Genomic DNA, 71,618 nt, shown 5'->3' with positions numbered 1-71,618 from the left:
TTTTTTTTAATCCAAATATTAAGTCTTGGCTTCCTTAGTTCTGCTATAGGGTTCCTCAGAGGGCTGGGAAACGTGAGGAACTGTAGCATCACAAGCATCAAGCAGAAGAACCCTGAGCATCGGGAATATATTTCATGTAAAATGCTGCTTGTGTTAACATCTCTTCAGCACAAATGCCTGTAAGAACACTCAAGGGACAAACTCTCTTTGTCGAAATTTCAATATCACTGCCTCTTTCTCTACAGGCAGGAAAGGATTATTTTCCAAAATGGGAAGGAAAAATGTGTGGCATTCTGGATATTTCTAAAGGAGAAAAATAAACAGATAGCATTTAGAATGAAGTATTTAAAATATTTATATTGTTTGGATGTGATATGTATGATAAATTACTAAGTGCATAGAGAATTATCCATCTATATAAAAACCTCTTCCTGAATGTTATATATAGATGTGTCTAGAAATACAGGGAGATAGGCAGTGGTATAGAAAGAAATGCATTCCACAAGTGTTAGGGGGCAGTGTGACACATTGTAGGACACCGGACTAGAAAGCACAAAACTTGCGATTACAGCCTGGGTCTACACCAAGGTTTGGTATCATTCTAGGAGAAGTACTTAATTTCTCTATGTCTCTCTTTCTTCTCTCTTTGTCTTTTTTTATGTGTATCTCTAAGGGCTTTAAATTACCATGTGTTGGTACAGAGATTTTCGCCGTGGGGATCTCTAGATGCTGCTACTGTAATCCACAGTGGTTCAATCCAGTTCTCTTTTTGAGGGACATCTATAAATCTGGGAACGTAAACAAGAGAAGTACATTCCCTGTAGATCTAACAGCTCCCAGATTGCAAGTCTAACAGTTTCAATTCCCTCTAGTTTACAAAAGAATATGCTCTGAAATGTCAAATTTCAGATATGTTTAAGTAAAAAACTTATGCCTAGGTGAGATTTAGAAATTAGCAGCAACTATGTGTGCCTTTTTTATGGATCACAAGTCTTCCCATTACTCACCTGCAAAATGAGTAAATAAAAACTTTTTTAATGAGACCAAAATGAAGAGATTCCCACGTCAAAACAGAACTGTGAAGATGAGAGGGTTTTGCAGCAGAGAAGTACACAGTCCTGGCCAGCAGGCTGATATAATTGCAGCTGATTTAAAGAACTGACTTTTCCATCACAACAGAAATCTTTTTGCATGTATATCTTCAGAAAATTATTCAGTAGGATTCAATACCAGCTTTTAGCTAGTTAGTGTACTTATTTATCACTATAAGGAGAGGGGGTAGGAGCAGAACTGTGCAGTAAGCTCTTGCTAAAGAAGACACAAAGGTCCCTCATCCTCCCCACCTGTTCTGGACAGGTAGAGGAGCTCCAACCCAGTTTTTTGGTGGAATTGTTAATTTCCACCAGCATTGTCTGGGTGTGAATGGAGGTAACACTCTTCCAATTCTTCCATAGCCATTCTCACAAGAATGAGTATCAGAGAACTAGTTCTCTGTCAACTGAGCCCAGATCTGTTACCTAAGAAGGAGGAATGAAAAAGTACAGGGAGGAGGGAAGATTTTGGCACGTATATATGAAAATTTAATCCCTGGTGATGATGTGCACATTTAAAGAATTTGCAAGCATGCCTTATAGGCGGGGATACAGCACATGGTGCGGGATTTTTTTAATTAATTCTTTTGGAATGCAAGGAAAGCACAGATAATGGAGCATTTATGCAACACATTGCCTGGCTATTTTATGTTTCTTAAAGACTTAGATATTTGAATTTTAGAGGACTGGCTATGGATTTTATCTTATTACCACCATAAATTTCTTCAAGTGTTTAACTTTATATTGTCAAAGACATTGAAGACAGAGTGAAATGTGCTTATTTGCGTGTGTATATATGTTTTGGATAGGGGAATCAAGTGTTAATTATGATCCAGCCATGATGTTTATCGCAACACCCGAGAGTGAAAAAATCTACTGTCTACAAGCATGCAGTTCAGATCTAACAAGACACCATTGATTCTGTGTATTGATCGCTCCTCTGAAAGTTTTCTGTGAGGGATGCATGTTCTCCATAAAACAAAGAAAAAAAACCCTTAACAATATGTAACTTTGAAATACTGCTATCGCATCCCTGAGTGGAGAAGAGTAGTGATCAATTTTTCCAAGATGCATGAAGGAAGGCAAATCATTATTTCTACTGGACAATTCTACTCTGCTTAAAATGTCATTAGCATTTGCTTTTTATTTTGATTGGAACACCTTCTTTTCTCTTGGAACATCTCTTAAATGATTTTCATTTAGAGTGACTACTATATCACAAAATGACAAAAGCGAAAAAGGAGACAGTGTATGTCCATATCTATGCATATATATACATGCATATGTAAGTTTTGAAGTAACTATACTCAGTGCCATAACAGGACAGGAGATTAGAGGTTAAGAAAATATACACCAAATGGAAGAACACTACCTAATTTACTAATACAAAATATATTTATTCTCTGACACCACATGTGATCCTTTATAAAGAAAGAGAGCACTCACTGTAACTTACCGTACCTTATAGTAACTCCTACTATAAAAGGAAAAAAAAAGCAAAAAAGCAAGCACCCAGAACTCCACCTAAATCTCAGGTTAATTCAGGTCAGTCTACATCCACTTATTAGGTTAAGTACATTTAAAATGTTGAAAGTAGTTCATTCCTCTTTGCAGAGCTCAAACTGGCTCCTTCATCTGCCAGACTCCTGTCTTCAATAACTGAGCATCTCTTTCAGCCTTCACTGCTCTGAAAGCATCTATCACCCTCTCAAGTTCTGCTACTGCTCCTGAGCAGCTCCTGCACATCTGGGCAGGCACTGCTGAGAGCAGATGATTAGACGGCAGCCCTCACCAGCACAGCATGTAGTGCATCAAATGGATTTAAACATCCAAGGAAATGTCTATATTCGCATTGGAGCCAAGGGCATGTCATGTGGCATCAGGGATGACAGGCCCAACACACCCTGGACACCTGTGCATCTTCCCTTCCATCTCAGGAGTGCGCTGAGTCCCAGGCTAAGACCTTCTCTCCTCTGCCAAGGTCAGTGGTTGCATCTTGGCAGATGAAGGAAGACATAAGAATCCATACACCAACATGGGAGAGACAGAGACCAGACCAGTGCTTTGGAAGGTGGTGGCAAGCTTTGGTGGAGAATTCAAATATTTTCCCAGACACAGAAATTCCCCTGTTCACTGCAGGAGCGCTCCTTCCAGGTTCATTCCCTCACCTACGGGCAAACATGCACAAGCTTCTCTCCATTCCTGGAACTCTTCTCAAAGGCAGCCACAAAGGTGAGACCTTTGCAGTGACTTTGAGCACACCAGCATATTGTGGCTGATCCGTAGTGCACAGAAGGCTGGGCAGTAGGGGTTGGTCACTTGGCCACTAAAGCAAGATAAGGCATTTTTACTGTTACCATCCAAATCAAATATTGGGCTCTGTTCAGATGCTCTCTCTGCTGCTCCCTCTCTTCATTAGCCACACAGCAGAGCTTGAAATGAAAGAAAACAAGACAGCATGACAGAGGGAAGAAAGCCTTTCCTTTACTTTTAACCTGCCCTTTCAATAACACTTGCTTCTCCATCATCAGTAGCAGACACAGATCCCCTAGTCTGCTCCAAAGTGCTTAATTACCTAATTGCGCTACAGCCTGAGGCAGGAAGAAAACCTCCCACTGCAGTCTGACAAGGAAGTGACTGGCCAATGCCAGAAGCCAGCACCAGTCTTGAAACATGGGTGATAAGACCTAATAAAAAAGTTAAGCAGCACATCTGTGAGAAATGCTCTGTCTGAAGGACAGAAAAGACCAATCTGCCATCAGAAAGAGCACTGTTAGGGAAAACACATGAGAAGAACCGGTGAAATAGGTGGGAATAACTTGGTTTGGGGGGAGGAAGAGTTGATATAGCAAGGGTTCTTTTCCATTTTTATATTCGAATGCAGAAGTTTTCAAACAGTTTTCACTTTTTTTTGGGCCCTCCATTCAAACTCAGCTTGTAAGACATGTCAGAAAAAGGCCAGGGATGTCCTAGCTGTGGTAGCTGATTCTCCAAACTGAAGCTGACATAAGAACTGTGCACCCCAGGAACAGAACTCTGATGGTACACGGAGTATGAGAGACATTCTGACATCAAGTCTGTAAGAATGGTCTGTCCCAGAGAAGTTTCCCTTCCAACATTTCCTATATCCATAATAAGATTTTTTTTTAATATCTCCCTTGTAGCTTTTAAGATCTCTCCATCCTTTCATTTTGGGCAAATTGGTAGCTAGAGGTGCACAGCACAGTGCAGTACCTGCCAATACTGCTCCAAGCACAGAGGGCCAGTCTTCCACAGCTGAAAATCTGTTTTTTAGACAAGTCTTTCAGCATTAGTGTCTTTGTACTACAAAGGGCAAAAAAAAATACCACAATAAAGTTCACTGATGAAACAGCTGCTGTTTTCATTGTTTTCAGCTCCTTCTCTGAGTTCTCCTTGCAACTTTTCCACTGACCCTCTAGCATGACCTTGTGGAAATTACTTCTCTGCTCTGTGCCTCTGCTCCGCTCTCCATGATCTGCTTTTGGACTGCGAGCTCCACCAGGTAGCAAGGTGATTAATGTATGTAACTTTTAGCATCCTTATGTGCTGGGGAGATGCTAGAGATGCCTCACAGGACTGGTTTGGTGGACATGGCTTAGTCTAGTTTCTGTTCTCAATAAAAGCGGCTTAAAATACTGTATTTCAGGCTTTTATAAGCCTAAAAATGGCTGAAGTTGGTATGTACAAATCTCAGCAACTATTTACCGGTGCAAGAAGAAGGGCTCAGAGATCTACAGGACAGTCGGCCTCACCTCCATCCTTGAAAAGACAATGGAGCAGCTAATTCTATACACCATTTCCAGGCACATGAAGGAAAAGAAAGTCAACAGTCATCATCCGCATGGTTTCACCAAGGGGAGGGTATGGATGACCCACTAGAGAAACTTCTGTGGGGAAATGACTTGCTTGATAGGTGAAAGGAGCGCAGTGAACATTGTTCACCTAGATTTTGGTAAAGCATTTGACACTCTTCCACTTAAGATCCTAATAGACAAACTGATAAAGTAGGGGCTGGATGAGCAGACAGTGAGGTAGATTGAGATGAGGCTGAACAGCCTGACCCAGAGGGTGGCAATCAGTGACACAGAGTCTAGGTGGAGGCCAGTAACTGGTGGTGTATCCCAGGGTGTCCAGTTCTCTTTACCAGCTTCACTGATGATCCGGATGATGGGGCAGAATGTACTCTATCCAAGTTTGCTGATAACACAAAACTGAGAGGTGTGTCTGATAAGCCAGAGGGTCATGCTGCCGTCCAGACAGACCTTGAAGGGCTGGACATATGGGCTGACAGAAACCTCATGAAGTTCAACAAGGAAAAGTGCAAAGTCCCACAGGTGGGGCAAACAATGCCATGCACCAGTACATGCTGTGGCTGACTGGCTGGAAAGTAGCTTGGCAGAAAAGACGAAGAGGTCCTAGTGGACACTAAGTTGAACGTGTAGCCATCAATGTGCTGTTGCAGCAAAGGCAGCTAATAGTAGCTTGGGTTGCATTAGACAAAGTATTGCCAGCAGGAGGGGAGGTGATGCTGGATGTTGAGCAAAGGGCCACAACAGAGATGTTTAAGGAAGTGGAGAATTTATTCTGTGAGGAAAGGCTGAAAGAGATGAAACTCTTCATCCTGGAGATGAAAAGGCTCAGGGAGATGTCATCAATGTGTTTAAATACACAAAGGGTGCAAAAAGCATGAAGCCGGGTTCTTCCGAGTGATCCACAGGACTTCATCGTGGAGGTGACTGAGCATTGGCACAGGTTGGCCAGGGAGGTTGTGGAGTTCCCATTCTTGCAGACATTCAAAAGTCAACTGGACATGGTCCTAGGCAACCAGTTTTATGTGGCCCTGCTTGAGCAGGAGAGATTGGACCTGGTGACTTCAGAGGTCCCTTCCAGCTGCAACCATTCTATGATTCTGTGGTTTGAGTTGCTAGATAGGGCTTCTCAAGTCCATTTCAGGATTTCAAAGACTTCAGTGTTTGCTGTGTTCAAACACTGCGTATCATTCCTACTACTGACTTCCAGCTGGGGGTGCCAGTGAGACACATCATTTGCAGCAGATAGTTCATCTGATAAAGGTATTGTCATGTTTTGACCTTCTTAGATCTCCTTTTTGTGGATTATTATTGACTAGCTAACCTGAGAGGAGAAATTCTACTTGGAGATGTGGAGAGAGGGGTGATAAACTCAGCCATAATTAGCCACAATATCCTATGAAAGACCCAGCTCTGACCAATAGGTCACTTCTTGAATGCCAAGGTGCACCTCAGGCTTCTTGGACTTAGTTTCTTCCTGATCATTAAAGAGGCACAGTAGGGTAATACATGATGGCTCTGCCTAAATGTTACCAACTCATGACACCAAAAAAGATGTGCCTGATATTGAAATGGGGAGATTTGGCGTTATTCTCTTCCTCTGTTACAAGAACGTATCAATGACTAACACTGAATTTTCAGTATCAATACCAGGAATGTGCCAAATTAATATCTCTATTAGGTGAATGGGCCACTTCACATGTCATGGAGCTATGGTCCCAGGATGTCTACAGGCTCACACCTGCCTTGCTTAACTTAATTTCTAGTTTTTGAGGTTTTTCTTCCCAGTCACAGCACCTGGAACCACGTGTGTGTTGTTAAATGAAAAAAAGAATTTCCAGAGATTAAGATAATAGCTTAGGAGAAAGGCACAGCTTCAGCAAATTGGCACATACAAGCTATTTCCAAAGTTGCCTGCAGTAATTTTGCAGCTGTTAACGTAACACCTTGGTTCAGCCCAGGAAGTACCAGTAATAATGCTAGTCCTTGGAACAAAATAACAAAAGAGGTGAGAGATTTGGATCTCCTATTTTCTTCACCCTAAATCACCTGTTTAAATTCATCAGAACACTGGCTAACAGCTTTGTGCATTCGAGCGTTTCTACTGAAGGTCAGGAGAAATTGATACAGGACTTAAAATACCGATCTTTTAACTTGGCAGTCATTGTTTTGACTGCCGTTTTACATATGCCTAACCTGTTGAGTAAGACTCTTTGTAAGCTTTTTCTGTAGAGAAGAAGAGATGGAACTCTTATTTTGGTGGAAGACATTACGAAGATGCATATAGGATCAATTTGCCTTGAGGGTCTGAATGTCCTACAATTAGGGGTGCTGGAAGAGACCACTGTTTCTCACCCACTCCCTAGCTGCTTCTTCACCCACGCACTGCCTTGGCTCCAACACCTTTGGCCTGGTAGCAGAGCTAGTCATCCGAGCTGTCTCTAACCCACCTCAGTCATAACAACCTGGGAGTGTTTAAATCATTGGATTTTACAACTCCAGGTTGTTTTGCCTGAAGCAGAGTAACCATATGATTCTAAGAAACAGCTCTCCTGGCAGAGTGGATAATGAAAATCAGCTGGAGGAGACCCTTGGTGAGTCACCTCTGGATGCAAACAGAGCTGCTTCTCACCCAGTATCAAATTTGACTCTGTCACCAGGCAGGGGAGGCACCAGTTTCAGGATACATCTAAACAGTGATGAAAAAGAATGAAAACTGGTCCAACCACAACTCCAACAACAACTCGTGGGCCTAGGCTCACATATGAGCTTCATTCCTGGTGTATCATGGGCCTTATACCGGGCAAACTAAAACCACATCCAAATCCAAATAACTATGGGTGTTTGGAGAATCCTTTCCAACTGTTGACTTCCAGGCCTATTTCTGCTCTCACCAATAAATGGTGATGATAATTTAATTTAATAATAGTAATAAATTAACAAAGAAAAACACATACCACAGGGAAAACTGTAGACTTGTTGAGTACCGGAAATTACACTGAAAGAGCACTGCAGATTTTGTAATCTGCACACTCTCTTCACAGAATCACAGGACTGCTGAGGCAGAAGCAACCTTTGGAGATTTAGTCCAATCTCCTGCTCAAAGCAGGATCAACTACAGCAGGTTTCTCGGGGCTGTTCCAGTCAGGTTTCCCTGTCTCCAAGGAAGGAGAATTCACAACTTCCCTGTATAAGCTCTTCAGACATTTGATGACACTTCCAGTAAGAAAGTTTTCCAGTAAGAAAGTTTTTCTCTTATGTTTAAATGGACTTCCCTCAATTTCAGTTAAACTATTAATTAAAACTATTAATTAAACTATTAATTAAAACTATTAATTATTTCCAACACTGGATTCCTGGGAATCCAATATGAGGCAGGTTGAGAAACCTGGTTTTCAGAAAACAAATTGCTGAGAAGTCTCAATTTGGACATAGGAAAATTGAGTCATAACAAACTAATAATTGTATTTAAAAATCCTGGACAAAGACTTCTCTCTTTCAAAATTGCAGGATATTTGGTTTTCACTGTATTAAGAGTGTTCTATTTCTTTTTCTTGTTTATCCCCTGGGGCCAGTGTAAGAAAGATAAGTGAGAAAAGCTCTTTGGCTTCACATATTCAGAAAGCTCTTACCGTTAGTCTATTATCCATACCTGAGAACTAAAATAATTGACTGTGTTTATCACTAAGTAGAATCTGAAGACTATGATAAAAACAAGGAACTACAGTTTTCCTGGCTATATTTTTTAGTTGCTATGGTGATACATTCGGACAGTAAATATACTTGTTGGTCTCTCTTCCCAGCAGTGCGGCACGCAGAGAGAACTACACACTCCTTATTGGGGGCATCATTCAGTGAATTTGTTGACTCACTTAAAAAGGATGAGAGGGCTGGACTGCACATGATGCATCAGTAAGTGTCTATAACATGGCTTGCTTGGGATCTAGTCAAGGAGCTAGGACTGATTCAGTTCCAGAGTCTCCCAATTTCCAGTTTCTGCACAACATCAACTGGATGAGTTGCATCTCTTTACATTCCTGTTTGCAGAAAGGAACTAATGCTGCTGCTCTCCCCCACTGGTGTTGCCTATTTGTTGGGGAGTGCACTATCTCCTACTTTCTGTTTGAATGAGAACATACATTCTGCTTTTGTTTTAGCATCAATACCTTAAGGTAAAAGGTATTTTGATATAACAGAATGATAATTATTATAAAGTAATATTATAACTTTATATGTCAGCAATGTGACACATTTCCCCATAAGAATCCTCAAAATATTTGAAGAAAAGTGAGTAGAGGGCACATGCAAATCTTCATTTTCATTGACTTGTGTGACCAAGAGCAGAAACATACACTGGTACATGTGCAGTTAGAAGAAGTAGTATCGAGATGACAATATGGCTGTTATGGCTATAGGCATAAAATAAACAAGCAGGAATTCAGCTATTTATTTTCTAACGGTTCTTCTATAGCTTGCATTTGAGCTAAGACTCTCACAGGATTTTTCAGTCCGTTGCCAGTGGGGCAGATTTCCAATTCTTTGTAGTCATCACATAAGAAAAGAAACAATTAAGGCAGAAAACAGAATCAGAAACCAATTCTGGGTCCTTAAGAGGCATATATGGCAGCTGATCTGAGAGATGCAGCAAGGACACTGCACAGGCTTCTTCTACAAAGGCTCACAGATGGCCTTACCCTGAGCCACCCCCTTCACCTACAGACAAGCATCCACCCCAGTCAGCTGTGCTGGCTGAGAAGGTTTCAATCCATCAGGTCGTTTTGATGGCCACCTTCTTTCCCCAGTGTGAAGGATGGTGGTGCTCCCACGTCCACTCCATGTGCACTGCAGTGGCAAGCTTTGGCCATGGGCAGATGTTCCCACAGCAAGCCAGTAGCGACAGGGGAGGCAGTTGAGATGGCAATGACTGCTCCTCTGCCAGTTATAACTCTTCTTCAGGGCTCTCGTCTGCAAACCACTTTTGGTCCCATTGCATTTGCATGGATGTTCTTCCAGGTGGCAGTTACAGGGAGCATGGATGAGCAGTGCCCTGGTAGATCCAAAAGAAAGGACAGGGCAGCGATTGCAGGGTGCAGACTCTAACTTCACCATTTGTCCCAGCTGCCTGCAGAACGTGTGACTGCAACTGAAAACACCTGGGGAAGATGTTTTGCCCAGCAATGCCTTCCACCAGCACAGCCATTTGTTCAGTGAACATTGCCTCCTGCTTTATGTTTCTCAGTCACAACCCATTTCCCCACTTGCCACTGAACACTACTCATCTTGAGTTAAATCAGGCAGTGATTTAATGATAGTGAGCGCAAGCTGGAGCAGATCCTCCTCTCCTTATTCACTGTGAATTGTGCTGTAGGCACTTACAGTCCCGGAGAAATCAATGGGATGATGAATACTGATTCGTGGCAAGTCACAGTGGGAGAATTCCGGGAAACATCTGTCCTTGCCCCAGGAATGGGAGTTCCTCAGGTCCCTGCCATTGTCATGCAGTTCAGGGGCCCTGACCATCCTACAGAAAGCAAGACTTTGAATATTTACAAGCAGCATAAAAAATGGCCCCCAAAATCACTTTCTCATCAGTTTCACTAAGCCCTAATTATAATGTAAATTGCAAAATTGGAAGGAATTCAGAGATGAGCAACAACTATGATTAAGGGGATTGGAAGATTGATTTATGAGAAAAGATTAAAAGACCTAAGAACTATGCAGTTTGACTAAACGATTACTGTGGGCCTGATCTTGCAAACTTTTCCCAGAGATGGCTTTCCACATTAAAGAGGAAGCGTGATTTAAAAATACCTAATATGTTCTCCGATGAGAAGTTCTGTAAATCAGTATTCCAAGCTAAGGCAGAGGCTAGAATTAGTTTTCATCTTGCAGCTAGTGAAAATAAAAAATTCTAGTGTCAAAGCTCAAAGAGTGTTTGCAGGTTTTGGGGGTGCTATATATGGGGGGAGAAAAGCATAGAATCTATTCACATCAGATAGAAAAGTGGGCATATGCAAGTACCTGAGATCTGGAAACGACCCGCGTAGCAGGAGTGATAGAAAAATTACACTTTTCACTTGGAAGACTTGCAAATTGTTTTTTTTGTAACTTCCTAAAAGTGAAGGAAAAATCTTCAAATTCTTCAAAAGTCAACATCCTAAACCAGTGGATTGCATCTTTGCACAGGTTTAATGGTTTTGCAGATTTATTTAAGCTATGGAAAACATTGTAGAGAAGCACAGATGTCACAGAGCAAAGCATACAAAACAATTCAAATGACAGAAGAAAGTAACGGGAAAAAGGGAGATGCAGCACGGCAAAAGGAAAAGGAAAGATGCAACACCAAGCCTGAAACTGTCCTCTTGCTCCATGGTGGGGTTGGCTCCAGTGGTACGAGGCTCTGCCGCAGACATGCGAGCCTGCTATTCAGGATGGTCCTTCTCATGGTCCCTGGCATAGGTATTTGGCAGAAGTCCCATGAAAATCAAACTGGGGGGGCTAACCTAGTGGAAAGCTACTCTTCATTTCTTGTGGGACTACTTCTTTACTTGTTTCTCTCTCCAAACCTCCTCATCACAGGATTGCCAAGTGTTGGTGCTGGCACAGGGACAATGATGGTGGGACTATAGACTTGACTTGGGGGAGGCAGAGGCTGGCAGCACAGGTCTTTCTGGAAGCAGCTAGCTGTTAAATTGCCAACCACATCATAAAACTGTCCAAGTTACACAGTAAATTCTCTAATGGTAGAACACAGACTTCTGGGACTGAAAGTATCCTCTTGAATGTTGTGCTTAAAAGGTTTTCTCAGTACCTTTATCTCAGCACCAGTCTCTCAAGAGCCAAAAATATCCAGATCTCTGCTCTACTCAGCTCTGTGGCAGGGAAAAAAAAAAAAAAGGTGTAGCAGATCACTTACCAAAGTATGCTTTCATTAATGTTTTAATAATCAGAACAAAATGAAAGATATAAAATTTGTCATGATCGGCAAATAGTTTTTTCCTGAAGAAAAAAAACAAAGTGGCACTTTTCTTAAAGTCACATTGAAATGTTATACTTCTGAAAAAAGCAATCTTCTTCTTGTTCAGTTTTGAAAACGCCAGTACTTCCAACTTTTTTTCCCAATTAAAAACTAACCTACTATCTTATAAAGTAGAATATTTTTAAAACTCTCAGGTGAATCAGAATCAAAACCAGTACTTGGATTTACAAAAATATAGTGTAATAATTCAGTAGTAAAAAAAAAAAAAGTTCTGTGTTTTGGCTCAGTCTAAGCCAAAACCTACTTATTTTTTTCCAGGTCTGTCTGTCTCCGAAATCCATCACTTATCAGGCTCTCGCCTTGGGTAGTTAATCGTCTTTTGATTGTGGCAAAGCCTGGCTTGGACAAAGATTCAATGCATGACACAGACGTTCTGCAAAATAAGGTGCAAGTAAATAAGGTCTCTGATCTAGACAGAGTAACTGAACAGGACTGGTACCAAAACCGGGCTTGGCCCGGAGATATTTATCTATGTGAGTCCCTTTTGCAATGTAGGCTGATGATAAAGGACGCTGACATGATATGACATCCTCAGAGGCATCAGTTACTGCTTGAAGTGGTCACACCACAGACACCATGAAAAATCCGACCTACCCACCTTGGAACTCATCTATACCAGCTCTGGAGAAAGCAATTCCCAGCATTTCCAGGAATGACCTCAATGATTTAACAGATTCATATTTAAACCAACAAGCAGAGCAGAAACAAATGCCTTCCCTTTTCAATGGCCCTAGAGCAAAATAAAATAACCCAAACCTGTATTCTCTAGAAACCTCACAGCTGCTTATCTGAAGCAGTGCATGACAGCGAAGGAAGAGGATAGATATGTCATGTAATGCTGCAATGTGATTTTTAAAGGCAGGCATGATTTCACTTAGGCGAGCAAGGGAAGGGTGAGTCAGCAGATGGTTTTGTAAGAGTGCTCTGCAGCTGGCTCCGATGTGGTGGCTACAAGGGTGGCGAGCAAGGCAGACTGGATGGTGGGCTGGGTGGGTGCCAGCCATGACCCTAACCTCACTTCAGATGCAGCCAAGACTGTGAGTCTCCAAAGTCAACATGGATAGAAGCAACAGCTGAGGAAAACTGCTCAGGAAGTTAAGGGTCTTGTGAAATGAACCACTGCTGCAGCAGGAAGAACCCCAAAAGCCTTTAGAAGCTAGGGTACGTACCCCATGGTCTCCTTCTCACCTTCCATAGCTGTTCCTTACTGCACCTCGCTGACCTCCACAGAGCTTTCCCTTGAGGAGGAGGAAGAGAGGCAGAAACCTCTGGGACGCCTGGGAGCTGCTGCCCCCACTTTCCTAGCTCCACTGTCGCATAACCCTGGGTTGAGGAGATGCCTCCCTTTCTCCACAAAACAGCAGCGACTGCCTGCTGGCGCCAGCTCTTCCCCAACCACCACAGTGCCTGGGTTGGAGTCAGCTGCTCCATGGTTGCACGAGAGTCATGGCACAGCTGCTGTATCCAGCTCCCTGGATGTGTCTAGACAGCCTCCCTCCAGCCATGTGCAGGATTTCTACCCAGGAACCTTGTGGAGACACAGTGAAAGGTGCTACGACGTGTGAAAAAATGGAAAGAAAAAAGCAAGGAGCTCATGTGGGGCCAGTGAGGAGCAGGTAAGCTCTACAGCACCCAAAAAAGAGGCAGGTTGGTGTCCTTCTTTACTGTCTGTGCCTGGGGACATCAGAGCTTCCTCCCTGCTGCATGAGAAGAAAGCGGGAAAAGCCAAGGCAAAGCAGGTACTGGCAAAGCTTCTTCCATTGCACTCAGGGAGATGATGAGTCAGTTATGGGAGGAGGAACTGAGAGGCACAGTCTTTATAGACCGTTGCCATCAGCATAAATATTAAACCTAAAAGAGTTCTACCTCACAACTGAACCAAACCCAAGGGATACTTAAGCAAACCTCAAGATACTCACAGGGGAACACATAAACATCTTCTGTGTCAGGAAAGGAAGTACTGACTAAGGGACATTGTGCAAGTTAAGAAATGGAAGAAGTTTCAAACAAACATGAATTTGCTCACAGAATTTGTTTTTTATCAACAAGTGTTTTTTATTGCAACCAACGCTTTTGAGTAAATTTTGCCATGTGAACTCTAGTAGGCTCTGATGTCCTAATCTGATATTGCCATTCTACTTGATATTTACTTTGGTTAGTCCTCCACAGGTTCACACTCACCATTAAATCCCACCCTCCCCACTTTTTTGTTGGTTTTCAGTTTGTTTGGCGTTTTTGTTTTTTTCAAATTCCTTGCAAGTAATTCATAATGTTCTTCCCTGGAAAACTCTGTAGTTCAAGAGTGCCATCTTGAGGTTTACTATATTTAAGGACTAGCATGTGATTGAACTACTAGTATTTGGGTAATCATCAGTGAGTTCAAGCACCTGGCATTTAAAGCACCTTTTTAAAAAGGCATGAACATACATAGAGAGAGGCAATTCATCTCTGCTGTGTATTACTTGAAGTCAAGGGATATAGCTAACAGTCAAGATTTTCAAAAGCAAATAATAATAATAATAGAGAGTACTCTTCTTTGGCATATTCTACTTGAAACGTCTTAGGAAATACCTGGTGTTCAGACTGTGCTCTAGTCAAGTCATCTGAAAGTGTATGAACTTTCCAAGTATTTTAAGCAAGGCCTCCAAAATGACTAATTATATTTGGGGTTGGTTTTGTATATTATTTTATTTATAAGAAGAAAGTTTTCTTGTATTCTTAAGATAATGTTGGAGTTAAAATAAAACTGCGGTTTCCAAAAATATTTAAAATCTACATGGGCAGTACATTAGTTTAAAAATTCCCATGTTTTAAAACAGAGATTTTCATGCTTTAGGATATAAGTTTAGGAGGTATTATGAAATCATTTTCCTTCTACAGCATTGCCCAGACACTAGTAATTTAACACTGGAGGAGAATAAATGAGTAGGCTGTTACGACAAATCCTGCATAGGTAGAGAATTTCCATTGAAAGTGGGATGTTGCTTTTTGTTCTTCCTGCTGCAACTGCCAGGTGGCTTTTGGCTTGGGAAAAAGATGTGAGCCAGCACATTCACAATAAAGTGCATTAAAAATGAAGCATCAGAGGAAACCAGAGACCCTCGAAAAAATGCATTGATAGAACTGCAAATAACCTGTTTCCCTGTGATACTTCTCATTTTGAAGCCAAGCAAAAAGTAAACCTTTCTGAAATCATTGCCTGTGATGTATATTCCCCTGTTATCACCACTACCCAAACTACTCAAGTATGTTTCATTCCTTTTACAAGAATTTTAGGTTGTATTAAATGGGAGGTCCTGAAACTATAAATTCTGTTGAAATCTAGATGAAAAGCAAGCTACTTCCAGCTATGTAACAGTCAGTCGAAAGCAAGAAGTCCTGTTTGTTTTGCAGTGCAGCAGCAGACTGCTGCAAAAGGTATTTTTATCCTAAGCATATTGGTACAGCAACAACGCATCTCACAAAGAAATCCAGTATTGGCTCTGATCATCTTTAAACTGTCAGGGACTGAGTCACATCCCAGTCTGTACGGAGGAGTGGGTAATAACCTGATTTCTCTTTCCCAGCAAGGATAATCTTGAATTGGTATCATGTTTCTTGCTTTGAAGTCCAAAATATCTTGCCAAGAAGCGTGGCGGTACGTCAGATCTCCTGAAAGGGGTGGGAGCAGCCCGTGGAGAGCCTAGAGACAGTGCTTTGCTCATGGGTCTGCCTCCTGCCTGCTGACCCTGGCAGTGCCAGGATCACTCAGACTGAAAGCAAACTATCTGCAGTGGTCCAGCTGCCACAGTTGAGGGGCTTGGAACGAATGAGATCTATCTCCACAAAGAAAGGCGGTTTCAAAGCCCTAAATCATGCTAAACTTATTCACAGAGAATATTACTTTATCCTGGAAGTAGCTTGTGTTATTGCTTAAGGAGTAACATGCTACTGAGCATGACAAGGTGGCAGAGTCTGTCTCTGTGTACACAAGAGATTGCTGAGACTGAGCTGTGAGCTGGTTAACTTGGAAACTATTGCTTGACTGTGAGCCAGGTGTCTATTTTTGGTCCCTCCATAGGCTGGAGTCAAGCCGAACTCCATTCTAGGACAGGCCAAAACATTGCCCTGTCTTCTGGAAGGTCAAAGAGCAGGAATAGTGCAATAACTAAAATGAACTTAAAATTTAGTTGCCTCTTAATTCTAGGGATGCTAAAACATTTTTAAGCTTGCTTCTGTAATTTTTGTGATCAATTGCCAGTGACAAGAGGGAAGCCAATCAAAAAGTTCAGGAAGATTTTTGCAAAAATTAATTTCACAATCTGATCAACTACTGAAAGATTTTGAATGTGGAAGTTTCAAAAATTATTTAGCCAATTGTTATGTTGACTATTGAAAAAGAGGAATGAACGTTGTATCCTACCCTGTCTGGAAGGTGCCATTTAAGCAAAGATTTTTGCCTGTGTTAGTATGACATCTAAATATTTTGGAAAATTGTAGATTTTGGAGCCCTGAAATTGCTACTGATAATTCTCCTACCAGGCCTTTTGTTCCTTTGTCTTCTTCTGTGTTTCCATATGATACCTCAGGTAGTTAACATTCCTGTTTATGCCTTTCTGCAAACTTGATCTACTGTTCTAACTAAAAAATAGTTGATGCTACCTTATAAAATAAAGCATACATTTAAAATTCATAATGTTACTTCTGCTGAATAAAGTTTTCGAATAAAATATAAATGAATTAAAAAATTTTCCATTACAACTGTCTTCAAAATAACAAAACCTGGAGAATAAGGTCCTTCCTAAAATACGAAATAACTGGCAAGAACAAAAAGAAAAGAAAAAAAGGCACTGGGAGGAGTTCAGAGAGAACCTTTAATAATTGTGTACTGGAGAGAAATTCAAAACTAGACACAAAGCTGCTCATCAGAACTTGAAAAGAATAGGGGGTTAACAGTGCTGTAGAAGAAAGCAGCTCCATAAGTTCTAGGAGAAGATTCCTTCCTAGCAGACAAGCCCTTGAGTTCTGCTTGCCCATGGGTCTTGCAGGTTGTTCCCTTCCTCAATGAAGGGTCTTCTCCAGCTTGATGCTCCCCACCTGGGCCAAGCACTCTCTTCAGCTGCAGGATGGAGGCAGCATCTCAGCAGTTGGGTCCTTTTTGGCATCTGCTCTGTTCCCAAAGCAACATATGCAGGGGCCAACCACTGGCCGAAGACTAACTTATGACAGCAAGCAGAGTAGCTTTCCCAGCTTAAGTTCAAGAATGAGATTGGACCACATATTTCATGAAAAAATAATATTATTAGGAAGAGGAAAGCAGTTCATCTGTCTTCAGTTAACCCATCACTGTAGTGATTTGGAATGGTAAATACAGCAACAACCCCTGGATCCAATTGTGATGTAAGAATACCATTAGCAGTTCATAAGATATTTCTGCAAAGGAATCACAAATGTTCTTTTAATTCCTGCACATGTAAGAAATTTCCAGGACAATTTAAATAGCATCATTTTCTTGAGAACAAACTGTGAAGTTCACGCAATGAGAACATAATTTAGAAATTAACAGGTAATAGAAAAGGAAACTGCTGTTTAAACGCACTGTATCCATGCTTTGGGAAATACACAGTGCACCACCAGCTCTGCCGTCACTGAATGCTAACTGCATATTTTGAATTCCTGTGTATAACTCTGTGATAAGCTTATGCACTTATTTCTTTGCATTAAGCAAAGAAACCTTAGACTGGGACTTATAACAGAAGCAAGAGCTAAAAGGTTTGCCCTTGAATGAACTGTGAAAAAAAATAAAGCCATATGGAACCTGTATGTAATCTCCTTACCTTTATGCATTTTTTGATCCAATTGCAGAGCAAGATGCCGATTTCACCTGCCAACAAGCTGAAGGTCTAGAGCTAGAGAAAGCTGGATTTGAGTGTGAGGAGACCTAACCAACACCACGAGCAAATGAGTGTGAAAATCATTACAAAAAGCATGTGAGTGTACACATGCAAAATTTTGCCATGTGAGTGGTGGAACATATAAGGACGTATATTCTACATTGCAGCTGAAGGTATGGTTGCTTTAGAGCCAATCCTAAAAATGTGTGTCCAAATGGGAACTTTCAAGTGTGTGCATGATGTCAATTCCTCATGGTGTGAGGAGATACAATGAGAGTTATGTTCACATACACCAGTCATCAGCCATATGAGTGCTACCCACAATACAAAGCCAAGAGTATCAATTAAAGTCAGAGTAAACTAAAAAGCCTGACTGTAAAGCTGCCAATATAAATGGGGAAAAAAATCGACAAAAACTCAAACAGTTTAATATTAAATGCATGGTTCTGTGTGCAACACCAGCTGCCTTGAGAGGATCCACTGTTTCTAAATAAAAACAGGGCTAAAGCTGTCCAACCACATCACCTGTAGCAAGGCTGATGCCTTCATGAGCAGAATGCTCTGCACTAAATAATACTGCAACTGCTGACATGGTGATGGAGGTGAGAGCCACAGATTGGGGAACAGAAGGGATAAACTATGTAGAAAGCTGTGCATGCCATTTTCCTTTGCTTTTTTTTGATGTTACCACACAGCAAGATGCCAAGGTTACCTGTTAAAATGTTGAAGATCTCGATGGGAGCAAGGCTGTAACCAAGATGTCTGTGGCTGCTGGCATTCCTAAAGTAAAGCCATTTAGACTTATTCAGAAACAGCTTTGACACTGTTAAAATGATGTGCAGTACAGGAAGTTTGCTGAACTCTTTTTCCATCATTGCTGCCATCAGTGAGGCTGATAGTGATTGTAGGAAATTAGTGCAAAAAGACAGCTGCAAACATAGGCACAGCCTCAAGGTATCAAAGTGACTTCTGAGCATTATTTTCCTCTGGAGAGGAATGCCCAGTCTCCCAGGAAACTAAGTTTGGCTAAATCCTCTTCTTGCCTTTCATGTAATGTGTCAATACATATATATAATTGTATTTTCTTCATGTAGAGTCAGAATACACATTAACTCCTAATGACAGCTTTTTCTTTTTAAAGTCAGTGGGAACACAAATTTCAGTTTCCCCCGTTTCTGATTTATGATTAAGATACATCTCCTCTGTGAAGGCTCACATGCAGTCACTTTTGAACAGGAGAGGACTAGGGAACTTCCAACTTTGAAATTAATTACAGGAATAAAGCCTTCTTTGCATATTTTCTAATTATCCCTTTCTTTGTTAGTGCCAAATAATGCCTTTAGCATCTTCCTGGAAAAAGTCTCATTGACCCTGCTCTGTGATGATGGTGTTTTTATCTCCCATCTGTGCTGTGAAAGCTACAGGCCTTCCAATGCAAGAATCAAATCCATTACTACAAACAATAAAAATATTTAAAAGCTGCACAGGTACATGATGCAAGCCATACACAAGGCAGCCTTAACCAGTCACAGATAAAGAAGAGGAAAAAAAAGGTGACATGCCTGTTGTTCTGTGACTGTCCCTATGATCTCAGTTTACAAAAAAATTAGGCTTTAAATCAACCTAAAAATTTTGCAGACACTGAGAAAATATGCATGCACTAACAGTCCATTGGTAAGATGTCTGGACAAAGGTCACATCCCAGTCAAGGCTGAGCTTTGGAACAAAGCAGTCATGCTGTTTCTCTGGTCACATTTGTTTTTCGTTAACACTTGCCTCAGTTCCAGAGGGGTCTCTCACAGGGCAAGGTGTCATGGACATCCATCTGACTTGCCCCAAAAATGCTTGCATCAAGGATAGGAGAGTAAGAAGGGTTCTGAAGGGAAAGGAGCTTGACCAGAGGCAGGTGACAACTTGAGACCAGAGCGCGGGAGAAAGGCTGGTTACCCAACTGAAAGGAACAGCCTAGGAGTACCCTTGGGTGCCAGCCCCAGCAGGTAATAGAGGACTAACACAGCTCACCTCCTCACAGTAGCCCCACATCCTGCCTGTTCTCTTCTCTGTGCCCTTTGGGGGTACCAGGAGGGATGCGTGTGATAATGTTTTTACACAATATTCAATCACCACCCAGCATCATCAGGTGCTTCTGGGAAGAGAGTTTTACATACAGCAACTTTTAGCCAGAGCCCTGTGGAGAGACATTCCAAATACGATGCTACCTTGTGCCAAATACAATGGTACCTTGTGCCCAAGGCAAGCACCTGGAGGCTGCTGCTGCTGCACTTTACTTATGAGATACTGATCAGAGCTGTCTCTGCTCCAGGAATGGTCGCTTTACAGAAAAAGCAGAGGGTAGTCTGTATTCACTTTGCACGTTTCCATTCCTCTTGCCATACCATGCTCTCTGCCCACCCATTGTGTTATCTTGAGGACTGCACTGGGGCAGGGACAGCAGCACAGCCAGGCAAGCTGGCAGAGCAGGATGCCCAGGGCAGGGCTGTCAATATGTAATGCAGTGCTGAGTGCAGCAAGGCTGATCTGCCAAAGTTTTGAAACTCACAGAAAAGTGCAGGCTTTTTTATTTTCTTGGGTTTGGCTCCTAAACTTGCTGTTCTTGTAGTTTGTTCTCATGATCCTTTGAGTCATGCTATGGTGCTATGAGCTGTTTGTGAAGAGCTGGCAAACAATAGCTCCTGTTTCACTCTGTGTGCAATTTAACCATTGCAAGTCGATGAGCATGACATTTATGAGTGCAGTGATCTGGAGGCCTGGAAGCACCAGTGCAAGCCTGAAGGATGATGAACTGATGTGTAATGGAGAGTCAAAAGTGTAACTTTAATTACAAACACCTGGGGAGCAATGGCTCTCAGCTCCCCCAACTCCACCCCTTAAAATGTATGAATTGGCTTTCCATTTCTTGCTTGATATTTTTTTCCATTCCAGCACAGATTAAAGCATTTCCAGGGAAAATATTAGTGAAATGCCATGGAGAATTATAGGTAACAAGGTGTTAGGGTTCCCCTTCAAGCAGGACCCCAGCAGCTCAAAAACCAACTTTGGAATGGTTATATCACAATGGCAACAGCAGTAATACATGTCCCTTAAAGCAACCAGAATGAGTTCCTTGATTTTTAAGACATTATGTGCAGTAGAAATAGAAAAGAAAAAAAAAATCCCATGTTTTAAGATGTTCCTTATGAAAAAATCTATTCTTTTTTGGCAGTTTCTTGAAGGTCTTGATGCTTCTTGGGATTCCTTCAAAGAAGATCAACAGAAACCAGCCAGAAAATTACTGCATTCCTTATAATACCTAAAATGAAAAATTGTGAGGGCTCAGTTCAGGCCTGATCCACTTCTTTAAAATTAGGTTGGCCTGCCCTCTTTATTTATTTACTCCTTCAATAGCCCAAGGGAATATACTTAGCGTATGAAGTGAAATACATGCCCTTGCAAGAGCAGATTTTATGTCATTAAAAGGAAAAATGTAACACTGCAAATGCAGAAATGTCTCATTAGAATTGCATTTACTTGCCCACAAATGCCAGCCAAGATTTTTTTAAAATATATACATACAGTTTTGGCTTTCAGATGTAAGCTGCTGCCAAAAAAAAGGCCCACAAGTGACCCGTGATACAATCCATCATCTTAGGGTGTGTTTGCAGCCTATAACAGAGGCATCTGAGGAGCATGTAAGCGAAGGAATGGTGAGGGAAGAAAGAGGTGGAAGATATCTGGGAACAGTCCCTATCTACAAGCAACTCAGAGAAAAATGGGGCCAAGGATGGGACTCCATCTCTGTCCCCACACAACTTTGTAACAAGAAATACTCTTTCCTACACACAGTTCCACCACAGCAGAGCCTAGCGATCAAATGCCAACCTCCAGCTTTGAAATAACTTTCTACTAAAGTTCGTTTTAATAAAATAGGCTTTGAATGCAATTTCAGTTCTTTAAATTACAGCAGATTTTTTTTGGTTCAATTCTCTTCATATCTTCTTGCTTTCTCTTCCACATTTTGCTATAAGCAATATATTAACTTCATTCATCTCAGTGAAATTTTGCCTTCCCGGATTAAGAAGAAAAGAAAGTGGGATGTTTGTTGTAAAACATCATTAGGAATTCCCCAACTAATCCTCCCTTGCTTCTCTCTGGAAACTTTGAGACACAGAGGGTTTCTTTTGGAAGCTGGGGGTAGTTCCTCTCTTGTAGCTGTAAGAAAATCACAGCACTTTCTGAACTCTTGGAGGCAAAGGCAGTTTGAGGAGCCAGTTGCACGGTTGCATTGCAAGGAGCTCTTAATCAGTTAGGCCTCCTAGAGACTACTGCAATTATTCAAGCCAAGAGAAAAATATATTTTATTTAAAATATGGAGGAAAGTTGCAAAATGTTTCTAAAGATTGGTAGATGCCCTGTGAATTCACTCTGCAGGGTTCAACAAGCAATCAGCAATTGAAAGAGCCTCTGAATGCTGTAACTTTGTTGCTGGCTGCCTCCCTCACCAGCTATCTTCCTGACTGAGGTTAAATAAGGACAAGCCTTTAAAACTCTAGTATTTTAAAACAAGTTACCTTATTTTTTGCTGATTTGGCATCTATTTCCATGGAAACAGAAGCAAGAACTAGAAGCCAGCAACTGAAGTTGGCTACACTACTGCTCTTGGCTTGTTCTACTTTCATTTCCATGGAAACCGATATAAGATCGGTGCAAACAACGCAAAGTTTGCTTTTTTTTTTTTTTTAAATTAACCCTTCTTTGATTTTCTACTTCCAGATTAGTCTGGTGCCAGAACTGTAGATACGAAGTCACTGACAATGCAAGGAAGAGTAGCCCATACCTTCATGAATCTGTGCTTGCGTGTGTGTGTGTGTGTGAGTGTGCGCTTGCATTCCCACATGTATACGTGCTCTGTTTTCTAACCTGGATCTTCAAAGCAGTCAAAAGTTTACTTTAAAGATGCTAAAAATCTCAAGAAAATATTACAGCTGATGGACAGGAGTATTAAGAAAGAGGGGAGAAGAACAGCTGGTTATGTCCCCACATTGACAAAACACCTTTCTGCTACAGGTCTGTAGTCTCCTTCATACAGGTATTTGGGATGGAGGAGTATACTGAGCGCTGGAGCTGCCTGGCCATGCCTCTTTGTGAGGTGTGCTGCCTGCAAGAGTTTCCACAAGGCTCTGCTTTGCACCTGGTGCTTGTCCCCAGGGCATCCCAACTAGCGTAAAGGCTGCTATTTCATGGAGATGTTTCACAGGAAAAACAGCACCCAAGAAAGCAGAATTGGTAGTAGCAAAAGCAGCAGTGGAAAGAAGTGCATGATACAAGAGAGGCTAACATGCAGGATTGCCCCTCATGGAGGTTAAAGACAGAAGTAATTTACTGGCCATAGAATCATCTAGGTTGGAAAAGACCTTTAAGAGTATTGGGTTCAACCCTTAACCTAGAACGGCCAAGCCACCGCTGAACCATGTCCCTAAGCACTGCATCTATACATATTTTAAACTCTTCCAGGAATGGTGATGGATGAGAATAAATGGCACTTCCTTGCTAATTGCTTTCCAGGAGTTTTTTTTGTAGTATTTCTCCACTGAAACCATATGGGGTCCCCATTTTGGCTATACAAGTATTGAAGCTCAGATTTTAACATACCTTTTTCATCTTTTTTTTTCCTCCCTCCTTATCTGGCAATGTGCTGGAGCACATGTCACAAGCCTTCAAAAGTGTCTGGTAACACATGCAATTTAAAGTGCAGCCAAAGCATTACAGACAGTGTTATAGAGTTTGTACAAGCTAGGACTGACCACTGCTCATGGAGCATGAGCTATTCAGGTATTCTCTGAGTTCATAATTGAACTTTACCTGAGATTACTTAATCACATTTAGGGAATTGATTCACTTACCCGGCTTTTAGAATTTTGATGCCTATCCTAGAATATCTGGATCAAGACATGTAAACATCAATGTAATAAAGGCACTAATCAGGTACCTGAGTCCCCCACAAGACCAAACAAATATTTGTGTATATGCTTAACTGCTCCACACTATTTAACCCCAGATGCCAAGACCAACATGCAGAAAAGGCTGCTCAGACCTGGGGGGCTTTGGACAAGTCTCCTTCATTCAGCTGTTCTTTCTTATAAAATGCAAGGAGCAGACTGGTAGGAGATAATGGTTAAAGAGAATGGAGACATCCTAGGTCACAGATCTAGTATCCAAAAAGTTAAAATACCATATTTATAGACAGAAAATAATAGAAGTCAGGGTTTTAAGAGAGGCATTTAAAAAGTACAAGGAAAATCAATACATTACATATATCGATTAATTTCTCCTTCCAATTAATACACTTCTAGATTATGCCAGATTTTAAGAAACCATTCTTTGCACCAGATGCAACAGCACTCAGTCTTTATCAGCTTTGATCTTACATGAACAGGAATCTATGCCTGAATATAGAAATTGTTAATGCATGTGGGAAAAGTGTCTTTACTATTGTCACCTGCAAATGTCAGTTCCATCATAACAAGAACATTCAAAACTCCAGGTTTGTGGCCTTTGGTACATGGTAAAAAAAGTAAAGGTCACTGCCTGGAGGGCATCTTAGTGATAAAATTCATACTTGAATTCCCTGGTCCAAGCACTGACTATTGGTCAAGACCACTCCCAAGATTAGTCAAAGCAGTCTTCACGTCTTTCTTACAAACTCTCCTTGTTTCCAGACAGCTGGAACAATACAGCTGAGGAAAAATTTGGATTGGCTTACTCCCATTCAAAAGTGATTAACCAGAGATTCCAATCTGATGGACAGAAAACAAATGAGACCAAACAACTGGCATCTAAAAAGAAATACATGGTTTGTCCAAGTCAGTAGTCTGCCACTGAATCAAATATCTGTCATGTTTTATTCTTTCAAGGCAAATTTTTTAAAGATTTTTCATTTACCAGTTAACTAGTTCAGAAGGAATATTTTCAAACCCATATTTTACCCATATGTGTTTGACTTTGGTCCTGGAAAGAGGGCTGCTATTTTAACAGCTTAGGGTCATTAGCCATGCACTCTAAGACTGTCTCCTCGCCATGCCATTTGTATTGTGGATGATCCTGTTTTGTCTTTCTTCTTCAGCACAGAGGAATTTGATAGAAAATCTGAAGTTACAACACCAAAAAGTCTGCATTATTTAATCCTTTTAACTGTTGGTACAGAGAATCAATAGTACATATCCAAGAAAAATATTGTTCGGAAGTCTTTCCCTACTAGGAAATTGCATGACATGAATATATTTATATTATGGAAAGAGTATCTCATTTATTTATCTATTTGTCCATTTATCTATTTATTTATCTATTTATTTATTTATTTTATTACCTTGAGGAAAGATGCTTTGTTTCTTTGCTGCAGTGTTGTCAAACAAAATCATGACACACGCACCAGTATTTCAGTTGCAGTCACGTGGACTTGGACTCCATGTAAAGTGCTGCTTTGCTGAACAAGTGGTCCAGGAGCACACACGCCATTGTCTCTTGTGTTTGCACCACCACCAAGGGCAAATATTCCTTGACAAGGAGCTTTGTTTTCTTTCCAGACAGTTCTTCCTCTTTTCTTCTCTGCATGGTTTGTGCAGGGAGTGCCCAGCACATCCAGATCTGGTGTGCAGCCAATTTCCTTCTCACTGTCATTTTTCCCTGAGGCTCAAAATCCCTGTTTCTCATTTTCTGTCAGGACACTGATGCACCAAAATCTGGGATCCTCTTCCACACTTTTTACTGCTTGGCACGATTTCCTGTAAATACTACAGTAGCTGATAGCATTGGTTGGCCTTTTGTACTGACATTTCAGCCCCTCTCAAACTAGAACTATCCTTATCAGTTGGACACAGTGCCTGATGTTTTTCTTCTAGATGGCTTTTTTCTGCCAGCTGCCTACCAGTATGCAAAGGCAGAGATTTCCAAATAGCAGGTTTCCTCTTCTGCAGCAGGAGAATGGAGTCAAAGGTAGTAAAAACAAATACCGCAACTACAGAACGGTACCTATTTTCTTATATTATTAATAGAGTAGATTATTGGTGCTTCTGATTAAATGCATTCAGGCTTGTCAAACAATAGGAATTATTTTCTGGTAAAGCAAAAAAAGTCAACTTTTTATTTGAGTTTTACTATTTTCATTGATTCAAACTGTAGAAAAATCCATACACACACACACGCAAGGTCAAATCTTCTCATAGTGAAGTGTAAACACAGTCTACCATCTCAGCTGTGGTGTTTGACATCCCCCATACATCACTGGCCCATTTTTCTGCCTGTCTGTATTTGCAGTTTGAGCAGTAGGTTTTGTTTGTTGCATATTTCTCCTCATCCCCCTTTCTCTTGCATCTTTCAGCAGAAGAAAAACGGAAGAAGTGGGGTGGGGAGAGTAAAAGTGTATAACAGGAGTTGTCCTTTACAAATCCAACTGGAACAAAAATTTTCTGCTGTAGATGACTTCAAAACAGATGTTTCTTTCATAACCATGTAGTGAGGAGGAAAAGACAGAAAAAGGAAGTGATCGCATCCTCCCAAATGTTGTGAGTTTTAAAGCATTCAAAAAGACATACTTTTCATTTTGAAAAAATTGAAAATGTGTCAAGCTGCTCCAGCTATTAATCCACACACCCGGCCTGGACTGGGATTGAAGTGATAAGCAGCTCAATATCACATCTGTACTGGTTACTTGGTAGTAGTTTAATTATTATCTTGGATGTGATTAATAAAAAGTCCTATTAAGAATAATCATGTTGTACCACACCCTGAGCTAACTTCCACTCTGTCCTGTGAAGCCACTCTGTGTGGCAGCCAAGGTCTTATCCAGGCTCTGCAGGCAGCAAGACCCAGACTGGACCCACCAAGGACCTCAGGAAGAGCAGCAGCCTCTCCCCTTCCAGCAAAAGTTTGATTTTTTTCCTGTATTTTGTTTCTCTACTGTGCATGGCAGGGAGATGCAGTCCTCCCACAACTCTGTTGCTCAGCAACCCTGTACTTGCTGAGAAGGCTCTTTTGCAGCAGTAAACCTGAGCTGAAGAGGCAAATGAGGTGACCTGCCTCCTACTAACCTGTCACTTAGGTCTCCCAAGTAGTGAAGCCCCTGAGTAGATGCAGGTCAGTAGCAGAGAGAACACCAGTGGCAACATTGGCTGAGGAGCGTTAGTACTACACCTTTTGCTCCTCTGCATCTGGTCTGTTCTGAAACATTTAGTGGTGATTATCAGTAATTAATTATTAAAATAATTAATTAAAAGGGTCTCCTGCTCTGCAATGCCATCTCCACAGTTTCACAGTTAGATCCAGGACACAGAGCTGGCATTGCATTTGGCTTGGGGTGAACCGGCAGGCAGCACCGATGAGGTGGGGAGAGGTCACTGTGAGGCTCCAGCAGCTTGAAACCCACTCTGAGGGCAGCCAGAATTGCTCAGGCAGAGTAAGGGACTAGAGTGGAAAGAAGCAGCGGGAAACAGCTGGATTGCATAAGTGGACTGTGAGGCGAGTTAAGTGAAAAGTCTGTTTCATTCCTTTGGAAAATCAGCCTGCCCTTCTCTCATCTCCTCTAAACCAGCAGCAAGGGAGGCCACATCCTCTCCTGCCTCAATGAGCAGTTGAAGACTGCAGACATACCTCTCCGAACCCATAGGCACTGGAATCTGCAAAGACAAGGCATTTTTGGGACCTGGAACCTCCCCTGGCCACAGAGCTGTAACCAGGCGTAGGCTTATGCTGCTAAGTGGGTTTCCATACCCCTCATGGCATGTGGAGGCTGAAAAGGAAAACCCTTTACCTCTGTTGGTAGAAAGCACTCCAAAAGCTTTTCTGTGCTTGGTCTGGTTTTGGTAGGGCTGTACAGCCATTTTGGTCTGTAGTAGAAATTTTTAGAAATTTTAACTCCTATAAAACTAACCAGGCTTTTCCGTTAGGGCTACAGGCTACATATTCTCATGTGGTTAATGGTGCTGCATAGAAGTATCTTGTTACAAGGTTTGTGAAGGTCTTATTGTGCCATTAGGGCAAACCCACCAGCAGCTCCAGCAGATGCCACTGCAGTCAGTGCTCTGCAAGTCCAGGCTGCTACTTTCACATGGCATGGGCAGAGGATCTACAAGACTACCACAGACATGGCTGTTTGCCACCCTGACCACGATACCTACATGCCATGACACCAGAAGGAAGGGAAAACAAACACAGGCTTAACATCACCTGCTGAACTACCTGGTTAGAAGAGAGGCTGCTTTCAGAACCTCAGCCCTTCTCACAACGTAGAGAAATCCATGGTTACCCAGATGCCATTTCAGTCTAGTTCATGCATACATGTATGCATTTTAAGCTTTTTTTTTCCAGTTCTGGGAACATAACTGTTTCCTACACACATCATCTGCGCTCAGGAACAGCTCAACCTGAGCAAAAACACTTGAGGGAATGAGGGGGCTCAGCACCTGTGGGGACAAGTGCAAATGCCAGTAGCAAGCTTGAGGTAGATATGATGGGCCAGCTCCCACTCTTCTTACTTTTTTTTTTCTTCTTACTTTTATAACACTTGCAGGTGATGCAGGTGTGGTACACTAGGAGAAAACACAATTACATGTGTTATTCCTAGAAGAAGATAAACAGCCATCCAGGCATTATTAATAGAATGAAAACCTTGTGATGTATCCATGTAGTGATTCCTCATGACAAAGCTCAGGCTTTACTGTGGGAAAGGCCCAACTACCAGCCCCAAAGGCTGAAGCCCTCCTCTTTCCATGGGTTGCCATGGGCCAGTGCAGGTTGAGGCACTGCGAGATGGGACCCTGGGTCTCTGCTCTTAAAATTGCAATGGAAAATTGGAGACTAAAAGCAGGCAATTAAAATATTAAAAGGAAACAAAGGGATATTTATTTTATACACTAAGTAGTGAAGATAAAGCCAGATTGCTGGTGTTTAATTTTCTGACCATCCGGGGAGTGGCTGTGCAGGGAGCAATGTTAAGAGGGCCAGTGAAGCAGAGCTACTAGCAGGAAACAGTGGGAAGGGCTGATTTCCGCAGAGGGGAAAGGAGTAATTTACCAGCAATAGGAAATGCCAGGGATCAACTTCTGGATGTGGGAAGCAGTTAGTACTGATGTTTAGCTCTGGTATGGCTCTTTCCATCAGTGCAGTTCAAAGAGATTTATACTGGACTATAAGGAAAAATATGTCATGTGCGCTGAATGCCCTCATCGGTGTATCAGCACAACCCCTTTTGTTTGCTGTGCTGGCATGGTTCATTACATCCCCTTTCCTTCTCAGCAGGGCTCATTATCCTCATCTGTTTGTGCTGCACCCTGTAGACAGGCCCTAAATGTCACCTAGCTGCATTTTGCACATAGGGACACACCAGGAGATGAAGCAACCTCCCACAAAGGTATGGAGTCAAGGAGAGACCCCACATCTCCCAAGTGCCACAACTAATGAGTGCCTGAGCTTGAAAGAGCTCTGCTCCCTCCCTGCCTCGCACAGTTAAGATCTCCCTTCTCTGACAGACCCTCTGGAAAGCGAGGGGTGATCACAGAGCCCAGAACACTCCCCTGCTGCTCATGCATCCCTTAGTCTGGTTACACTGTAGTTATAGAGTGGAGAAGGTAATAAAAGATGTCTACAGTCCATGCTTTTTTTCTTGAAAAATGTCCCAGGAAATGGCTTGCCCACATGGTGTGAGTGGTCCAGCTGCAGGGATGAGAATTCTCCAAAGCCTCAGTCTGCTGTGCACTGCTCTGTTGGTGAAGCGTGGCCTGGGAGAGCCTCCTGCATTAGTCAAAACTTGACAGCTGGGGACAGGAGGGAAGCAAAGCTTGGTGCCACTGCAGCCACATGCTACGTGCTGTACTGTCTGGTGTCAGGGTACAAGTGGAGATGCCCCTTCGAGGTCTGCTTTCCCAGCCTCAAGCAGCTGCCTGCAGCAGCCTGCCAGGTCCCATGTCCACACTCTAGGTGTTCCAGGCCCAGGATATGTATAGTCCTGTGCCGAGCATCTGGGCCAGGACAAGCAGCCAGCAGTTTCCATAACTTTCAAGTCTTTGGTCTAATGTGAACGGCTTTTGGCTGTGATTGCAGTTGTTTCTAAGCACATTTAAAACTTCTGGCAGGCTCTTGTGTTAGCCCCCCATCCCTTTCTCTAGCTTCTTTCCTGTGCCAGGACTATCAGGAAAAGATATTCAAAAGCACACAAGTCTTGCTGAGAAGCCCAATTTTTCAGAAGCGGTTTAGAAGCCGAGTTCTTACATCAGCAGCATGTTTTGGAAAGCTTCAAGCTATCCTGCTTTCCACAGCATGGAACACTGTGGTGCAATCACTTTTAAACACCACTGTTTTAAAGAAACAAAACAGTGATGATTCCACCTGACAGTCTTTTCAGTGCTCTGTGAGAAGGGGTAACTGAGCCAAGAAAGCATCCAAGAAGTCAAGCAGTGTGCCTTTGCAAATCTCTAGGAATAAAGCAACATTAAGAGTCTGGCTTCTGGCAAAATGTGCATTTCTGCCACACTATTATTCCTTCCAAATCAATTTTTACTAATTGTCCCGTCTATGCCCTTTGCTCCAGCAACAGGATATCCTTCATTTGTCTGCACAAAGTGCAGATGAGCACTTCTTGGTGTTGTTTTCCAAGTCGGCTGGTGGGAGGGTCAGCAGGGGCAGAAGCAGCTGCTTTAAGTTAAGGAAAGGTAACCATGGTGATCCGAGTTATCTGCATCCTCCATGTATTTCCTTCTCCCCACCCTACATCGTATCTTTCCCACCCAAACCTCAAGCCAATAGAGCCAGTGACCAGCTGGCAGGATGGGGACTGCAGCAGGGTCTCCTCCACCCAGCGTGTCTTGCTGTGTTTCGGGGCTCACTGCTGCAGACTGAAGTCATCAAAAAGAGACTGAAAACACAGAGAGGGGTAACTTGCAAAAAGCAGAGCTCTTCGCTACTGTAGATGGGGCACTGGATATGTTGCTTTTGCATGGGAGTTGCCGAATTGTTGATGCTGCTCCTGGTTTTGGCTCTGAACTGTAACTCTTCCACAGCAGCAACAGCTTCTCCAACGGCACCCCACGTCAAACCCAGCTACAGTTTTGGTCGGACCTTCCTGGGACTTGATAAATGCAACGCCTGCATTGGGACATCCATGTGCAAGAAATTCTTTAAAGAAGAAATAAGGTCAGCAACTCAGCACAGTAATTTTTAAAGCATTTTACATAGCAATTTGAAAGTCACCCAAGTACTTTAAAGAGAGATAGTGCAAAAAGTAACTTAGAACCTGTTTGCCATTACTGCACTTAGTATTTTAATTAATGTCTATAAGCTATTGTTTTGTTTCTTTGCTTTTAAAGCCACGTGAACATAGTCAGACTTCAGTCCTGAATTATAATTTGAAAGCAAGAGTAAATGGCACAACTCTTGGCAGAGAAAGTGGCTCTGAAACCATTCAAGATAGTGATAGGGGAAGGGAAGAGGGAAGGAAGAAATAAGTTTGTTTAGATGTACTGGAAATATTTTATTATGAGCAGCTCAATAAAGGCGAAAGGGCGGGTAGCTTTGTACACTCTCAGCTGACTAAGTTAACTACAGGCGTATAAACTTGTTATTTAATTTTGTACCAAGTGCAACAACGCAGATGTGCGGAATTTCACATGTGTATTAACTAAGATCGAAAGTGATCTAAACCTGGCTGAGGCATAATCACTTTCGCACATCAGGTTAACTATTCATTTGAAAATAGATGAGGCTAAATTATTTGTACAGTTTTGGGAGGTTTCTGTGAGAACTCAAAGGCAGAGGCAGAAACTGCATCTTCCTTGAAGTCAATAAGGCTTATGCTGCCCAAGCAGTCGTCAGACTGATCCAATCAGTTTTAGGCTCAAAAGCAGAGCATATCTGATGACAGCAGGGAAAATGTTGTAAATGTGTTTGAGGAGAAAGTTAAAGGCAGTGCTTGGCAAAGGAAGGGTTTATTGGGTCTGATATGATTTATAGAGCCATATGCAGTTTCTTTTATAGATGTAAAAGCCTAGGGGAGAAGAAATGATTATAGTAAATGGTATTTTTAATGCTATAATGTAAGTAGTATAATAGTGGACAAATCACCATTTTTGTCTTAAACTATCCTATAAAATGTAGCATAGTAAAATCATAATGGTTTGTCTGGAAAGAACTTGTAATAATGAACATCCATCCTTGCCTTGCTGCAGTTGGAAAAAGGCAGCTAGTGGCTGTGCTACACCAGAGCATCCCTCACCAGGGTACATCAGGGGTCCCAGCCCTCAGCAGTTTGCTCTCTTGGCTTCCTGTCTCTCCCAGCTTGCACCAAGGGCAGTGCCAGGCCATGCAGTAAGTAAGGTGCAGAAGCACTAGGGAGAGCTGGGCTAGCAATGCTGAGCTTCTCCCAACCCAGCCCAGGCTCCTGTCTTAAAAAGCAGGATGGATTTACAATCAACTGAAAACAACTGAAAACAAGTGTTTTCAGTTGGCTGACAAAGGCTGGTATGCTTTCGCAGGGTCTGGGGGTACATTTAGGGTACAGGTTGCCCTACATTTTATTCTTTGAGGCAGGGTGGCACAGGATCTGGCTCCTACCCCATGCCCCAAACTGCTGTGGCCCCTTCACCACATGCTCGTGCAGGGCTTTTAGGGACCTGTTGCTGAGTACCCAGCAGCTTCTGCATACGCAGGTTGTTGCAGGTGCACCACTTCGGTTACTCGCGCTCAGCTGCTGGGGAGATTGGGGTCGTGCAGCTTCCTTCAACCCTGCCAAAAATAGCAGTAGCCTTCTGCAGCAAGCAACTGCCTCCGGCTGGCTGGTGGCCGGCTGCGTATTGCACCAGGGCGCAGGGAATAGATACTACGTGAGCAAAAGCAGGAGGTTTCCACACTGGCTTTCCTCTGAGAGATAGCAGGGAAGGGGTCTTGGTGTGCAGAGGGTCTGAGCAGGTTCTGGGAGTGAAGAGACACGTACATGTGGGAGCATGATGCTTCTGCCTTGGGGAAGGCAGAGGGGCTTCCCAAACTAGAGACTTATGTTTATTCTCTCCTGCGAGCCTGCAGTTGGCTTCAAGCATTACTGTTATTTGTGCAGCACACAAATAACGCAGTTCTGCTCTGAGCACTTTGGAAAGGGTATCTTTTAAAAATGTTCTCCTGATCAATCAGTTAGCTTCAGGTTTTTCTTTGCAGGGGTTAAATTTGCTCTCCCACTTGATTTCTTGAACAGCTGGGATTTTTCGGCAAGTGGAAGGATAAATGGGGGAAGTTTCAGTGATACTTAGTGCTCTTTGACCCATCCCTGTGTACCTTTTCTCATGTTGGCAAAGGTAGATTGCACTTGCAGCTTCTCTGTGTTAATCCTCATTAAAACAGGCTTCATTAATTCTCTATCATTTCCGGGAGCTGCAACACGCATTCACACTCAACTAAGAAAGATGTGGGGTTTGTTCCCAGAAGGGCTGGTGACTCATCTTGTGTTCTAATATGTTTTACTTCCCTTATCTTTGCCTAACTTTATCCATCTGTAAATGAGAATACCAAAACCTGCCTACCAACCGTCCTGAGAGCAGAGTGCAGCAGAAGTTTGCATAAAATATTAGATTTTCAAAATACTGCAAAACTGAACTGACCAAAACTATTTGCAGACTTGTGTCTACACTGGTGATGTATGAGCTTTGGCCAAAAGTAATGGGAAGGGAGTTTGAAAAAGCTGGAATGCTTTAATTTGATGCTTTTTTAATACAGCATTACTTAATTTTTGGTTTTAAGACTTACTTCATTTTAATCTTTTAAAAAAAATTAAAACTCCAAATGGAAGGAAAATTATTTTGGCTGAAACTAAATACTTCATTTCATCCAAGAGAAAAGAAAAACAATCTTGCTTTTCTTCAAAATTTCCTTCTGGGTTGAACTAAATCTGTAATCTGTGACTGAGTTATTCACACAGATATTACTGAAAGTCTTAATTAAAGCACATTCAGGCCCTTAGCTAAAAGGCTTCATATAAGAGTGAATTATTGTTACAGCACAACTTGATGATGAATCTTGAAAGTATCTAGCAAGTGTGCCAGGCCATTTCTGCACTGCCCAGAAATGATGCCAAATACAGAATAGCTGCAGCCCGTGCCAGGTTCCCAGGCCTGCGTGGCTCTCCCCTAGGAGCTCTGCAGAGGAAATTGTTCTATCCACCCTCAAATTAACGCTCAGCCCTGGATTTCACACATCCATGCACTCTTTGCATGCAGGAGGCAGTGCTTTGCTGGTATCTGCCTGGAGTGAACTCCCCTGGACACACGTGCTTGAGCCAAATCACAAGGCAGGTTTGTGCTTAACTTCAATAAATAAATAAAGAAAGAGAAACCCAACCCATAGCTACCTCTTCCCTGTACGTGCCTGGCACACTGTGCCTGCTTTGCCGATTAGGCACTGAGAGGGGTTGTGATGCACTACAAATCACACAGAGGCATAGCAATTATTCTCTGCTCTTTAGTCCTAGCTCAAAAACAAACAAAACAAAAAAAAAAACCCAAAACCAAACAAGGCATTCATTTTCCTCTTAGATGCCCTAATTGTAGGAAAAATTCAATTTCATATTTGGCAAAATGCCAAAATGACCAAAATGCCTGAACTTCCCAACCTGCTTGTGCAAAGGACCAGGCTCCTTAATTTTATATAAGCCTGAATATCCCCTGCAAATCTTTTGAAGGAGGCACATGGCTAGAGCCAAAAACCAAAGCAGGGTGAGCACCAGCATTCTGTGGGGAAGGGCTTTCCCTGCCCTAGACACTTGTGCTTGACCCAGAGCTGAGTTGCACTGTGTCCATAGAGGGGAAGGGGAGCGAGGCATTGCATTCAAGAGTGGTTGTGAGGAGCTGCCTGGTTGGGGTCTGATTGCAGAGAGCAGCTAGTGTTGCTGAGTCATTTATTTGCCTGAAATCAGAGGAAATTAATCCCCCCAAAATTTCTGTGTGCCCAATTCCCCAAATGGAAATTGAAAGGAAAGATCATCTTCAGCTTTCAGATCTGTTGATGTCTTTTCCTCCAACTCCAGCTAGCCAATACTTCAGTGAAACTCTTGCCTCTCCTGTTTCGCTACTGAGCTATCGGCTTTAATTTATGGTGAGGTTAAATTAGAACATGCTTTCTTAAGCTCTTGGGGAAGGCAGTTGGGGCAGGAGGTTTTAGAGGCTGTGAATGCATGACGTTGACCAACGCAAAGTTCAGAGATCAGCCGCTTTCCAAGAGCGGGTTACAGACATACTTACAAAACAGGCACCATGCTCCTTAGTTCCTGCGTGTGTGACGCGTGCGTGGGCAGGGCTGAGGGGGCTGCTGAAACAAAAAAAAATTGTCTCAGTCTAATTACCCAGCCCATATGCTCCCCTCCTGTGCCTGTGTATGGGGAGCAAATCAGTGCAAGATCTCCATAGCTACAATGGTGCTGCACACCCAGGGCACATGTCCCCTCATCCACTCCATCACCCCCCAAACTCTGTCACTGCATGGGGATGTCACTCATCCTGGATGCTAAAATACAGCCAGTAACGTTGTGGGGGACCTATCAACCCCAGTACTGAGTAAGACTGCCACATGAAAAGAATAGGTCATTTGGGGATTCCCAAATACATTTATTGCCAGGAAGTTCTGTTCTGCAGGGTCCCTGAACATGTGGAGTACTCCTGGTTTGGGCCCCTTTCTCCAGGATTAAGGATATTTAAAATCTCCAGGGATTCCTGTGAACCAAAACCCTGCAGCCCTCTCCCTTCCCTCCCTCTCTCTACATGGCACAAAAGACCTCGTTTGGGTATTCTTCCCTTCCGCCCCGTGCCACAGTTCACAACAAGGGACGGTTTAAGCAGAAAGTGGAAACGGACATATTTTCCCAAAAAAAAAAAATTATATTTTCCCAAAGTATTATTCCTCGGCCAACGGCTTCAGAAGGCTCACCCCACCTTGATGCCTTTGCCAAGTGATAGCAGAAAGCCCCTGGGGCAGCATGCAGTGGAGCAACCGTGGTGGCTCTGGTGCTGGGCAGGTGTCCTTGTGGCTTGTTAACACGTTCTCCGTGGGGCTCTCGTTTTGGTTTGGCAGGTTTGACACTTGGCTTTCTTCTCATTTAAAGCTGCCCCCCAGCTACCTGCTCAGCTACTTGGGCAACTACACTGATGATGCCAAGAGCTGGCGGATGGTTGACATCACTCGGCTGACCACCAAGTACCAGCATGACCGGGCTGACAAGCGCATCTGCGTCTCCCTGCTGAAGACGAAGACCTGCAGCCTGGAGCATGCCCTACGCCGCACGCACCGCTTTCAGAAGTGGCTGCGGGCCAAGCGCCTCACCCCCGACCTTGTCCAGGTCTGTACCCCATGGCCTCCTGTGCCCCACGCCAACAAGATGGGGAGGGAAGAATGGGGACAAAGAGGCCCAAGGGGGTGCATTGCACTTTGGCAAGGGGGAAGGGTCTGAAGAAGACATGGCTGTGACTTGCCAGGTAGAGGGTAAGTCTGGGCAACGGCTAGGTCCATCCATCCTGCCCCAGCTAGCGGAGAGGAGGCAGCCCCATCCTCCACTGGCCAAACCGCCCACCCTGAGGGAAAGGCAGAATGAGGCCCCATTGGGAAGATAATCACCTCAGGCACAGAGCCGACCCTCCTACAGCCATAGGTAATGCCATGGCACAGCCTGGCCAGGGCTGGGGCTCAGCCACAGGAAGGGTCTAGAGTGACTCTCCACCAACAAAAACTGCACAGCCAATGTGTAGATTTCTCTCCACAGAGGTAATTCTAACCGTAACCCTCACCCTTATCCCTAAGCCTGATCCTAACCCTAACTCTAATTGGTCCCCACGGAATGTTGTCCCTACAGAGAGTTGTCCTATGGAGACTTGTCCCTTCCTGCACCAGGAAGGCAGGCACCGGCTCCCAGCTCCTCCTGCAGGTTAAGGCTAAAGGCACATGGAAAGCCATAGTGCCCACTGATTTTCAGCACAGGGAAAACACAGGGCCGTGTACACAAATGTGGGAACAGCATGAGTGGGGATATTTCTGTTGTTTTTTTCCAGTTTTCTCTCATGTCTCAGTGTCTTCCTTCCTTTCCTTCCTTTCCTTCCTTTCCTTCCTTTCCTTCCTTTCCTTCCTTTCCTTCCTTTCCTTCCTTTCCTTCCTTTCCTTCCTTTCTTTTTTTTTTGTCATAAAGTCATACCCAAAGGCTTAACTTGTACCTTGAAAGTGACTTTTCTGTGGGCCACAGATCAGGCAGCTTGGACTCCTTTCTGGTGGTGGCTGGTAGGGCAAACAGCATGGTCAGAGCTGGAGCCTCAGTTCCTCACCCACATGCCATCTACAGAAAATGACCTAGGGCGTGAAGAAGCATGCTGCCCTTTCTGTTGCAGTCCTGGGGTGTCACATACAAATCCAAGAGAGGACAGGGTATGTGGGTGTAGAGTAGGCAGGCTGCAAAGGAGAGCTACTTATTGACCACTGCCCACACCAAGGGATGCCATGGGCAGCCAGGGATGGCCACTGGCCACATCTTGCAGCAGCTACTTTGCATCTGAGAGCAAAAGTCCCCTCCCTAAATGCACACACATCCCACCACTCTATCTAAACAACAGCAAAGTATCGCAATATCCACAGAAAAGGGGCAGGGGCTACAGGTATAGGCTGGATATGCTATAAACAAGACCCTGAGAAGTGAAGAAGGATTATTCCAGTACTTCTCTCCCTTTCTAAGAGAGAAGTGGCTGTGAAAAATGGACTGGTTTTTTATTCTTTAAAGCCTACTGCTTCCTCCTGCCTGCACACTGCCTCATCTGCTCAGATTTGCTGAGTATTAAAGATTTGCTGCTTTAGGTTTTCTGCTTCTTTTACCCCATGGAGCCATAGGAGTGAGGAGAGCAGGAGGAACAGTGCCAGAGGTGGTGCATGAGCTGCTCTGAGAAGGACTCAGGTCACTGACAGCCCCACAAGGCAGTTCACCCTGAAGCTAGCACCCACCCAGGGGCTGAGGTGCAGGATGACACATGTCGGATAGGGCAAAATTCTTTGGAGCAAGGCTTTGGATAGTAACCTTTGGAGAGCAGCTTGGGAGTGGGGGGCAAATATGCATCACTTCAACTTAGAGCATCCCTCACCTGAGCTTGTGGGCTGCAGGCAGGGACTTGTCCATGCAGGGTGTCAGACAGCATCTCCCCAGGCCCTCACCAGCCATTACTGTCACCCAAGGCAGCACTGCAGGTGGCTGCAGGAGAGCAAGGTGAGGTGCCACATCCTAGGAATTGCTAGAGCTTCCAATAGGTTTGTGCAAAATCATGCTGCACCCACAGCAGTGCTGTGTGAAACAGAAGAAGTCAAGGGCTTAAAACTTCCATTTGCTGAGCTTAGTGAAAATTAACTGGGAAAATGTAGCTCTGTGGTGTATCAGATCTGCTGCAGCGTTAAGGCATTAGCTGAGCCCAAACTCTCCTCTTTAAAAGGTTCCTGATGTGCTATGTAATTTTCCCTACACTGCGGTCTCTGAAAGCGAATCCTTGGCTGAACTGGCTACACATACATGCATCACACAGAAACATGCACATGCAGCACCATTCAGAGACTCAGGCTGAGGTGCTTTGTCCTTGCACATATCAGGTTTCTCCCAGGTGCTTGAAATTCCCCATGCAGTAGTGGGAAGCTGAGCTGACCCCAGCTCCAAGGTGTCTCTGAAATGAGCTCCAGGGGTCAGTCTGGTGGAACGTGCCCAGGAACAAACTCCCTGGCACGTTTCAGCAACACCTGCAGCTTTTTAGATTAAGAGAGGGCGCAGGGAGAATGTAGAGAGTCCCACGCCTTTGCACATCAGCCTTGGGATTGCGCTGCTCATGTTTTCATGGTTCTTTGCTTCCATGAATTAAGAAGAGAAATGTAAACTGGAATATAAATCCTTCCTAACAGTGTATAGGCTCAAATACACAGGGGACCATAGCGATCCTGGGGCCTACCACTCCAACCTTCAAATTTCAGAAGCAATCGCTATTTAAGATTGGGCCTGTGCTCTGTAAAATGGCTGCTGGTGTCACGATGGTCTGAATCTATAAACAGCCTGCGGCAACAACATTTCAGTTGTACAGTGTGTATGAGTTTGTACACAGGACCCTCCTCAGCCCACAGCCCTTCTGTGTGGGTCACCATAATGTGAACCCCCAAGCTGTCTAGCCTCATAAAACCAGGCATCCCCTTCCTCTGTGCCCACCCCACCTACCCTTCTGAGAGCCATAAGCCACGGAAGCGCCTCTGCCTGCACCCCAGCCCAGCACTGCTGCTCTTCTGCTGTACTGGCTGAGCAAATGTGTGCACGACAGCACTAACTGTCAAAGGGGGTGTTTTTGGGGATGTCATATGTCACTATAAAAGCTTACCCGCAGCGGTGCTCTTCTGGCTTGTTTTTGCCCCCTCTCTCTTTTCAGAGGTGTTAACACGCACTGCTGATGATGTCTGACATGATGCCCACCCTGTTTCACAAAGCCGCAGTCCCCAGGAGCAGCTACCCTACTGATACCCTGTACGCCTCTCCTCATAGGTTTTCCTATATAGCAGCACCAAGGAAAGCTAATGTTCAGGTAATTTCTTCCCATAGAGCACAGAATTACAACAAGCCATAACGTGCTTGAATCAAAATGACAGACCATGAAGTAATGTTTTTTCACTTCACGCTGCCTGCTCTGCCTGACCCAACTATCAGCCATGCTAACTGCCATAGAGATTATTTCATGTACCACAATGGAAATCTTTATTGTACGCAGCAAAATTTTCACTTTTAATATCCAGCCCACCTTGGAGATGAGCAGGATTCACCTTGGATTCAACCTGTGCAGGAGCCCCAGCCAGACGCTGCTTTGCCCAGGAGCTCATCACCTCAAGCCATGGTGTATGCTTTTACTGTTTGAGGGAAAGAACAACAGAAAATCAAGTTAGTTTCAGAACAGATCACCCACAGGGCAAATTTACAGCCCTGCCTACAAAGCACTGCCTGGAAAATGCTGAAGGCAGATAGATGAAAGCAGTACCAAGGTCAAAATTCAGCCATTTTCAACCCCTTTCTCTAGGATGTACTGTTTGAAACTGTTGACTGGCACCACAACCACCTCCTGGCAGATGTGCCAGCACTGTGGTTACATGGCCAGCACACATCGCTTTGCTCACAGAGCATAGGCAGCAGCAGCTGGTACAACTTAGTGAAGAATGGGCATTACCAAGCTCCCAAAGTCAGCTTGCAGACCTGCAGCCTCTTTGACCCTGCACTCCACCATCAGAGATGTGCTTTGGAAAACCTTTTGGCACAAACTGCATCCAATCCAGGAATAGGACAACACTTCCATGCATTCCCTGCCACTGTGATTTCTATTCCTGCTGTACACTCTTAAGGGTCTCAACATTTGCATTGCAAAGACCTGGAGGAAGAAAGGATTTCTGACTTTGGCTGCAAATATTTGCATACATGCCGAGCTCTTCTCCACCATTTATCTCTTCCTTAACTAAGCTCTGTTCTGCTCATTTTTTCTCATTTCTCCAAAGGGAAAGTGATAGTCAGCTACAAAACACCTGCAAGTGCTGTGAGACAGAAATCCTTTCCTCATTTCTTCATTTCATTATCACGGCAGGATAATTAAGTGTTCTATGCCAAATGAACAGCTCGTGCAGGAAGGGCTGAGACAGACCTACCCCAGAGTAACCAAATGACTTGGGGTTATCCTGAGTCAAATCTTTGCTCTCAGCATGAAGAATGGCATGGAGCAATGTGAGCTCCAGTTCCCTTTCCTGTGAAGCATGTCTCCCAGCCATCAAAATATGAAAAATCTGGAAAAGTAAATTTGATTACTGGGATCATTTGGAAGAAAAATGTTTACCAAAGACACAACTCCTTTCCCTAGCAGAGGCAGGGTAGGACAGCATTTTGGCTGCACAATGGGTGACTCTCCATACATCTGTGCTCCCTGAGTATTAAGGAAGACTGACTTTAAATCAAAGGTATTTTTGACTACAAAGGTATACCTTTCTATGCCATTTATCCCAGCTATGGATTGCTTGTGCAATTTTATAAGCCAAATCTCCAAATCTGAAAGGTGAAACGCAGTGAGGGTTGACTCTGTTAGCCAAAGGGTTCTTTATTTGTTGCTGGTATTTACAAAAAATACACACAGGCTATTCAAATTTGGTTTTGATAATTAATGCACAAGTTTATCAGAGAGAGAATATATCCTGTGTTTGTACCCATATTAAGTGTTTATTTACACTTTTAAGGCATGTTTACTGACCTTAGCAAATAATACTTCCAAGAAAGCTGTTCACAGGTTGAACAAATAGCGAAGGGATCTGATGACATTATTTAATGAAAGAAGTGACTCACCAGCTTAGCAACACGGAGACCTCTACCAGCAAACTGGTGTGCCATGACTGGAAACCCAGGCAGGGGAAGGATGCCTGCCAGTGCAGAGCAGTGTGGTACCACACAGTCAGGGGAAATGTTTGCAGCATCCACGGCTGTGCTGCGAAGACTGGGTGCCATTTTGGAAACCTGAGTTGGTAACAGGCTTTTTGGGATGGCACAGGGGTTTTTCCTAGGAGGGGATTGCTGTAGAGATCCCCTCATGTGCCTGTACCCATCACCAGGTGAGCCACAGAGGGCAGAGGTGCAGTGGGTAGAGCACAGCGGTACCCATACCCTGGCAGAGGCCAAGAACATTGTGACATTTCAGGATGGAAAATGAACATCTTTGTCCTGTTTTCTCATCTTGCCAGGGTCTGCCTAGCCCAATGCTGCGCTGCCCATCCCAGCGTCTCCTGGACAGGATAGTACGGCGTTATGCTGAGGTGCCAGATGCTGGCAGCATCTACATGGACCACCTCACTGACCGGGACAAACTGCGCCTGTTGTACACCCTGTCAGTGAATTCACACCCTATCTTATTACAGGTACGTACCACCTTGCCCCAGCTTGAAACACCATGTGCAGCTCCTTGCAAGTGAACCCTTGCATGAGATATGTGCCAGCCCCCAGTTGCAGAAAATTCCCAGGTCTGGCATTTGGCAGGCTCCCTAGCCTTCATAAAGCGTGTTTTTTTTCTATGAGGTTGGTTAGCTGAAGCCAGGCAGACTCCTGCGGTGCTCCTTGCATCAGCCTGTGAAGCTGTGGAGTGATACAAATGCCAGCCCTTTAAATAAATCAGAACCCAGACAGGTTATTGCACTGTGAAAGGCAGAGTTTTACACATCCCTGATACTTAACAGTGCTATGTTTGCATTGCTAACATATTACTCAAAATTACAGCCAGTTTGTGAAAGAGAAAGCATATGCTTTAGTGTGGGAGGACCAAGATGTAGTGTTGAGGTTGCACATGGAATTGGGGAGCACTGATTTTCCAGACTCCATGTGTCAGTGCTGATTTTTCCATTTCAGTGCCACTAGTAACTAGCTCTGTGGCAAAGTGCAGATTTGCAGGGGTGTTTTGTGGAGTCCCTAATATAACTGAGCTCTGAGTTTGAAGGAAGAGACTTGGAAGCCTTTGCACCCTGTGCTGACCTGCCTGGCATGTGGCTCTGCCCTTTCCTTTCATGTCTCCTAGGGTGTATATTCACCCCTTCCCACCAACCACCGCCCCACCTTTAGTCCTCCTTGTTGTTTCCTGCAGCTTTTTTACATACTACAAAGAGAGGCTGTGGTACATCTGCCTCCTGCCTTGGGGTCACCGCTGCCCTCAGCAGCGCACAGGGTTCTGCCAGGTCCCAGTGAAGGGGAAAGGTGCTCATGCTCTGGGAGTCTGCCAGAGGTCATTCAGCCATCCTGGCCACAGCTCTCTGGGGCATGAGGCTGCAGCTCTCATCACTGTATAAAGATGGGAATGCAGTTTAAAGAGGTGAGAAAAAGAAATGGCTTGATTTTTTCATGGTTGCCCAAGATGCCTTCACAGCAGAAAGAAGAAGTAACCTTAAACAAGACATGGGATGAGTTCAAAACCCTGCGGAGTCTGGGGTGTTGGGGAGACAGACAAGTTGCAGTGTAAATGGCAGAAAGATTTGTGTTGGCACAGCTCAGCAGTCCTGCAGTTTTGTCTCCACCTGGGATAATTGCTCTGCTAGCACAAGATGCAGTGATGCAGGGAGCCCAGCCCAGGTGCCCCCACTGCAGCAATCACCCAGCACTTCTATGTCCAAGACTGCAAAGTCTCTTACAAAATGGCCTGGAAGTTCTTACAAAGTAGAGAAAACTGCTTTAGCCTCTCATCACCTCCAAGCCATGACTTCAGCTATGCGGTGTTCATGAGGGATCTATCAAAGGTTCCATAAAGACACCTAAAATTAGTTCTTATGGACCTAAAATTTTCATGAATTTGAAATCTATTATTATCTTGGACTTTCTGGTTAGTCTCCCTTATGAAATAGGTCTTTAAATATCAGATTCTTCTTCCCTAATTTAAAAAAGAAGGTGGGGGGAAGGCAGCATAACTACTCCGGGACCGAGCAGAGCCTTCCTCGGCTGTTGGGAAAGTCTGGGGTGAGGAAGGGTGGTGAGCTGCTTTAGAAAGCAATGACACTGTCACTGCTGCTTGAAGGTGGCCAAGCCACTCCAAGGTCCCGCGGACAGGAGGTGGGTCTGCAGGCAGAGTACGGCGGCTAGAGGGCAGGGGTAATGTCACTGCTCCTGCTCTCCCTTGCAGATCTTCCCTGATGTGGAGGGATGGCCTTTCCCTCGGTACCTGGGCTCCTGCGGGCGGCTGGTGGTCAGCGCCAGCACCCGGCCCCTGCGTGACTTCTATGGAGCAGCCCCTGAGGTGGCTGCTGACCTTGCCCTCCAGCTCCTTGCTGTCCTCCGCTCCATGGGCACCAACGACCTCAACTATTTCTTCTACTTCACCCACGTGAATGCTGGCACCTTTGGCGTGTTCAGCAATGGGCATCTGTTCATCCGGGATGCCAGCACGCTGGGGATCATCGACAAGGAGGAAGGTACTCAGCAGGCTCCATGGCTGCGCATCTGTCACAGGAGGGCTCAGCAAGACAGGAGAAACAAATCTTTCACCTGCTACACTTGGCTCTGCTGCTGATTTTTTCCAATTAACCAAATATCGCTTGCTAAATTAAATAACGAAAACTTCGTGGAGATACTTGCTGACAGCAAAAGCATCAGCAGCTCCTGCCATCCTGTCTCTGAGTTGGGAAGGTGACAGATGTTTTGTTTGTGTGGCCAGTGGTTTGGTGACTGACAGTGGGCACTTATGTCCTGTCCGGCCCCTCTGCCACTGGCAGCAGCATTCAACATGCGTGATGCTGGATGCTCTCGTTTGAGGTCTTCCTAAATCACCTCTTAAAACTTTCGCACATGTTGACATTTGACAACTTTACAAATGTCAGTATTTCTAAGCAGAAATTTTATGACTTCATTTATTTTAAGTATTGGGGCAAATCAGGCTGTTTTAGGTGCATTTATCATATTAACTAATAATAATTATTGTAACAACAAAAATCCCCCTTTTGTCAGTTATACACAAAATTAAGAGTTGCTGTTCACTTTTCACAGGTTACATGGGTCTGTGCCTGGAAGCAGAGCTAGTCAAAGATTATTCCTCCAATAATTTAGCAATTTCATTTTGAACATTCAAATTTTCAAAAGGCCTTTGCTCAGCTCACACATTCAGCTGAGTAGATTTCAAATATTCAAAAGCAGCTGTCAGAGAATTTTCCACTGGGTTTCTTCTTCTTGTCCCAACAGCTGTTACTGTTGACTTGACTCCAGCTAGAAAATTGTTGTTACAATTTAATGATTTGGGATAACATGGAAAAATTATGGGTTTGGCTATTTGTGGCAGATTTTTGCAGGAATGCCACATTTTAGGTTAGTAATCCAGTTCTTCTTGCATCAGCTTGACTCAACAGACTCCTCTCCACTTCCTCTGTCAGGCTGTTCTGCAGAGCTCTGTCATTCAGAAATATATATTCAGGAGTGAGAAAATCGGTCCATGTGCAGCTACAGCACAGAATTCTTTGTGGTGAAAGATAGCCATATGCTTTAGATATAATGGTAACAAACCCCATGTTAATACAGTGGTAGAGACGTATGTGATTACCCAAGATTTCACTACCGTGATTCTGACAACTGGTTTAATTGTCTCTAATAGGGAACCAGCTGATTGACAGCCAACAGGAGTATAAAGATATATTTAGCTGCTTGACTGTGGACTGTCAGTCAGCATTTGTGTCCTGCAACTCCATCAGAGAGAAGCACAGTCTTGTCATGGTGTGTCAAGAGCTTTTGCCTAAGCTTCTGAAGGGGAAGTTCCTGCAACCCGTGCAAGAGAAAATCGACAGCTTCTTGCAGCACTGTGCCGGTGGCTTTGCTGATGACCAGGGGATCAACGAGGCGATTGCAATGCTGGCAGAGCTCCTGAAACCTCTGCGGTCTTGTGATTCCCGTTTTGCCTACCGTTACCCTGACTGCAAATACAGTGACAAGTACTGACGACTTCAGAGGAGGCATACCCTGGGAAGGACTGGGGCACTGTCAGCTCCCTGCCAGTGCAGGAAGCAAGAAGGAACCAGGGTAGCTGGAAAGAGGTGAATCAGATCAGGGGCTTCCTATCAAGGTGGAAGAGAAAGGAGAAGAGTGCATGTGGGATTTCTCGTTCACCTCCCAGACATGCATTTCTTACAATGGGATGCTAGACATGATGTAAGGCTTATGGATTATTAGCACTATCATGAGTGACAGAGGCAACAGGATTAATAAATCTTTTTCACGTGCTTTGGCTTTGGAAGAGTTTTACACACCCTCCATCAAAAAGAAGCCCTCTGAAGGCAGCACATTCACAATTAGCTAGACAGAGGAGATTGTTACCAAGAAAGTCTTTCTGATCAAGATGATACGCACATAACACGGGATGGATGGAAACATTTAAGACTTTCTTTGTAGGAATATCTAAATCACAGATGAACTGAGCCACTGGATCATTTCCATATCATAGCCATCATGGATCACTTCTATAAAATATTTGAATTTTATTACTTTTATGAAACACGGAACAGAAAGACACAAGCAACAGGATTAAAAAGGTCCCATACATCTTGACACTTAGTTTTTCTAATTCCCAGATATAACTACTTCTAGTCTTTCCCATGTTGATGGGCAGTAACTGGAGACTAATAAATTTTCTTGTTTTAAGAAAATAAACACCTCTGGGATGTGATTGTCCAGTAGATATTTTCACTTTTGTCTCTAAAGATAACTGAAGAAACCATTTCTACAAAACCATTTAAATGGGAAAATTACCTTAAAAGGAGAAACAACACAGGCAGAGGATGAGAAATTAGTTTAGCACGAGCCCAATGACACTTGCTGAACGCTCAGTGCTCCAGTGTAGGTGCTGGGACACACTCCATGAGTTGGGGAGGTCTAAGTTCTGACCAGCAAGAGATACAGACATCCTCATCCCTTTTCCTGTCAAAGAAGGAATCAGTAAGCCAGTCCCCAAGGAAATTCCTCTGGCACCTAAAATTTGAGGTGGTGGATGTTTCTTTCACAGCAGCGGCCAACCCAGGGCTAGATGCAGGCGCCTCATTTTCAGAGGGGGTATGTGTTGCAAAAATTGCAGAGTTACAAAACACAACTTTCTTACTTCACAGCATCTCTCAGTCTCTGTCCCATTACTCCCTGTGGGTCATCAAAGGCCCACACCAAACCTTCCCTGATGCCTAGGGGACTGCCAGACTTCACTTGGGTTTCATACTTTCTCTTAGGATCCAGGTGTGCGGGAGCCACCAAGCAAATTTTGACTGAGCTGAGTAAGAAACCAGACTTTCTGGATTTCCCATAAGTATTTTCATCAAGGAAACAGATTTCCTTTAGCCATGGTTCAAAAAAGAAATCAGTAACAGCTTAAAAACAGAAAAAAGATGTGAGTACATTTGCATTGCTAATCATTGTCTGGAGTTACTGGGAGCAAGAATGCAAGTCAAGATTTTGTGTTGGCTATGGAGGGACTTGGTGTGTGCAGACCATCAACCTGGGCTTAAAGTCAGGTGTTGCAGACAGATTAGGCATCCTAAGCCACACACAGGTCTGACACTGGGAAAATGTGACCCAGGACATTTATTTTGCCTTTCCTCCTCATGTAAACTACCAAGTGCACCTTTCACCTCTCAAGAAGTAGAAGCACTGAAAATAATATGTAGGTAAATTTAGCTCCAGTCCCAGATGGTCCGACAGCAAAAATGTTTAAATATACAGCCTAAGCTTTGGATGCAGCCCTCTTTCTTGATTTCAGTCTATTTCTACATCATGGCTTTCTTCCAGTAAGAAAAATATGTCCTTTGCTGAGATCCATAAGGCTGACTAACAATCTGTTTTCAACAGTTTTTCTTGAATCTGTCTGCATCTCTGATCTCTTGGTCTGTGATTTTTACCTAATAGCTGGGTATTAACCCTGGGCCTCTTCCCATTCAAGTCTTCCCCTCAGTGCCAGAGGCTGGCCTCCTTGTAGAGCATCTCTCTGCTGTCAAACGAGCCCAGGAAAATGCAGAGGGGAATCCATGTGCTCAACACCAGAGAGAACGGCAGGAGCAAGCCCAGATCTCTCAAGTCTAATCCATCATAGAGCAAAAGATCTGAGAGGTTTCATATAGGCTTTGGGCTGGGCCCTGATAACTCATGATTCTGAAACTCTGGGTGTAAGAAATAGAAAAGCCATGGTCTTACTCTGCTGCTGGACTCAACGAGCAACACTGCAGCAGAAGTTGAGGCACATGGCATCTATTTTTACACAGCTTGATTCAGAGCGTTTGAAGCGGAAAGGAGTCTCCCAACTGGTTTCAATGGACTTCGGTATGAATCTAAAACAAAACAAAACAATTAAAAATATTAGAATTATGAATTTAAAAATTATTAAAGCATTGGGAGCTGTGTTCACCAACAGTTTCCCTTCAGACATGTAAAACCTCATATAAAATCGTGATTAGTATGCCAGCCATAAAATCAGACCATGGCTCAGAGAATAATAATTTTCCTAAACTAAATATCACTTCCCTATATTTCCCTGGCCTTGTTTTTTCATTGCCAATTTTTTTCTCTTAGTATTTTCTTTTTTCTTGGCAGTCAAGCCCCTGAAGCAGTGCCCACCCTTTCTGCCAGCTCCAGTCAAACCTTGAAACACTAGTAGGCCAAGATCCAAAAGGATGTGAAATTAATTTACAAATGGCAATTATTTTAAACCTAATCCTTCCCAAAAGAACTCTCGAGCAATTTTTTCCTCTCTGTGTTCAAGTTATTTCTAATGGTGGCTTTGTGTGAGCCTTTGCAAACTGTTCCTAATAACAATTTAAAATGTTTCTGCAGCAGGAATGGCAGTAGAAGCCTTTTACCAGTTTTGCAGTCAGCCTCGGAGCTTCCTTTATTTGTGGGTAGTTTGCAGCTGCGTTTATGTGCAGATTTTTATTGTGTGTCTCTCTTACTGAGCCATATCCTGCATGGTTTTTAAGTTTTCATGTCAAGAGGTTTGTTAAACTGTATTTTCTGTCATATTTTTTCCTAGTGGTGTATATTAACACTGTCATTTCTCAGGGAATAAACTGAAGAGGGGCAGATTTAGACTAGATATTAGGAAGAATTTCTTCACCATGATAGTAGTAAGGCACTGGCACAGGTTGCCCAGGGAAGCTGTGGATGCCACATCTCTGGAGGTGTTCAAGGCCAGGTTGGATGGGGCCTTGGGCAGCCTGATCTGGTGGGAGATGTCCCTGCCCATGGCAGGGGGGCTGGAACTAGATGATCTTTAAGGTCCCTTCCAACCCAAACTATTCTTGGATTCCACGATTCTATGATTCTGTGAATGGGGTCTGTGTATGGGCAGACCATAACAAGCAAGAGTCACGGTGTAGTTCACCGCTCCTCTGCGTACTACACATTTAACTGCCTCCTGCCCCATACAGCCCTTTGGGAACATTAGATTGTATTTTTCATTCACACCACCCACCAAAGGTAGAGCACCCAGGAAGTGTTGGCTGAAATGGGTCTTCACCACTGAATGTGGGAAGTTGGTAAAAACCGGTTCCCCTCCATGAACAATGCACCCAGTGCCTATTAGCTCTGCACCCTCGCCTTCATTCAGCCACCTCTTGCTCAGATGCGGCTGATGCACAGGGGAAATGGCATAGAGACAGAGCCTTTGAAGTGGCCTTATGCTCCCAAACATCACAGGTACATATCTGGACCTCCTGTCTGAGCCGTTCTGACACTTCCTGGCTCCTCCTGATCAGCACCCTTGGCCAGGATGCTGAGTTTTACAGGGAAAACCCACACAGGTCTTTGAAGTCAAGGTATCTGGTAATAAATTACCAGGCATCTGTTAATCAGAGTACCCAAGGCCTTCTAGCAGGGGACACTTCCATTATGACTGGTTGGAAGTCCACAGCTTTTGCGAGTAATAATTTCTTGCCTCACTTTGCATCTCTTGGGCATGGCTTAGGGTGTGTTAGGAATGGTTGGACTCTATGATCCAGTGGGTCCTTTCCAACCTAGTGATTCTATGATTCTTCTCCCACCAGTCTCCCAGCTTCCCACAAGGGACTATCCAGAAAACATCACAACATTTTGGAGAACTTGGGATCAGCATTCAACAGTTTTTGTCCACTGGAGCAGCCAAATGAGCACATTTCTTGCAAGTGTCTTTCCAGCAAGCGCAGCCAACAACAGATGCTTGCAGGTGCTTTTTATTTGCCTTCCAATATCCTGAGATATTAGGATGCACTTAGGTCTCATTTGCCAATTAATCTTTATAGAGAGGTGCTCTAGGTACTTTATCCCTAATTCTTCCTATGTGAAATCTCAGCTTCTCCCATTATGACATAAATGTGGAAAGTAGAGCTGTAACAAAAATATTGAATGTCACAAGATGTTACAAAATCACAAGAGCCAGCACCACAGTACTCTGAACTGGACCGCCAAGACACATTAACCTGATTAATAGCTGAGTCTATCTGCCACCGTATCCTACGTTTCTCCAATTCGGTGATGAAAGGACCTTGGCAGCAATTCTGAAGTTAAAAACAAAAAAACCCATTAATTTCAGGGAAAGGAAAATTAAATTAAGACAGGTACTCATGTCAAGCTCATTGCGGGGTTTGGGGAGGAGTTTCTTCCGTACGGATTAGAAAAAAATGGCCAAGCTCATCTGCTGTCCTCTGCATGAGCATGGTCTCAGCCAGAGTGTGTGGGTGGGATTTTAGCACTGCTCCTCAAGGAAGACTTGAACAACTGACAAGAAACCCACAAGGAAGGGTGAGGATGACCTAGAGGCCCAGAAAAATTAAGGGAGAGGAAAAGACAAATGGAAAGCTAGGGAGGGACACAGGATTGAACAGTTAGAAAGAAACAATAAAAGGATGGGGCTAAGCAGTTTGTTTTTCAGTGATGGATAGGAATGTGAGCTTAGGGTAGAAGTAGGCTAGATGGGCACAGAAATGGGTTCTGGAGTTGCAGGATCTCCACCATGGGGACACTCCAAGCAATGCAATGTGGCTGCATGTGGCACTGGACTGGGCAGGAGGCTGGCCCTAAGACCACCAGAGATCCTTCTGCATGCAGAGGGTGGCCATTGAGAGGCAAGACCCCTCACTTTGGTTATCTTTATCATGTGTAATGAGCTGTTAGCCCTTAAAGCTGTGGTCCATGCATCTCACAAGGAAACAAGACCTCCTAAAAGAAGAGATGCTACAGGTGGCTGTATCCAGAGAAAATAGTGGAGTTGCCCAAGTGTGCATATACCACCAGAGGGAAAGGGACAGCAGCAAGAAGCCAATTTTCTATTTGAAAAAAAAGAAATCCCGTGTTTCTAGCGTAGTTTTATTTTCTGAATTTTACATTTTTGCTCTTCTGGACCAATGAGAGAAAGATTTCCCTTCTTCACAGGTCTTCAGCTGGAGCTGAAGGATGCTCCTGTAACTTAGGCTCTGCTGCTGCTGGCACTCCTCACTTCTGTCCTAAGGCCCATCAAAATCCCACCACTGAGGTTCTCACCTCTCCCTCCCATCAGGCTGGGATGAGGTTGGCTGCACAATCCCCAGCCTTCTCCTAAACTTTGAGGGGAACATGTAGGCAAATATTTTCTCAACAGGAAAAGGACAACGAGGTCCTGTGAGAGCCAGAGGTCATTCTTCACCTCTACTGGCTCCTCATGTAGTACCTCTCAAAGTCCAAACTCCTCATCTCTGTAAGAATCAACTGCCTGGGATTAGTGGATTTTTTTAAAACAAAGCTCTGTTCCTTGCAACATAGAGTACAAATGGCAATAGTCAATCTAAAGCAAATTTTCAGGTGTTTGAAAGAACAAGAATACACCATCCTCTTCCCAGGGGACACGGAGCTTTAAGAGAACAAGTTTGTCCAGTTCTGCAGTCCTATATCACTACTCAGCAAAGATGCGTATAGCTATAACCCTTGCCTTACACTGTTCATTTGATACACGCAAAGATATCTCTTTAGATTAACATCTATGGAAGAGTCAGGTGAGGTTCAGCATATTGTGTACTTTAAAAGGACCTTGTCAGTCATGATGATTTATTTTTTTCCCCTTCAAAATGTAAACATTCATGTGGATAAAGGCTTGTCAAATTCATTCCTCTAGTAATGCCTTAAAATAATGGGTTTTCTCTTGTTCTGAAAAAATAATCAAGTCACTAGGAATAATCAGAGACTTTTCACAGGGGGTGAAAAACTTTCTCTTCATATTCTTGGTACAGAAAGAAGATCACCTTTGGGTTTTTAGTCTGGCTGAAGCAGCTGTAAACATTTGCTCATTTTTTCCCTTGCTATCTTAAGCTGGACATGGGGAAAAGGAAGTGCTCTTACATATTTGCACTAATTCCAATGGCAAAACAAAGCAGGGATTTGTGCACGTCAGGTACTGCTGAAGGACGAGAGGAAGAAGGTGCTGGAAGAATGAGGCTGCTTGGGGGAAGTGTTGGGATTAAACATCTTTTTTTTTCCTCTCAGGGTACCAGTCACCATTTCAGATATCCCTGAAGGGAGTCGCTGCATCTCCTTCGGTGTTTGAAAATGGAAATCTCTTCAGCAGGTGGGCAAGGGATGGGAAGACTTGCCCAGGTTTCAAGAAATTAATTATTTACTCCTCCCCATCTCCACTCATGGCACTGTTTGCTCTACCTGTTTCCTTCTGCTGGAGAGAGCGATCCCACCGAGTGTCTTTGTCACATGAAGACTGCACGGGATTAAACTTGCCAGGTACCAGAAGACCACAGTATCTGCCTGATGAACAAAACCAGGGCTGATGCCCTGTGCGCAGGGCCTTTCAGTCTAACGGCTGCATTGTCTGGAGAGAAACTTTGACAGAGGTTTCTCTTTGTGTCTACAAGGGTGTCAAAGAGAAAAAAAACCAAAACAACTGTGTAGGAAACACTTCTGCTGAATTCTGTAAGCACAATGACCAGAAAAATGTAACAATGACCTATTGACTCGCTCTGTCAATGTGCTTTGAGAAAGGCTCTCTGAAGTTAAGCAGTTTAATTTTTTTTTCCAACAGCAGTGTTGGTGTTATTGGTATTTTGCCTAACAAGAGGGAACATCTGGCTGCAGGGAGAGCAGGGAAGGGCTGGCCAAGTAGGACTGAACTTTATGGTTACACACTTCTAGGTAACAGCCAAGCAGAGCTTTCTAAAAATATAGCTTTTGCATAACTGAAGGATTGTATATGCAGTGATACAAAGTTACTGGGAAGGAAGGCAGAAAAGAGAAGCTTCTCAGTGGAGGACATAAGAACAAATATGACTTTGCGATTACACCAAAAATAGGAATATGTACCTCAAAAGGTCTAACTTCTCAGCACTGACAAGTCAAGGAGAAAACATAAAGAGCCAAATGCTGTGGAAACAACCAGGACTTTTCTATCTAGACCAGAGTCTTCGAAAGATAGTCAGTCCCAGGGATGTCTGTGTCCATGGGATTTTACGAGAAGGATTATTCATAAATTTGACAGAAACACAGATTTAACTGGTGGGAAGTGAGAGAGGACTTTCAATAGAGGCAAAAATTAATAATTACTGGAAAAGGTGTGACAACAAGGTCCCTCTTTTTCCCACTGCAGACCCAGATATGTGAGCACACCCATTCCTGCTCCAAGACACTGGCCCTGCTTCTTCTGGAGTAGGTGGGGGCGAAGACCCCAGGTGCAGCTCCCTAAATGACCTCCTGCTGCCCAGTGGAGGGATGCCATGTGGCAGATGAGTGAACTATCCTGAGGGAGGCCTTTAGAGGCCAGGTCTGCAGGTGCAAGGACAGCTGTAAGCTGCTTCATGACTTAGATTTTTAAGCCATACATGAAGACCAAAAGGAAAGCCTGATCTCCTGTGATGTCTGCCCAAGTTTTTCTTGAAGAGCCGTGCAACAGTGGGATCCGTTTAAAAGCACCAAATTAGAAGCTCAGAGTAAATGTGTACCAAAAATAAATAAAAAGAAAACACACACACCCCAGGTGGCTAAACAGCAGCACAACAGAGCGATTCAAAGCAAAGAGACACCCTTCAAAAAGCAGAAATCAAATGCAGAAATTAGGCAAATTAGATGCAAGACTACAATAAGGCGGCCCCAGAAGAGAAATCCAAGAAGATACTTGCTAACAGTGTGGAGGCTGACAACAAACCCTTTCTCAAACACATGAGATACAGGAAGCCTGCCAGAAGAGCTGCTGTGGCCAGCACACAATCTCAGCACAAGGAAGCCCAGGGAAAAAAGAAATTGGTGTTTTGTAATGGTTTTCACAGGTGGTGTCTTGAAGAAAAAATAGTAGTATCTTAACAGAATCCGTTAAGAGCAAAATCGGGTAAAATGAACCCCAGTCTCCCCATTTGTCATGGTAAGGAGCCTATACATGGGAGAGGGTGGGGGACCCTGCGCCTCGCCTTCACTAAGACTTTGCTGCTGCTTCTCTGTAGGAGAGCTGACAAATAATGGGTCTGATGGAAATACTAACAAGGATTGTGAGTGAGGAACTCGGAATTTTCTGCCGAGGCAGGAGACATATAGGGTGGGTATGACCCCATTCAAGGCAGACACTTACCATGCGGGAGAAAACCAGGAGCAGAGCAGCAGTTTGGCCAGGGGGTCTGGGGAACTCAGGGTGCCACAGGAGCCTGGAAAGAGTTGGGTTTTCAGCACAGCACAGATGAAAATGTGATAACCAGATGGGCACAGGTGTCAGAGGGTTTTCCTGGGGGAGGACCGCCTTACAAAACAGCATGAGCCTAAAAAGAGGCAACTACAGAGGAAACCCCCACATTGGGGATTGTAGGGTGGTGGGAGGACATAACAGGAGAAGGATCTCTCTTCATTTTGTTTCTTACATTCCTTCCCAAACACAGCACTAAAAGTTTGGCCCAATGTGTCAGCCCAATTGAATTTCAAAGGTCGCAGGAAGGGCCGGGAGTGACATCCCAGCTTATCTCCAGGCACCCACTTCCAATGACCAAGAAAACACCTTCCTCAGGAGTCTTTAGCTTTAGCTTTGCAATATCCATAAAATTTAAGATGTTAATAATTCAATAATATTTATGAATAAAGTTATTGCAACATAGCTAGTAATGACTCACTGTCTTCTCAAGAAAACACTCTAATTTTCCGCTGATTTTCCCTTTTGCAGGGAAAAAAGGAAAACAACTTGAAGGAAATCAGCTTACCCTGATCCAGAGAAACCATTTTAAGATCAGTGTTGTGAGTGGGAGGGAGAGCGCTGCGTAATGGCACATGAGAGCTTCGAGACCCCAGATCTATTAAAACATTCATTTTCCAGTCTAGCTGCCTTGCATGCCTGGAAATGTTCATTCAGAATAAACTTTCATCATAATCAACAGCAAGTCGTCAAGCAAAAATGAATCCAGTTAATTTTAGACATCAGGAACCCTTGAGAGACCTTTTATTTCAACATCTGAAGCAGTTTTCAGTGGCTATATGTGGATGAATAAAGTTTCTCTCCTCTGATAGATTCAAAATCATCCAAGACAGTTGATGTGATGTTTGTTTTCTTTTTAGGGTTTGGAAACCTTAGGACTGGAGAGCTTGCTTTCCTCCCAGGTGAAACTGATAGCTCAGGAATCTATCCCCCCATCTGTCTCTTTGTGTCTTCCTTGGGTTTTTTTGAGAGATTAACTACCATGATATTGTTCTCTTGATGTCTCACCCCAAAAAAGCTTTGTTTGTGGCTGTAGGGCTGCTTGTCTTCTAACCACTTTCCTTCCCTTACATGTGCTGAGATTAACACCCCTCTCCAGAAGGACTGCAGAGACTCCAACTGCCTTGCCACTGGGCTATTACTCATTCCAGAAATGGGGACATTTGTATTTTCTGAACTGAAATGGAAGACAATTTTGGTGAGCACCAAGTGATGCTCCTCTGGCTCTGCCCAGGGACAAGCAGCCAGGGAGGAGGACACCTTTCCCCACCCCAAGATGAAGTGTAACCATCACCATTTGCTCCCGGGAGATGTCCCCGCTGCCAGGTCGCTGCTCTCCCCCTGGGGCTCAGCCGCAGAGGAGCTCTGCCTGGGCATTGCCCACACCCAGGCTGCTTTGGCAGCTTTGAAGAAAGAAGAAAAACTATTTGGAGATGTACCAGAGGAAAAACTTCCTCCATGTGCACGCTAAAGGAGACAAAAGCAGATTGTACAAAGAAGAATTAGGGAAAGGCCATTATCATCCAACTGCCGGGTCCTCTAACTCCAATTTAATTAAGGGTGCATGCAAGGCAGAGGACCTCACAGCATGAGGTGCTGTGCTTCTGCCAATGCCACTCCACATCAGATGAGATAAACTCTGCTTGGGGAAACTTACTATCCAAATAGATATAGCAAATATGTTACAGGAGGCAGAAACTGTGAAGGAAGTTTCACTGCAAAAAACGCAAATGCAACTTTTTCTAGACCATTTCTTATTCATTGGATCACAGTTTCCTTCTCCTACTGACCTGATAACCACTGCAGACCTCAGGGAAAAAAGCCATAATGAAATAATATCCCCTTCAGTAAAGCTCCTGTCCTACGGCCTTTTCCAAGCCCCCTGGAAGAGGAGAAGCTTCTGCATGCTGAGCTGAGTCCATCATGTCATGTCAACTGCACATCATTAAATTGAAAGATTTGCTGCATGAAGTCTCCTAAAACCAAGCAGAGACACAGAGGAGCCAATCAGGCAAATCCAGAGATGATCAGCAAGAGGAGCAAGATGCTTTCTGATGTGGGATGGATGTTCCAGGCAGGGCACTGTGGTGCAAGGGGGCACAGAGCCCAGCCTGACATGGGCAGGCAGCAGCCTCCTGTGGGGAGAGATGTGCAAATTGCAGCAGAGAGGGGAAAAATGCAACTGCATATATGTGTGTGGAAAGACCATATAGCTCCAGCCAAAGGAGTGCTTAGATTTTTAGGTCGATAACTTCGGGGATAAAGGATGGAGGCGGGGGAGAGAAACATGTGATCCATGTGGCGGGAACATGATGTCTCCAGTCAGCATTTTAGCATGGCAAAAGGCAAAGATGAGAAAACAAAATAAAGAATCACAGAGTAATTCAAGTTAAACCAACGCTTAAAATTGCATTTCAATAATGGGAACTAAGTTGGAGGAGGGTTGAAGGGACGTTAAGTCTTCACAGCTTTTAAAACTTTAAAACACTTAATGCCTTCTTAGACAGCCCAAACAAATGAGTCATCTTGCAACAAGACAAATAAATGCCTATTCTAAAAAGAACTATTTTTCTTGTATCCCAGTAGATTTGCCATTGTCAGTGACAGGCACAGATCTACATATAATATTGAGCTAATTTCTTTATCAGCTCCACTGGCCTAGAAGGTTTTCCTAATCCCAAATTCTTGCTTCCCTTTGAGCATTAAATACACAGAGAAGGTGATGAGCATAGCTGAGACACAAGGAGTGCACCAACACATAAAAAGGCTAAGCTAAGGGTGCTTGGCAGTGACAGCATGGAGGTAAATGTTAAGAGAAGATGATGTATTTTGAGAAGGAGAGATGAGCACAACCACTAAAAAGCACAAAATGAGCACATAAATCAAGCAAGACATTTGAGGAGCAAAGACATTTTCGGGAATAGAAAAGAAAGGGGGTTTCTTCTGTGGCAGATCTGTAGCTTGCCAAAGTAACTGGAGAAGGAAGGAGGTGCAAAAAAAGACACAGAGGAATGAGCAGCTCTCCCTCTATGCAAGATTTTTTTTTTTTTTTTCTGTATTTCAACGCTTTGAAAGCAAACACACCACCCAGCTTCTGGAAAAATGAGAAGAAATGTACTTCCCTTCCTCCAGTCAAAGAAAACTCCACTTTCTTAACACCTGTGTCCAGCACGGCCCTGTATCCACTGTCCCTGCAGTGCATGAGCCTTCTGGGGGTTTGCTCTGAATGCAGAAATGCTAAATGGGGATAAACATAGGCAGGAAGGAACAGAAATAATGAAGCAAGATGATCCACCCCTCTATCCTCCCTCCAGGTGCCAAAATCTACCAGCACAAACCTTCTTATCCCTTCCCAAGACCCTTTTTCAGCAGAAGCTGTTGTGTTTTCTCTCATGGGTCTTCATGTTCCCCATTTGCCTGGCAGTATCCATCTACCCATCCGGTGGGGAGAAGCAGCAGCAGAAGGATGTGCCAAGCTGCTCCAGCACCCTTCTTCCACAGCCAGCACCTCCGCTGCTGCCCTCACTAACCCCCGCACGCCCAGGGTGAACTGCTGAGAAAGAGGAGGTGGTAGGGAGGGGATGGGCCTTTGCTGGAGCTCAGGGACTGGGAATATTTCCACGCTGAAAGCCAAATCGATTTTACTAGCCCATGCTTCATATTAATGCCCGGTTTAGTAGTGTTATCCAGGATCATGTCCAAAATATCTCATAGCCACGGCCCAGAGGGAACGAAGCCGTGGGAGGCACTGGCAAACCCTCAGACACAGCAGGGGCCAGAGGGACTACTAGCAGGCTGGAGAAGAGAACCACCAAACAGCATTGAGATAACCAGCTCCTGGCAGGCACCGGGCAATCAAACACCTATTCAAACACAGCAGCACTTCACTCATATTATGTCTTATGTCTCCCATCTTGTAATTGTGTAAATAAGCCATAGACAGCATTACCCACAGTATTCTCCATAACACAGCAGTAATTGCTAAAGGCTCCATCAAGCTCTGTAAATAGCATTTATCTTGATTTTGAAAATTAAGATCTGAAGTTGCACTTGTGATAACTGCCAGCTCATTTCGTTCTGTGCTAGAAAACTTATCCCTCCTTTGCTTTTTACTCTGTAGCTGCTGAGGAAGCTGCTTTTCAAAGGTATCATCAACCACCAACATATATATTGTTTCTCTATTAAACAAAAGGGAGGGAGCACTTGTTCAAATAATTTTTTGCCTGCCTAGATTTTTGTCCTGCTGGACTTTGCTCCTTTTCTTTTTGTTTTCCTATCTTTAAAAAAATCATACGCTTTCACCTCTAAGACACTTTTCATAAAATGGATGTTTTATTCCCCATTTTCTTATAATTTTTCTTTTTTGGAGGGAAATGGTTTCTGCTGTATCTGCCAGAGATAACCCTGTAGAACTCTGACTGGGGCATACAGGTAAAAAGCTGGAAGATGCTAACGTAGGATTTAAATGTCAAGCTGCAACTTTACTTAGAAGCAAACATTGCAAACATGGTTCAGTGTACACAGACAGAAATTTCCCTCATCCATGTTTAGGAGTATCAAAATCTCTTGCTGCATTGGAGTACTGTGATGGATAATGAAGAAGGAAACCTAATCCATGCAGAGCTGAGGACTTCTTCTCCTAAGCCGTCCTACAGCCCATGATCTGCTGAGGGCTAGTTCTTGGCTGAGGTGCAGTTTTTTGCTGCAAAACACGTCAGCGCCATGCTTGGGACGGCACCCCCATGGGGCACCACTGGGCTGAGCCCACTCCACCATTCCTCAGTAACGTTATATTCTGTCAGCCTGCCTCTAAAACTAGGGTTTTTTTTATTTTTAAATCTGACAGCCAGGTATCAGGTATCTGCACTCTTATCTCATGACTGGATATCATTATCCCTAAGATGATCTGCTCAGCCATTTCTGCCTCTTCAAGCGTAACCATGATCACTTTGCCACCTAATAACTTACCTTCCCACCTGCTGTCACAACACTTTCAGGGTTGCATCAACCTGGGAAGCCTAAGCAGATAAAAGGCTAGGCAGAGCATTAAAGCCCTAAAGCCCCTCTAGCTTACCTTGCAGTTCCCAGTGATAGGTTTCCCCAGGCTGACCTAGCCCCAGGGCATGTGGGGGAGCACCCAGACTTGCCCTGGGTCCTCCTTGAGCAGGCTCCTACACCCCAGGGTACACAAGCAGCTGCTGTGGCAGGGCAGATGGCAGGGCCAGTGTCATTTGCTCTCCACTGCCCAGCAGAGCCAGCTGACCCTTGCTCCTGCTTCCTCCCGATGCCCAACACAAGATGTGGCAGGGCTGCTCTGTTTGCAATGAATACATCCCTAAATCATTAGCGTTTAATCCAGGACAGCATCTCATGAGTAAGACAAGGTCCTACACGTAAACACAGAGCTGTAAGTCCACCCCTAGCCTGTCAGCTGCTCCTGAGCTCCCAGAATATGTTTTGAGATCTTCAGCTATGAAGACATTTGACCTTCGAGGTGGCCTTGGACTACTAGAACTGAACCGCAGTAAATGCTCTTCTCACATTGCGCTGAACAGCCTGCCCAGTGCTACTACCCTCAAAAAACCCTTCTGCATTCCTCCCACCCAAAACTGCGGCAACTGTGACTGGCTGCTAGTTATTTTTCTTGGGTTTTTTCCCCCCCCACCCCAGCCCAAGTGAGTCTATTCCTGGTGGCTCAATTATCCTCCACTAGCCAAAATTCACTCTTATCTGCAGTCCGCTTTGTTTCTTCAAATAAGTCATTTTCACTTTACCTAAAACTTGCCTGCAGACAGGAGGTGACCAAAACCTGTTTGCACCCATTACCCACCCCTCAGCTTCCTCCAGGCTCTGGAGCAGTCCTTTGAGTCACTGTGGTGAAGGCCAGCTGCCTGCAGGACAGCCCACTGGCAATGAGGTACTGGAACGAAGAAAACCAAAACCCTCAGCCCCTTAACTTTACATGTCTTAAAGGAAGAGATCAGAGCTCCAGCAGCAGCTGGGACACAAACTGCACTTTGCATATGGCATGGAAAACTAAAGATGCCCGATTACTGCCACAAGAAAAGTCAGTTTCCTCAAAGGATCGAGTCAGTTTCTCTCTGATTTTGTGCCGAAAAGCACAGAGAAGGAAAGGGCTGAAAATATTCTTTATTCCTGTTCATCTTTCTCTGTGCCCAGAAGGCTACTAAAAATGAGAGCCAAGCTACAGGTCACTGGGCAGATCTTACACTGCCTCTCAGTCTTCTCTTGTAGTGTCTTTTCTGCCCTTTTCAGTGACTTTAAGTTTTTGCATGTACTTTACAGGCAACTTTTTCATCCCACATTTCCGTGTCCCCATGGACTTGGCACAGGCTGCACTGTATGCCTTGGCTTTAGGTGGAATTCTTTCACGCATATCCCAGCTCCATGAATTAAAGGAGTTAGTGCTTTAGCCCCTTCATTTAACCCTTAGCCCATCAATTAACCATTGCCTGAGCTTTGCTTATTTTAAACCACCCTCTCCTATGCCCATTCTGGCTTGGCCTCCTTTTTTACCAGCTTCAGTCCCAAACTACGTGTCCATCCTTACATCCTGGGCAACAGTGCGCATTTAAAGTGGTCCTGAAAATACCTCCCATCAGAGAAAAAAGGTGGAGTGTGTCATTTGAGGGCAGTGCTCTGTCCTGCCAGAAACCAGAGCATGCTGCCTTCTGCAAGAAAGGAGCCATCGCCCTTCAGGAGCTCAAGACAGGACTGAGAAGTCCATAAGAGGCTGTGTCCTCCAATGATAAATCCATTTTCATTCCCCCTCCACTCATCTGTCCTAACTGCTGCACATACCCTCACCCTGCCATTCCCTAGGCAGGGGCAGCAGCGACTGGATTTTCATACTTTATTATGGCCCACAGCAACAGGGGGCTGGCAGCGACCCGTGACACTTTCGCATTGCTGCTCAAGGGCTGTTGGCACTACGAGGTGCCTCATCCCTTCTTTCAGGCCTCCAGTATGTTTTTATGGCTTGCAAAAGTAAATAAGGATACCTTATCCAGTACCTAATCTTTTTGAATGCTCTATTGGGCAGGCACACCATAATAATCCCCCTCCCCCTCCTTATCACCAGCAGCGCTGCTGTGAGCAGCAGGAGCCGTGCCCACCGGGACCTGGCCAAGCACCACTGCTCCAGCACAAGGCAGCTCACACCCACTCATGTTCTTCCAGCCCGCAGGCTCCACCCTAGAGCCAGGGTGGCAGGGCCTGGGGGGCTCCATGGCTGCACCCCACCCCATGGAATTCCCCCCCTCCCAGTTATCATGTTATGTCCAACTCCCGCTCGTTTTTAGAGGAATGTTGTTGTTTTCCTGGAATGTGGTGCATTGTAGCCTTGCTAGTGGCCTCCTCCTTGGCATCCTGCGCCTCTCGCAGCCATGCACTGAGCTTGCTTGAACCTGAGCTTCAGCTTGAATTTGTCTGGGCATCACCTGCACCTCCCCTTCCTCTGCTGTCAGCATCAACACAGCAGGAGCAGCCAATGCTGGTTGGCTTTGATACACCTCAGAGGTAAATGGTGACCCTCAACAGCCTTCTCCTCATGCCAGCCAGAGCACTTCCTTGAGCTGGTTCCCACAATGGCTAAAGCAGCCATAGAAGATGAAGCTTCCCTACTGCTCTTACCTGGTGGCCCAATCTCAGCCACCAAACTGCTGGGCCACAACCCTCTGCTAGGGATCTAGACAAGACCTAGGGAAGCTCAGGCTTAAAAGCCCTCTTCCTAGTCTTCTATGCCAATTTGCTTAAACTCCTTCCCAGGATCACAGAAGCAACCAAGGATGAATACCCCATCACCTCAGTCACATCCCTGCATCTTCATCTCTTAATCAATATATGTACCCGTGACCACATTATCACTGTGGAGTCCCCAATCCCTGCACACCTTTGTTCCAAGGATCTGCTACACTTTGCTGAACTGAGCCAAGCTGCACTCATTTAAGCAAAGTGACACCATATTAATACTACTTTGAAAGTCCTCCTTCCAACCAGAAAGCTGCAGATTCAGGATACTTTGTCTTTAGGATCAGCTAGTTACTTGCCATATAAATTCAGGAAGCTTTGGGAATTTTCAGTGCCTACATACCTTTCTCAGTTTCTAGTGATCTTTCTTTAAATACTTCTTAATTAGATACGTACCAACATCACTACTTCTAAAATATAACCACTGGTAGGACTTCACCTTTCAAAAAAGCAGATACTGCTCCCAAGTTAGGCACGTGAAGGAAAGCTTAAAAAGCAAATACTCCATTGAATGTATTTACAGAAGAACTTAAAAGTCTACTACTCCTTCTTCTCCCCAAGAGGTATCTCTTTGTTCTCAAACTCCTCCAGGACAGTTCTCAGATCCACAGCTCCATGCTGCTATTAGTTTTTAATTCCCACTTAGTTTTAATTCAATTTCTTGCTATTTTTTTTTTTAAATTTTTAAACACCCATTAGTATTGTCCCTTAATAATAGGTTTTTTTTCTATTATAGTTTGTACTTTTAAAAAATTCTTGAAGCAAAAGCCACGTCTTCAGCGATTTTTTACACTTCAATCTTTAATTTGCCTGCTACTATAATTTGTAGCCACAAGCAAATCTGAATCACTTGCAGTATCGCTCTGCTCTGGAACTGAAGTTTTCCAAAACCAAGGCTCCTTGGAAACGGAGTTAGTGCCCATCATTCAGGTCAGGATTCCCACTTCCCCCTGCCCGGCCCAATTGCTAAAGCTTGGAGATACCCTGAGATTACAAACGTTCCTCTTGCATCATGCGCTTTACTATTTAAGAAGCTGAAGTGCTTCTTAATAACTACAACTGATAAAACATTGTGCTTTTTTAATAAAATGAAACAAAAGCATTCTAAGTCACAGCATCTTATAGATCAAAACCGCCCAGCGGTTAGGAGCAAAGGGTAACTATGAAGTATGAAAACTGCGAATTCCTAAAGCCCTGGAGCAATTCAAATGCATGACAAAACTTTCAAGCAGAGTGAGAAAAACTACCTGATCCTTTGCTGATCCGGCCTACTTGTTCACTGGTGAAATAGAAATTTTCTTCTTTGGTAACGGAATATCCTCTTTTGCAAAGGGGAGGAAACATACAAAGCCCTTTTGATTAGCACACAGCAGCTCTTTCCCTAGTTAGAAATATTCTTGTACAGCACTGAGAAACGAGGACTTTTTGTTTACCATTAGTTGAGGTAAGTTATCTTGCTTTTATTTGGGTTTAAGACTACTGTAAAGGAGTAGCTTTTCAGTTGCAGCATGGTTTGTCATGATTACAATATTTATGACTGCATAAAATACATAAGTATAAAATTATGATTTGTAGAGTTTGTTATGAAGAGCTGAGACATCTTTACAGAACTGGCTTCCTAACTGCTAGTTGATAATTTTGCTGGCAAGTGCATTTGTTATACTTTTCTTTAACCTCTATACCCTTTTGTCCAACTGTTGTAAGAACTAGCAAGAAAAGTAATTAATAACTATGGTTAAACTGTCGCAATAGCATTAGACAAGCTGTACTGATTCTTCATTAAAACACCCTTCATTTGAAGCTACAAACGTAAGAGGCGATTCTTTTTGTTCAAAAGAAACTATTAGCATGCTCTCTGCCTGTAACACTTCACATTGATTACAAAAGATTTAACAATGCAATCACTAACATACCCCACTAATAAGAAATTATGAGAAACTGTTGGATGCAGAACCTTCTGCATCAGTCAACTCTGATCGATAAGAAAGCTATCAATTTTGAAATTTAGATTTAATGCATTTTCAAGAAGCTAATGAGAAAGGAGCGATTTAAAATAAATACCATCATTAAAACTGCAAACTGTTACAATGATATATTATAAACTTGTCCTAAATAAACCTAGTGCTTCAAAAATTTACCAGTGAATTCGTATTACAAAATATGTGAAAATACAATAGAATACCACAAAACAACATCTTTTTTTCTGGGTCAACAATGACGCCAAGGTGATTCAGTCGTAACTTTTTAAATGGTTAATAGAACACATTGTAATATATAGGTTGCAATTTGGTTGATATCTAGAGAATATCCCCAACCCGAGCTCAAATTCACCTTTTTCATTACTCCTCTAAAACCAGCGCCAAACTTCCTGTCAAAGCCGGTATTTTCTCAAAAAGCTTTAAAGTTTAGCCGTTACTTATTTTCTATGACTACATTTTGGCAGCAACTATTTATTGGTCTGTTATTGCAAAAAGTGCAATTTAACAATAAACCAGTCTGAAGGTCATTTTATGTCTTGAGGATACATACCATATATTTCTTTAAAAATAATCATACCTTTGTAAGCAATACTTTACAGTAGACACCTCAAATCTACCATAGATGTAAAACTTAAAACGAGAAAAATTTAGTCTCTAAATCTTTATACACATATTTATATTCAAGTTTCTATATATATTATATATATACACAAGCACAAGAGTATATATAAAATATATATAATCAGATTCAAAAAGGAACAAAAACTGGGCACTGTACATAAAATCTTTTTAAAACTCAAACAATAGAAAAACTTTAAACATTAAACAATTTTAATAAAAGTTTCTGTACAATGCTAAGCAGTTTTATTTACATATAGAAAATGTAATAGGAGTAGTGTTTGAAATTACAGAACTCCTTAAAATTTCAATGGCAGGTAATCTGGAAAAAATAACAGCATTCCATTCACAAATATTTTCAAGCAATAAATATGTATTTATAAATAGTGTAAATTTACATCAAGATTAGAAACAAAAATCACAAATCTGAAGTTTATTCCTTAGTCTATGTGCAACCCATTTATCTTTGTGACTTGGCTGTTAATTGTTTTAAATTTTATTTAGGAACCAAAAGTGTAACCGTCATGGTTTCAAAACAAGACAGAAAAACATAAAAGCAGTAAAAAATTTATATCACCTAACTCTTCACATTAAAAAAAAAAAAAAAGTTGCCCAAAGAAAGACTTAAAATTTCTAACTACCTTACAAAGAAATGACCAGCTAAGCTAGTACTTTTTCCAAGGGAAATTCTGAAGGGGAAAAATGGATGAAACCAACTCATCAGCCCAGAAACAGAGAAATACAAAAGAGGTGGTCTTCAAGTCAGTAGTCTGTATAATGTTGCCAGTTTTGTCAGATATATACAAAACATGGAATTTTTTTTTTTGAAGTACAGCTGGATGAGCTTTATTTTGTTTTGAGTTCTGGAGTAGGAGGCAGTGCTCTCTCCTGTCCAGTTGCTTGACACTCCGCACTTGGAAGGTTGCATAGACACAGCTTTCAGCCAGCAGCCTTACGAGATAGCTACAAAAATCAGTGGTGCAGAACTGGGTCACTTCCTGAATATCAGAAAAGTTTTCATTTAATGTCCATGAAAAAATGTCAAGATGAGGAGGATGGCAATGGAGGAGCCTGAAAAAGAAAACATTAAATTACCTTTTCTACAAGTGTGTAAAACTCAATTGTTTAACCAAGACCTGCACAAATGGTAACTGTGAGAGTTTAAAAGTCACACACACACTACTGTTTCTACAGTTAAGGACTTTTTTCAAGTGGATAGTGGCATTGTTTTCCAACTTACTCAAATACAATGTGTATTTTATGACTATTCTACATTTGGATTTTGCCCGTACTGCAGGCTGGAGTACACTGTGCAGATGTCTGTGTTAATATTGTGAGTGCTGCCAAAACAAGTCCCGTTGTGGCAGCAAAGAGCTCCATGTGGGATTAATGTAGATATATCTTCATATACTCTAGAACAGGGATTCTCAACCTGTTTACCAGTGAGGGGTGATTGTCTATCTGTGGCTCTCCAAATGCCTTGCAGGCTTCAGTTTTTTGGCCCTCTACCTAAGCAATAACATAACTGAAGTTAGGGTATGTGTGGAAAGGGTATCAGACTCTCTGACATGGGAATAAAGTTGTTGGTTTGGTCTTTTTGTTTGTTTGGTGGTTTTTTTCTAATCCTAGAAGACAAAACCAGAGTGCCTCAAGAGTGAAGTAAGCTAGGTGTCTTGTTCCTGCCTGCTTTCAGGAGTCACGGTCTAGAAGATACCTAGCTCTTCCCCAACACTTCACTTGGTGACATTACCAGCAAAATACTGAATCTCCGATGGTATTCCCATCTCATCAGTCCTGTCATCATGTGGAATCCCTTAAAGAAGCAGCTCATAGTCTTTAAGGAACTTTCAATCATAACATAGTACCCACCTATGAAACACTAACACTAGCTGATCCCCATGCTTGTTCCCGATATTTCATCCCAAACACAGAGCCTACAGCGCCTCTGGCATCTGAGATGATCTTTGTCCTGTGAGTTTCAACAAGCCTCAACTCTTTACCTAGATCTGAGAGATGTCACTTCTAGGCTATGACACTTCTCAATTGAGACTGTATTCCCTTTAAAGAAATGAACATGCATACCTGTTTCACAAGAGAACAATTACTAATGCCCTTTAGGGCTGCAGGTAAAGGCTTTTGTGGGGGAGGGAGCCACTTGCAGGTTGAGAACCCTTGTTCTAGGGATAATATAATCACTGTTACCTAAATAACATTACAAACACAGACAAAATGTCCCCCCTTCCCCCTTCTCTTCCATACAGAAGTGCTCTTGCCCATTTCCATTCAAACAGATAACGTATCTGAGAACAGGTATTTATTTACATTCTTTTCTATAACAGATCATCACTTCGAAATTGCAGTTATTTCACAAACTATAACAACAATGGGCTTCTAGAAGTATAAACTGACATTCAACCAGCTCAGACTCTGTAGGACCAATGAAGAGAATTAAATTTAGAAGACATGGTCCTACACTCTCAGCAGCCTTTACTGCTGAACCTTGAGACCTTAGCTCCAAAGGTGACAACCTCTCACGCTAGCAGTACATGAAATAATTGTCTAAACACACATTTTCTGCAGCACCTGGAAATGAATCAAAAAGCACAGCCCTTTCTGGGCTGTTGTGTTTAATTCAACATGGAATTCTCGTAACGCTTTGTCCAACATTTGTCTCCTTTGACAGAAAGGCAAGACTTATAAATAAATCCAGCATCGCTTTCATTGTGATTGCAAACAAGCCATCTTTGCCTGAAACAATGAAATCTGGGTGAAATGTTAGGACAGTTGCGCTGACACAGTTCAAAGCAGGAGGCTGCCATATATAGCACAAAGCTATAATGGCAAAGAGGCTTTTTGCTTTAAATTGAAATGCAAAGGAGGCCCCCAAGCCAAGAGACAGAACTATTTGAGAGCATCCACTTGCTAAGCAGAAGGACAGTGCTGATTTGGGAGGGGATGGGTGGGGAAGGGGAAGGAAGGAGTCTGAGTGCATAGGATGCTCTGCTGCTATACTGACTTCATACCACAACCAATGTATTAGAGATGCTCTTGAACCTGGTGCTAGTTTCTCCAAGCTTCACTGTCCTGATTCTTCCCATCTCCATCTGATCCAGTTATGGTCTTCAGGTGATCTCTATTGGATTTTTAAAGCCACAACTTTATGAATTGTAACATCATACTTTCCTGAAAACTCAGTGGTTATGTTCTGCAGTAAATTATTCTATTATTTCACATAATTCTGACTCTTCAGCCTTTTGTTCTGCAAATATCACATACAACCCATACCTCCATTTGAATCAAAGTCCACAGTACTCATACAACGGAGTACTAAGACAGTCTACAACTGCTTTACAAATAATGTATTTATGCACCCACTTATTAATTTGACTTACTAATGTAAATTGATCATAGACTTGCATCAAGTCCTCCATTTTGTACTGTTCTAGCACCACAAAGTTTTCCAGGTTCGTGCTTATCTTTCGTGCACAGTCTTGGCAATGTACAACATAGGTCTTTCGAGAATTGCTCTCATTAGTGACAAAAAGCAGATCAAAGACTTCCACCTATTAGACAGGAAACAGAATGCCAACTGTTACAATTTCATTTTTTACAAGTGAAACCATGAAAACTGTATTTTCTTTAAGACTTACACCCTTATCCCATGCATGCAAAGAGAAAATTGTATTTGTTCAGTGAAAATCTACACTCCTAAGGCTCAGGCAGAGAAATGAAATATTGTAAAACCACTAATATTACGTTTAAGATGTCTGCATGAACAGTGCTATGGGAAAGCTTTTCATCAATACTGACAAAGCAGGATTCATACTCTGAATAGGGGTTACTCACTAAGGCGGAGATGTAGACCAATTACACCTAATTTTCCATTTTTAAATTTGTCTGCAAAAGAAATCCACAATTTACTCCCTTACTACCCGGTCACATGCTCATGTTGCCCAAAAGGCTCAGTCAAAAGGTAACTAGAAACTGATTTTCAAGGGGTAGGAATTTTTTTTCTTTAAAGCTTCATGAAAACTATTATGCAACACTATAAAGGAACTACAAACAGAAAAGAGAATAAAAAGCTTCAGCAACAAGGTACATCCTCCTTTGAAGAAAATGTACTTAGAATTCTCTTTTTTGCGGCTGTTTTAGACTTCTGAAATGAAGACAGATGCACCTTTAAAATGAAGCTCAGCAGATCAAATTATATGCAGGAAGGGATAACAACTTTTCATAATAACTGAGAATTGAAAATTGGCCTAGTGAACAACAACACTGTAGAAGTACTGTGGAAGAGACTGCAGCAAAATACAGCCTATGTCTAGAAAAACAGCTTGATAAGCTCTCTGAAGATGCTGCAACTTAAAAGCAAAACTAAAATAGCAACAACAACAAAAGACGGGAGAGAACTTACATAAATGTTATAGTAGTGCACAAACAACACATTTTTACTGACCTCACAAATGCTACAGTAATGAGCTGGCTCGTCCTTTGCTCGCCCATGCCAGACAATCTCTTTTCCTGCAGCAATTAGAGCTTCCCTCAGTGTCTGACACTGTTTGAGAGTTCTTAACAGGCAGTACCTGCAACCAAAATCAGTGGTACATTCAGTTCGATATTCAACTTTATAGCAAGATTCAAGTAGGCTTAAACTTCTTCCAAGACCCTGCAGCCGGAGGTTCCTTTTCCTCTGTGATTTCAGAAATAGCTGGCTAATAAGAATCACTGGATCCCATGACCTGGGTAGGAGTAATACCACATGCTTATGGACCTCTGTGTAGAATGGCTCCATTTCAGTACTCACCCTTTCCTGCAAACAGACTGTATCTTTCATTCTTGACTGGAACACATGAATAGTCTTTTAAGCACAACAAACCAATGTGTTTTCAAAAGCAATTAATGTACTCGAATTTATCAGCAACAAGTAATTCTGAAATGCCAAATTAAAAATTATTTTTTACTTTTTGTGTAAATGACTATAGCCTATCCAGAGAACTGTTTTAACTAACATGCTAAAATCCCTTTAAAGTATCTTCTTGTGTGTAAAAGGAAAAAGAATAGACAGGCTGGTATTGGAAAAGGAAGTCCCTTCATAGGAAAAAAAAATTAACACTGGAAAAAAGTTAACATTTATTTTATGAAGAAAAAACCCTCATCATCAAATAACAAATTAAAATCAACAATCCTCTGCCATACTTCAGCAAAAGATAAAAAAATAATTTTATCTTCACTATTTTATATAGTTCCCTTCTGTACCAGAAAATCTAACTTGTTTTCTAGCATTGTATGAGCTAGAAATATTCCCTAAAAAAAAAGTTGGCAAAATAGGTCATCAGATTTCTAAATTGCAATGTTATTAACAATAATTTTTAGCTCTCAGCTACCCTATTTATTTGAGCTGCAGTCTCTTCAGTCTTTAATTTTCTCCTCCACAGGGTGGTTACATTACACGCTCATTATATGCACATAGAAGACTGAAAAAATGTAAAGGGAAAAACAGACACTGGACAGAAAAAGTGCTCAAGAGTTCTATCAAAATGTCTTCAACTTGATCCTTCTCCCATTGTAAAGCCTTGGACATGGAATATGTAACTTCTATGGTTGGGGTTTTTTTCCCCCTGCTTCTTTTACGTATTTCCAAGTAGTTAACAGAATCTTAGGCTTACTTTGAGATACTCTCTCTGGATGTCTTATACTGAGACTGCTCATTTTCACTAAAAACAAGTCAACGGCTTCATTAATACCTTCAATGGAAACCTGAAAGCATGTTTCTATGTTAAACATGGTATTTTTGCATATCAAATTTCAAGAAAACTAAATAATTCATTTAGCTGTAACTCCTTCAACACTTTTGAAGTTTGACATTAGCAGGACTTATGATGCTAAGGCCAACCATACGATAAATCATGTACTAATTCACTTCAGTGTTAGGCTAATGTGCTTCTGGTAAGTTCAGTAACTTTGTCATAGCACTCTTTTTGTAATATAGCCCAATTTCAAATCAACTTAAAAGCTACCATTCTTCTTTTCTCTTCTGTTGCTACCCAGGAAAGTCTTTGGGTATGACAAAGAACAACTGGAAGCATCCCTGCACACTTGCCACAACTGTTCTCCACTCCTGACTAACAAAGTTTTCAAAGTGTTATTTTCAAACAGTTTTCTAGTGTTGAAGCTACGAAAAAGAACTGCCCAAAATGCAGCCTAAACGACACCACTGAAAACATTTGCCAAATTTGCAACCAGAGCTGAAAACAATAGCTAGAAGATGCATTCCCCCTCCTTTGATAAAATTCAGATCCTAGCAATGGTTCTTGAAAATGTAAACTAACTCTTTCATGCTGGAAAAGAGCGGGAGAAAGCATAAAAACAACCACTTCAAAAATGTACCACAATTTCCTAAATTATGGAAAGCCTAAAGAAAGCCAAAAAGGTCTCTAGCAGAGTCACAATGTGTAAGTGAAAAGGTGTCCGCTTTTAGTATTGTAGGTCTGCTTTTATTCTTGTGACAATTCAGTTAAAAGAAAATCTGGAACATGTCCCCCCCCTCAAATTCTTTACAGGTATGGCATAAAGAACATGAGTAAATCAAGTCTAGTTAAATATTTAAGAGAAGACAGACAGAAACCACGCTATTTTTTTCTAGAAGGGCAGCAAGAAACCAGTTTCAATAATTAGATATCCAGTAAATCTTTTCAAAGTGTGGAGACCATCTCAACGGCAACACCAAACTGACCTCTTTGTACCTACCTTTCTGTAATATACTTTCTCCACTGATACTAAAGTGTATTTTATCTGGCTTACCTATGATTTTGTGCAAAATAATTTCTTCCATGTCACATTCTTTTAAGTTTCTCAAACTATTTTTGTAAAAGAACTCAGTATTTCAGTTACTTTGGAATTAATTTTTAAGCCTTTATTACTATGTTCTCACTACCTCTAAAATTCTTCCTTGGCTGCATTTGTAAAATTCCTTGTAGCTTCCATTTAGAGCTTTGCCATTCATTTTTCTTTTCTTGAGCGTTGCACTCCCTCAGTCAAGTTCTAAATCATTTTGTCTGCCTGTGTTCTTGCTCACAATTCTATTGTTAATACCAAATCTTTAAAAAGCATCTTGTAAGAAAGTTTCAGTATTTGCTTTGTCTTTTATCTAGCAAAACAGCAGCGAGTTGCACATTAACCAAAAATATAAGGAGGTTTCAGATTTCTTCCAAAAAT

The 71,618-nt window shown here is 43.0% G+C and overlaps 2 protein-coding genes across 15 annotated transcripts in view; one reads left to right on the top strand and one right to left on the bottom strand.

The window, feature by feature from the left end:
• The first annotated feature begins 30,603 nt into the window (after positions 1-30,603).
• On the top strand, positions 30,604-56,476 carry DIPK2B (divergent protein kinase domain 2B). 4 transcript variants are annotated; one of them, XR_008452868.1, is made up of 7 exons: positions 30,604-31,012; positions 35,927-36,191; positions 41,612-41,785; positions 43,528-43,816; positions 44,986-45,916; positions 49,403-49,560; positions 51,849-56,476. XR_008452868.1 is itself a non-coding variant. In XM_054083482.1 (6 exons), the coding sequence occupies exons 2-6, from the start codon at positions 30,981-30,983 to the stop codon at positions 45,324-45,326; spliced, it is 1,101 nt and encodes a 366-aa protein (XP_053939457.1). In that variant the 5' UTR covers positions 30,604-30,752; positions 30,880-30,980; the 3' UTR covers positions 45,327-46,433. The 4 variants fall into 4 exon arrangements, 2 of the variants coding, with proteins under 2 accessions (XP_053939457.1, XP_009559190.1); XR_008452869.1 differs by lacking the exon at positions 49,403-49,560 and having other exon boundaries at positions 51,849-56,475; XM_054083482.1 differs by lacking the exons at positions 49,403-49,560; positions 51,849-56,476 and having other exon boundaries at positions 30,604-30,752; positions 30,880-31,012; positions 44,986-46,433.
• A 6,489-nt stretch (positions 56,477-62,965) lies between these two features.
• KDM6A (lysine demethylase 6A) overlaps positions 62,966-71,618 on the bottom strand; it is a 151,590-nt gene continuing 142,937 nt past the window's right edge. For 2 of the 11 annotated variants that reach the window (XM_054056926.1, XM_054056933.1), the window contains 4 exons: positions 68,860-68,986; positions 67,796-67,966; positions 67,458-67,536; positions 62,967-65,474 (listed from right to left, as the gene is read on the bottom strand). In XM_054056926.1, the coding sequence (XP_053912901.1) occupies positions 67,480-67,536; positions 67,796-67,966; positions 68,860-68,986 (355 nt within the window). In that variant the 3' untranslated portion in view covers positions 62,967-65,474; positions 67,458-67,479. The other 9 variants (XM_054056927.1, XM_054056934.1, XM_054056925.1 and 6 more) reach the window with 7 other exon arrangements.

This window comes from Cuculus canorus, chromosome 1 (genome assembly GCF_017976375.1).
Source record: "Cuculus canorus isolate bCucCan1 chromosome 1, bCucCan1.pri, whole genome shotgun sequence".
Classification (NCBI taxonomy): Eukaryota; Metazoa; Chordata; class Aves; order Cuculiformes; family Cuculidae; genus Cuculus; species Cuculus canorus.
This window is presented reverse-complemented; position numbering and strand designations above follow the sequence as displayed.

What these genes read in the sequence shown, in the direction of transcription:
- DIPK2B (XM_009560895.2), top strand. Translation starts at nt 30,789, where the DNA reads ATGGGGCACTGGATATGTTGCTTTTGCATGGGAGTTGCCGAATTGTTG. An exon ending in TTCTTTAAAGAAGAAATAAG is followed by an intron (nt 31,013 to 35,926) that starts GTCAGCAACTCA and finishes TTGGTTTGGCAG; the next exon opens with GTTTGACACTTGGCTTTCTT. An exon ending in TCACCCCCGACCTTGTCCAG is followed by an intron (nt 36,192 to 41,611) that starts GTCTGTACCCCA and finishes TCATCTTGCCAG; the next exon opens with GGTCTGCCTAGCCCAATGCT.